The following is a 72,089-nucleotide window of genomic DNA, read 5'->3' as shown; positions in this document are numbered from 1 at the left end:
TATTCTACAACCGAAAAGGAATGCCTCGCCATCGTTTGGGCTACAGCGAAATTTCGGCCTTACCTCTATCGCAGGCCATTCAAAGTGGTCAGCGACCATCACGCGTTGTGTTGGCTATCTAACTTAAAGGACCCTTCTAGACGGCTGGCACGGTGGAGCCTCAGACTACAAGAATACGACTTCACTGTAACATACAAGTCCGGACGAAAACACTCAGATGCCGATTGCCTGTCACGCGCCTCCATCGACCCGCCGCCGCAAGATGACGAAGATGACGACGCCTTCCTTGGCATAATAAGCGCGGAAAACTTCGCCGAACAACAACGAGGGGACTCGGAGCTAAAAGCCCTAGTCGAGTATTTGTAAGGGCACACCGACGTTTTCCCAAGGGCATTTAAGCGTGGATTATGTTCGTTCACGCTTCAAAACAACCTACTCGTGAAGAAGAACTTTTCACCAGTCCGCGCCAACTACCTTCTTGTTGTTCCGTCGGCGCTGCGTCCAGAAGTACTGCACGCCCTACATGACGATCCGACCGCTGGGCACTTCGGTTTCTCCCGGACGCTATCGAGGATACAAGAAAGGTATTACTGGCCGCACCTAACTGCCGATGTCGCCCGTTACGTCAAGACATGCCGAGACTGTCAACGACGCAAGACACCCCCGACAAGGCCAGCAGGATTACTACAGCCGATCGAACCTCCTCGCCGACGATTCCAGCAGATTGGGATGGATTTGTTAGCGCCGTTTCCGATATCAACATCCGGAAATAAGTGGATCGTCGTGGCGACGGACTATCTCATCCGCTCCGCTGAAACTAAAGCACTGCCGAAAGGTAGCGCAGCCGAAGTGGCGAAATTTTTCGTCGAGAACATCCTGCTGCGAAATGGTGCTCCAGAAGTCCTCATCACCGACAGAGGAACGGCTTTTACAGCAGAGCTCAAGCAAGCCATTCTGCAATACAGCCAGACAAGTCACAGGAGGACAACTGCCTACCATCCGCAGACGAATGGTCTCACGGAACGCCTGAACAAGACCCTCACCGAAATGCTAGCAATGTACGCCGACGTCGAGCACAAGACGTGGGATGCGGTCCTGCCGTACGTAACATTCGCTTACAACACGGCGGTGCAAGAAACAACACAGATCACGCCATTTAAGCTGGTTTACGGCGGGAACCCGACGACGACGCTCGACGCCATGCTGCCGCACGTCACTGACGAGGAAAATTTTGACGTCGCTACCTATCTCCAGCGCGCCGAAGAAGCCCGACAGCTCGCCCGCCTGCGAATAAAGAACCAGCAGAGGACCGACAGCCGACACTACAACCTCCGACGATGCTTCGTCGAGTACCACCCCGGTGACCGTGTTTGGGTTTGGACCCCTATACGCCGACGGGGACTGAGCGAGAAGCTTTTGCGTCGCTATTTCGGACCGTACAAGATCATCCGACGTATTGGCGCACTGGACTATGAGGTCGTGCCAGACGGCATTTCGCTATCACAGCGGCGCCGCTCACGACCTGAAATAGTCCACGTTGTGCGACTCAAGCTGTACTACCAGCGTTAATGAACTTTGAGGCTTCGCGTAACTGACCTTTGGACTTTGTTTCTTTCCGTTGTTTTGTTACTTATGTTTATTAAGTGTCCTTTTGTGTTTCGCTGTCTTATATTTGTAGCATCGGGTCGATGCTCTTTAAGAGGGGGGAAATGACACGTGTACTTACTTTATCGGGCGACCACGTTTCGCCGCCTAACAAATGTTATCGCACAGCGTGGGACGCGCCTGCATGTATCCGAAGTTTTTGGAAAGTTATCGATGCTTCTATCCGCTGTCTGTTGTCACCGAACCTTATGTTATCTGATTTCATCACCTGACGCGAATGGTGTAGAACTTTGTGGAAGGCACGCGGGTACGAACGTTTAGTCTGGAACGTTCGACGACTGCTCTATAAAAGCCGACGCGCTTGACCCGCTGATCAGATTTCTGATGATCGCCGACTGTGTTCGCCGCTATCGTTGTGCTATAAGTGTAGCCTGTTTTTGTGGGCCCAGGTTCGCCCAATAAAAGCTAGTTTTGTATTCCACCGTATTGCTGCTTTCTTCACCGTCACTACCACGTGACAATATGTATGCGTCTATGAATCTTGTCATCGTGGGCTCTGAATGCCTTTGAGAGGTCCTGCATGTGTGATGAGTGATTATAAAGTTGATGTCAGGTCGCGAGTAGGCAATCCGTACATCATCAGAGGAAGAGAATGCCGATCTTGCCTCACTGTCAGTGAGTTCATTGCCAATCGCACCACAATGACCCACGCACCCATTGAAAAGTGATCATGTGGCCACCTAACTCGGCGCTGTGATAAAGTTCGGCGATTGGCCCCACGAGTAGGTAAAATGGCCCTTTCTTTAAAAAGCATTTTAGCGCTTGTAGTGCTGATTTGGCATCCCAGAACATCGTCCATTTATGAGGTGTCTGCATTCTCATAAAACGGACAGCCTTCCGTATTGCCGCAAGTTCCGCCGCCGTAAATGTCGATTTTCGGTCTAATTGAAATCGCCGAGTAATTCCAAGTTGTTGGATGATAAATGCGGCCGTTGTTTCAGATGTTTCGTCCGAACCATCGGTATGTACTTGTACCGCTCAGCCACATAATGTAAATATATGGGACAGGGTGAGCTGTTTTAAGCCAGTGAAGGAAACGTGGTATTTCTATATAATTCCGAGTATCTGAAGCCTCACTAGTGCTCTTGGCTATGTCCATGGAGGTGCCTCAGGGATGTTGGTGACTTGGAACCTTCCAGGTATAATGCTTGCGTGACATGCGATTGCTTTAGAAAAGCCACAGTCAGGGTTGGTTCTTCTAAGTGTTGACAAAGGATGGTGTGAGTGTCTGGTCAGCAGGCGAAGGGAGGTTCGCACAGGTTCACAAGACCTGTATATGTCGATTGGACAAGCCCGTGCTTCCGCTATTGTGCCCTTAGTTGACGTGCAGCGTGGCAAGCCAAGGCAGGTCCGCAGTACTTGTGCCTGAAGGCTCTCCAGCGTGCGTATACAAGATGATCTAATGTTAGATAGCACAGGTATGCTGTAACGTATGTAGCCCACAAAAAGTGCCTGGTACACTTTGAATGTACGCAATACACGTATACGTGTAGCCGAGCGCAAATATCGTTGTCTGAAGCTTCCCTCTCCTTGATTTAGCGGCACGCCAAATACGATGAGAAAAGTTCGCTCGATTTCAGCTTTCAATTCCGTTAAATAGATTTCTATCTGTGTTTCTGTAGGTTGTAAACTCAAGACTGACAGCATTAGCTTCACCTGACCTGTAAGAAAATTGTGTGCATGTACTGCTTCATTCACGATTGACAATAAATAATGTAAGCTTACTTGTCTTACGTGTTTTTTTTTTCAATTCAGGCCTCTCGGTCACCTTGCGATTTAATAAAGTTATCTTAGTCACTTTAGGGTACCGTACACACGAACACCGCTGCCAAAGCGGTAGTGAAACACCCCAAACCAGCGAGCGAGCAGCGCAACGAGCCTGCCAGCCGCTACCGTAGCGGCAATATTGCTAACTACGGAACGATGATGATATTAGGATGGATGGATGGATGGAGGTTATGAGCGTCCCCTTTGGAACGGGGCGGTGAGTGTGCCACCAAACTCTTTATTATACTGCCTAATATACCGCCTACGTAGGTTAAAACAATAAAAAAAGAAAAAGAACACGATGAACTCCCCACAAGCAAATTTTCTGATCCCCTATTGCGAACTGTCGTTTTGTACGTTTCCGTTTCTTGTCGTTTCCCTACTTTTCTTCCACCAATCCTCCTATCGCCTCTTACTAATCCCTATTGCGGACATGTTTAATTTTCCAATGCTCTCGCTGAACCCAAGGGCTTCAAGGAGGCCAGTGGTGCCTAAGTCGACCGCTGGGTAGACGTCTTCACATTCTAATAAAACATGCTCTATAGTTTCCCTAGCTTTCGGCAATTTTCTTCTTAAGCTTTCTATTTAGCTTCTGACGCTTCCACCGCTTGGTTAGGCCTCGTCGTGCCTCCCATAGCCTGAGGAGTCGTTTGTCCACTTCTGGTGCTTGTTCTGTTCGTTCCACTTCTTTTGTGTAGAGATCTCTTATGCAACGCAGCTGGCAAGGCAGGGGTGGCAGCAGTTTAGTACCTCACTGAATGGCACCCTAAGCACAGCCAGAACATGGCATATCCTCAGAACACTCATGGATCCGAGCAAGAGCAAGGCGGAAAGCAGCAAATCCATTCAGAGGTTAATCCACCAGTATGAAGGAACAGAAGAACAACTGCTCCAAGCAGTACGGGAAAAATGCTACGGAAAGATCTCGGTAGAAGGCTACCGAGGCGACTACCAGGGTGAAGAAAATTCAACTACAGACCAACCCATCACAAGAGAAGAGGTCGTCGAGGCTGTAAGGGCTACAACAAAGAACACAGCAGCAGGGGCGGAAAAAATCCGAAACTCGCTAATTCGAAACCTCAGCGACGAAGCAATTGATCAGCTCACCCTCTACCTCAACAAACTATGGGAGGAAGGCAAAGTACCAGCGGAGTGAAAACACGCCGTAGTGGTGATGATTCCCGAACCCGGCAAAAAACTTCAAATTCAAAATCTCAGACCAATATCGCTTACATCATGCCTAGGCAAGCTGTACGAAAGAATAGTGACCTGAAGAATCCAAACGCATCTTGAAGACAGAGGATGGTACCCCAACACCATGTTCGGCTTCAGGGCAAGCTTGTCTACCCAAGATATCTTGCTACAGCTAAGGGAACAGGTACTCGAGACAATGCCGAAAAACGAGGAAAACGTGGTCATGGCCATCGACATCAAGGGAGCCTTTGACAACGTGTCCCACGCCGACATTATGGAGGGGATTAACACCACTAATTGCGGGAAGAAAGTCCATGACTATATCAGAAGCTTCCTAACCGACAGAACAGCGACAGTAGGCCTGGGAGACCTGCGGAGTGACACCTTTCAAACGCCATGCAAGGGCACTCCGCTGGGCTCAGTAATCTCGCCAGTACTCTTCAACATAGCAATGGTCAACCTTACCAAGAAACTTAGCAAGATCCCAGGAATCAGTCACGCAATGTACTCGGACGACATAACGATCTGGACTACTCAAGGCTCACTAGGGGATAAACAAGAGGCACTACAAGAAGCTGCCGCCTGCATCGAAGAATACAGAAAGCAAAGAGCCCTCAGATGCTCCACGGAGAAATCTGAACTCCTCAGGGTGAGCAGACACCGGACTGATGCCCCGCTCGAAGTAAGGCTAGAAGGACAGAACATCCCGGAACAAAAGATGATGAGAGTCCTCGGCATGTGGCTGCAAGGAAGCCGGAAATGCAGCCACACAATCTGCCTGCTAAACAAAGCAGCCGGACAGGTGGGCCGAATGATTAGCAGAGTGGCACACAAGAGATATGGCATAAAAGAGGAGGACACACTCAGGTTGGTCAACAGCCTGATAGTCAGCCGGGTCACATACTCACTGCCGTACCATGCCATCACCAAAACCGAAAAAGAGCAAGTAGAGACCATCCTCCGGAAAGCGTATAAAACAGCTCTCCACCTCCCAAGGAACACATCCAACGACAAACTCATGCAACTTGGAATCAGCAACACTTTCGAAGAACTAATGGAATGCCAGTTCAAGGCACAAGTACGAAGACTCAGCAATACAACGGGAAGGGCGCTCCTGACAAAGCGAGATCGGGAAGTAGAAAAACCACAAAGTAACAGGGCCACAAACAAGACCCACTAAGAAAGAAACTACGCATACAACCTATCCCTCGCAACATGGACCCAAACCTCCATGCGAGTAGGAGACAGGCTAGGGCAGAGTGTTACGAAAAGAAGATGGGACATCGGGACAATACAGTCTATACCGATGCGTTTCTATACTTACAAGCACACAAAAACAACGCGGCAGCGGTAGTAGTAAATAATCAAGGAGAATTAATCACAGGACTCACGGCCGAGGTGGCTAACATAACCGAGGCAGAGGAAATTGCTGTCGCACTGGCAGCGGAAGAAGGTTATAGAACAGGAATATCCCTCATTATTCTTACAGATTCACAACAGGCGTGTCGGAGCTATATAAGAGGCAGAATTAGTAACACGGCGCTCAAGATCCTCAGCAGAGTTTCAATCGCTGAGGGACAACCCACACATAACATTATCTGGGTACCAAGCCACGCAGGGATCAGGGGCAACGAAGGGGCAGACAGCCTAGCTTGAGGGATGACCAACCGAGCAGGAACGTCAACTGCCCCAGAGGGGCCACAGATCAACTGCGGGAGCAGTTATTCAGAGCTATTAAACCTCTATAAGGGGCTGATATCAATATCCCCCACCACATAAAGCATTAACAAAGTAGGAGGCCGCAGGATGGCGGAGACGGCAAACGGGCTCCTTCCCAAACTTACACATACTAAGTAGGATGTTCCCCACGCAGTATAGCGCAACCTGTCCGTGGTGTAGAGCTAAACCAACATTATACCACATTACATGGTTGTGTACAAGAAACCAGGCATTTCACAAACACAAAACACCAAGTGCGGAGCAATGGGAGCGCTGGCTCACCAGCTGCGAGCTAGAGGCTCAAAGAGCTCTAATAGCGCACGCGTGCGAGGCGGCCCCACTCAGTGGAGCCCTGGACTAGGGGCCCATCCATGGCTGAAGAGGACCCAAGCTTCAAGAATGAAGACTTCGGCCTCGACCCGCTAAAATCTTAAAAAAGTCAATAAAGTTTTCCATTCCATTCCATTCCATTCCCTAGCTTTACCGCAGCAAGCACATGCTTCTTCTTCCTTCTTATATCTCCGCTCTATAGGTGCGTGTTCTAAGGCATACCGTTCTCGCCTCGAAAAGTAATCAGCTTTCCTTTGAGTTATCATAGATTGTTTCTTTCCTGATTTCGTTTTTTCCTCTTAAGTAGTTACTCAGGGCAGGTTTATCTTCCGTTGCCTTCACCCATGAGATTACTTCAGCCTCTCTGATTTTCCGCTTCACGTTCTTTGTTGCTGTGTTGCTCACCCTAGAGGCCTCATACATGCTGGTTCGTTCTTTTCCTCCACTGTGAATAAATGTTATTCCTGTACAGATACCTCAACACTCATCCAGCCCATTTACTTCCTTCCATATTCCTCAGTCGTTCTTCATACTCAATTTTACTGCGAGCTTCCCTCACTTCAAAACTTGTCCAGCCCATATCTCCGTGCACAGCTTTATTTGCAGTCTTCCCGTTGTTGCGTAATCCTCGGTAGCGTACCGTACTGCTGCCGAGAAGTAACGACGCCTGCCTAACGAAGCTCTACCGACATTACTTATTGGGTAGCGTGGTGTTGTCGGCGGGCTGCAGGCATCCGGTAGATCATGGCGACCAAGCAGGGGCGAGACGATTTGCTAGTGCGAAACTTGCACGGTTTATTCAAAGGTAGTTGAAAGAAAATAAGAAAAGCATGAAGTATGAAGTCTCAAGTAAGAAGTATATCAAAGTACATTTCGGAGCCCCTTAAATAGCTCTCTACAAGTGTGGGCGGGATCTTGCTTCCATTGATGACACGTGACAGGAACGGAGAGAGGGCCCCTCCTCCTGCAATACCAAGCACGGGAGGAGAGGTCCATCCTCTCAGCGACAAATCCGGTTGTGTGAATGACCCCTCCGGTGCACGTGGGCTCCGGGTCAGAGAAGGTCGGGTTAATGACCCCTCCGGTGCACGTGGGCTCTGGTTCAGAGAAGGTCGGGTGAATGACCTGTCGCCACGTGGTGTCAGACGCCAGCCCTAACAGCATCTCCGGAGGGGGAGGAAGATCCCGATGTGTAGGGGCCAGCAGCCGCTGTACGAGGGATCGGCGTTTCGGTATCAGGATTCCCCGTGGAGGTCACGAACCCTTCGTTCGTAGCAGGTAGATTCCGGGGAGTGGTCTTCCGCCCTTGGTGACGCTCTTGACTTTTCACCTTGGTCCGGTCCAGTGAAATTGGTCTTTGCCAGCAGGTCTCGCAACTTTTCGTCTCCTGCGAGGGCAAGCAATCACCCCAGAACAGTGCCGGACCCACAACCACAAAGCAGCGAGCACACAGCCACTCTCCCCCCAAGACACACCCGGCTTTTAAAAAAAAAAGACAACCCGCTACACCTTTCCCATTTTCTACGCGCGTCCTTCCCCCCTTAACACTAAAAACAGCCATTTCTTGAAAGCGTTAAGACGTGGTTATTAAAATCAGCTAACAATCGGCTTCACTTCGGAAAAACATATGAATGCACGAAAAATATGCTACGGAAACCCGGATGAGCATGAGGCTTTCGATACTCTAGGGGCAACGACTTAAACCGTCGGCATTGCCGTTAAGCTTACCCTTCTTGTATCGAATATCGAAGGTGTACTGTTGAAGAGCCAAGCTCCAGCGCAAAAGACGACCGTTTTTCGTAGACATGGACTGCAGCCATGTGAGGGGACAGTGATCAGTCTCTATGGTAAATCTTGAGCCAGCGATATAGCAAGCTAGCTTCTGTACCGCCCAAACTACGCAGGCGCATTCCTTTTCTGATGCACTGTATGCTACCTCACGAACTGAAATCTTTCTACTGGCGTACAGTACAGGGTGTTCGTTCTCGTCATCTTTCTTTTGACAGAGCACCACCCCCATACCCCTGTCACTGGCATCACACTGAAGAATGAATGGCTTAGAGTAGTCGGGCGCGTTCAACACTGGCTGACTCGTTAGTGCGTTCTTCACCATACTAAAAGCCTTTTCTTTCGCGTCATCCCACTTTACCGTTTGTGGTTCTGTTTTTCTGAGAGCATCCGTTAAAGGACTCGCAATCTCGGAGTACTGCGGAATATATCGTTGGTAATAACCAGCCAAGCCAAGGAATGATCTGATGTCCCGCTTGGTGCGTGGTTGCGGGAAGTTGTCTATCGCGGTCAGTTTAACCTCGGAAGGCCGACGATGGCCTTGCCCTATTACATGCCCTATTATAAGCTACCTTCGTGCGCCCTAATTGGCATTTGGGAGCCTTAACAGTTAAGTTGGCCTCTCGTAGCAGACACAACACGGTTCGCAGGTGTTGCATATGGTCCGCCCATGATGAAGAAAAGATAGCTATGTCATCGAGATAGGAAAGTGCAAAGTCCTCCATTCCTCGTAGCACATGGTCCATAAGGCTAGAGAAGCAATATGGCGCATTCTTTAATCCAAAACTCAGGACTTTCGGACGAAAGGTTCCCATCGGGGAAATAAACGCTGCAAGCCTGCTTGCCCTCTCGGTCAATGGAACCTGCCAATGCCCTCTGACTAAATCGAGCGTAGAAATGAAATTAGCACTGCTCACTTTCTCAAGCCTTTCCTCGATATGCGGTATTGGATAAGTCTGGTCCTTCGTGATTAAATTGAGCCTGCGGTAGTCGATACATGGCCGCGGCTCTTTTCCTGGGACCTCAACCAAGATAAGAGGCGAGTAATAATAACTCTCTCCTGGCTCGATTACACCTGGCTCTAACATCTTGTTTATTTCAGCGGTCATGACTTCACGTTGACGAGGCGAAACGCGATAAGCTTTCGAACGAACAGGGTCGGACGAGGTTAACTCGATATCGTGAACGATCGCAGTCGTCCTGCCCGGTGTGTCTGAAAATACGTCTTTAAATTCAAACACGAGTTCCCTCAGTTCGGCCCTCTGAATGGGATTCAACTCCGCCTGTTCTACTAACTTGTCAATGGTCTCGTCAATGTCTTTTGTCTCCGTCACTGCTGTTAACTCTGGAAAGTCGACAGGCATTTCCTCAGGTTGGTTATTCAAAGAGGGTTTCACAATCATTCGCTTTTCCCCAACATCAAAGCGTCGCGTGCGAGCCGTCCTGTCATAGTAATGCTCAGCATTGTTTTGTGCTTTACGCATTTCCTGCTCGGCAATCATTGTGGCAGGGCGTACGTTTAACAACTTTCTCCTACATTCTGCCTCTCGCGACGTTTCAGGCTCCGTTGCTTTCCTGGTTTTTTCATTAGCTGGCGTACTTTCCGCCTCATCCCCTATAGGGCTATCCTGCTCAGTACTAGTTGACCAATCAGCTGTCAAACCTGTTTGTTTCACCACTGGACATTCATTCAGTGCTTTAGCCGCGAGCTCCTTTGCCTTGGAACGAGTTAGGGCTTGCACTGTTCCCTCACTAAACCCGACTCCCTTGCGTCGTAGCAAATCCTCTGATTTGTTAGAAAACAAATACGGATACTGCGGCGGAAGATGTGCCGAGACGGCGGCTTCAGTGTCCAGTACTCCGAAAAGGCCTTCAATACGAATTTTGGCCACCGGGAGACAAACACTGGAGGCCTCTACGGCTTGCCTTATCGAAGCACATTCCCCCGTGAACTGGCCTGCCTCTACGTACGACGGATGCACTACGTCCATTGTGGCTGCCGAGTCGCGAAGCACGCTACACGGTTTGCCGTTTACCACGAGGTCTCGAATGTACGGTTCGAGCAAGTTCAGATTCTCTGCGTTACTAGTTAGTGACATCAACACTAGTTTGGGATTTTTGCATCCCACAGAGATATGCCCCGTTTGCCGGCAGTTGTAGCAAACTACTGGTTTCTTGGCCTCGAAAGCCTTTTTCTTTTGCTTTTCTGCCCTCTGTTCGGGTGATTCCTTTTCTCCTTCGCTGTCCTCGTCACTACTTTTCCCTGAATCTGATCTTTCCTTGGTTTTATAGCGACTCGACTTTGACCAACGTTTTGGCTTGTCGGGTCTGCCTTTAGTCACCTCCTTCTTAGGAGCTTCGTTGCCTTCGAACGCACGGCGGGTTACGTACTCCTCAGCGAGATTGGCCGCCCTCGTGATAGTGTCTACGCCTGGCCTATCGTGAACCCAATGCTTGATGTTTACTGGCAGCCGGCGGTAGAACTGTTCTAAGGCAACGCACTGCATTGTCCTTTCGGCATCGCCGAGTGCACCCTCTCCTCTGAGCCATTCCTTCAGGTTTACCTCCAAGGTGTATGCAAAATCTGAATATGATTCACTCTTGGTCTTCTCGACTTCCCTGAACTTTCGCCTGAATGCTTCCGCTGATAATCTATACTTTTTAAGCAGGGTCGCTTTGACTTCCTCGAAGTCCTCTGCTTCTTCTTTCCCCATGCGAGCGATAACATCAGCTACCTCACGTGGCAGTAACGTAAGTAAGCGTTGCGGCCACGTGTTTCTAGCGAATTTTGCCTTCTCACACGTGCGCTCAAACTGCACCAGAAAAAGACCTATGTCCCTTCCTACTGCGTAGGGTGCCATCAAGTCTGTCATTCTGCGCTCGCTTTCACGTGCCTCTGTGCTAGGTCTTTCGCTATTTTGTGCTTTTAGAAGTTCAATCTCTAGGCGCTTCATTTCGAGGTCGCGCTTTTCTTTGGCCTCACGTGCTGCCTGCTTGCGCTCTTCTTTTGCCTCATGTGCAGCCCGCTCGCGCTCCTCTTTTTCCTCTTTCTCGAGGCGCTTACGCTCTTCTTCTTTTTCTTTAATGCTCTCGAGGCATTCCGTCAGTTCCTCGTCGTCTGCCCCGGTCGCTTCGATCGCCTCAATGATCTCCGGCTTTCTCTTTGATTCGGCAATTTGGAGGCCCAACTCTTTGGCCAAGCTCAACAATTCCGGCTTCTTTAGCGCCTTCAAATTCATGGCTGCCCTTAGTGCTGCTAAACCTTCACTCTATACAACCTTGACGTACTCAAACTTTCGTCAACGGTTTAAAGAAAAATGACTACTATGTACTTTCCAAAAGATACGTAAAAGCCAAGTGATACCTCAGTGAAGAAAAGCCGTGCACTCACCATATGCAGTCATGATCCGGACACCTTCTTTCCGAACGTTGTTGCCAGGACGAAGAGGCTACGATCTCGTAGTTGTCGTCCAAGTTGGGGTCTCCGGGATTCCGTATTCCAATCGCTGCCAGCCAGTTTGTTGCGTACTCCTGGGTAGTGTACCGTACTTCTGCCGAGAAGTAGCGACGCCTGCCTAACGAAGCTCGACCGACATTACTTATTGGGTAGCGTGGCGTTGTCGGCGGGCTGCAGGCATCCGGTAGATCATGGCGACCAAGCAGGGGCGAGACGATTTGCTAGTGCGAAACTTGCACGGTGTATTCAAAGGTAGTTGAAAGAAAATAAGAAAAGCATGAAGTATGAAGTCTCAAGTAAGAAGCACATCAAAGTACATTTCGGAGCCCCTTAAATAGCTCTCTACAAGTGTGGGCGGGATCTTACTTCCATTGATGACACGTGACAGGCACAGAGAGAGGGCCCCTCCTCCTGCAATACCAAGCACGGGGAGGAGAGGTCGATCCTCTCAGCGACAAATCCGGTCGGGTGAATGACCCCTCCGGTGCACGTGGGCTCCGGGTCAGAGAAGGTCGGGTGAATGACCCATCCGGTGCACGTGGGCTCTGGTTCAGAGAAGGTCGGGTGAATGACCTGTCGCCACGTGGTGTCAGACGCCAGCCCTAACACCGTGAGCGCCCAATGCGAGGCGACCCACTGACCTTTGATTGCCATCGAGTCCCGATTATACCCGTGATTTCAAGAAAACAACCGCATTTCCAAAGGTAAGTCGTGCAGAAATTACACTTAGTTTTGATTTTGCCAGCGCCATCTCTCGGTCGCATGCTTTGGTTCACAACACCACCGCTACTGTGCACTGTGGAAGGTACAGTTTCTCTTCTCTAAGTTTATATAGGTGCTCTGTGACCCAGCAACCTTAAGACATTCCGAGCTTACGGAGAAGTGCGAAGAGATCCAATAAGACGGCGGTGTTAAGCCGTGTGACCGACAACGCGCAAATTAGCGCAAAGCGCGCGCGTGAATGCAACAGACAGTGGCGATTCGATTGGGTAAAGGCAGTCACTGCTCTGTTCTACGGCAGGGGTTTAAGCCATTGCCGAGGTAGCCGTACTCGGCTTTCTCGACATATCCGGAGAGCGTAGGAGCGTAGGACACGATTACAGTGCAGTGCGATTACAGTGCAGTGTATGGCAGGACACGACACGGACGTGTAATGTCTCTTATCGAGATGCACGCACTTGTGCTGCAGCGGCAGAGTACACTTTTAGCATCAAAGTTTCACCTTTTCTTTTTTACCCCGCTGCACCAGTAACAAGTCACGTGCGAAGCATTCGATATCTATTTGTGCTGAATTTACGCACACTGATGCATTCTTCTCTCATTATAATTTAAGCAAGCAATGAACTTTTGCATTTCAGAGGCATGAGCCTCCTGCAGACAGTTTATTTCAGTCACAGTATCAGTGGGTAGGGGGAGGCATTTTCAAGAAGGAAAATACGGGGAAGGCGGGAGATGGAAATTCAAGACGATGAGCAAAACGAGAACAAGGTGAAAGCAGGAGCCAACATTTCGAGAAGTGTACTTGTCTTCTGCAAGGCGACATATGGACGCCTTGAACGCGTCCACATGTCGTCCATATTCGTTTATAGGCGTGCATGCATACTCTCCAAATCATATGTCGCCTTGAAGAAGACAAGTGCACTTGTCGAAACGTTGGCTTCTGCTTTCACCTTGTTCCTTGTTCTCGTTTTGCTCATGATACTGCAACAGAAGAGTTCCACGGTAGGGGGTACACAATATTATTTCGCATACTTATGTACAGCAGCTCAACTTCAGATATCTTGAGGTCTCCCGACTCCTATCTTTGAAACGCCTTAAAGGGCCCCTCACCAGGCCCCATAGCAAATTTGGGTAATACGCTGGCTGTGGTTATGTGTCCTCTACGGAGCGTTCTGCCGCAAAAATTTTTCAAAACGGCTTATTATTAGCCGAGATGGAAATATGTCAGTGCCGCGGACGCATGATTTCAGCAGGCGGGCTCCGCTGCCAAGCAAGACGCTCTGTCCACTCGTCCTGTCTAGCCTTCGCAAGCGAAATTCCTTCCCTACGTTCTCCCATACCAGTCCTCGAGTATTGCGTGACTCATACGTAACAGGCCCCGCCTTCACTTTTTTTTCTCCTCGCTTTCTTTTTCCTAGGCTACTCATTTCCGCTGACCTCGTCGCGCGCAAGCTGTTGTCTCGTTCGCGCAGCGCACGACTTTGCGCGCTGTGCACAAGGAAACATCACGGGGTATAATTCAGTGCTACACGAATACTGAGGCAGAACAAGCGGATCGCAGAGAGTGATCATACGCTGGAACACGGTGGAAAATGGCATAGTTTCGGTACCTGCACACTTGACCGCATGACCATGAAAACAAGGAGACGAAGCGGAAGTACAGCTCTCTTGCTTCGATGTGAAATAAAACAAGAAAGCACGCAGACATTCCGTTTGTGTGTTTTATTATTTCTCTAAACTTCTATTCGTCAATTCAAGCAACGGCTAGATCGCACAGATAACAGATGTTGTCTTGAATAATTATCGAAGTCACGTGTCACCACGAGCGACGTCGCACTGCATACAGGACTACATAGCCGCAGGAGCCCGACTACGTCACCGTCCCTCTCCGGGTGGATTCGCCGCGATCGAAGAGGGAAACAGCGTTCGGAGTGATATTTCAGGCCTTCCCGCGGAGCGTAGCGATGTAATTATTTGCAAACACGATCGCTGGCGCGCACTGTATGACCTGCGCTTGTCAGCTCAAAATGACCAGACCTGGTGAGGGGCCCTTTAAGGATTTCACAAAAGAAGTGCAGCCGTGTGGTAACATAAAAAGCTACAACCTTCACCGTCAATGATTCTACATGGCTGGCGCACCCTATCTGGTCTTGGCGGTTTTTCTTAACAAGACCAATAAAATCCATAACACTCTCATGATACAGCTCCTGTGTCCTGAATGTGGCTCTGAAAAGGTTTTCTAATCTTCGAATAAACCTAAAAAGCCATCTGGTTGGGTACAGTAGGCAACCATTGTCTCGGAGTCTGGTGTAGTGAGCGGCAGCAAGACGATAGACATCATCCTTCTTTGTGAGAAGCAATTTGTGGCATTCATCACACTCCGATTTCAACAAAAACTTTCTGGAAACATAACCACAAATGTAAAAAATGAGCCGGTGGGTACTTTTTGCTTGAACACATGAGACATGGTCTGGTACAGGGCCCTGCTTTTGATGCACTCCAGTGGGAATGTCATTATCATCAAGAAGGCTTTGGATTATGTCAGTTTTGCAAGGCTTTGGGCCTTCCATCATGTCTGGCTCAAGTATGGCTGTAAGAACACCAGGCTCAGCATTCCCATTAGCAACAGATCTGGCTAGCCCGCAGAAACTTAGGCAACACACAGTAATGAGAAACTGTTGGGGTGTTGGATGGGCATTGCAACCGTTTGACTGTCGTGCTATACCGAAGAGATTTTCAACTGGGTCCTGACTCAGCTTTGAGGTCATTAAGTACTTGTAGCTAACATTCTTTTTCAGGTATGTCAGCAACGACAGAACACTTTCAACTGTGACTCTCAGGCCAACAGCAGTAGATGTGGACAGGAGGCCACCTCGACCACCTGCATGCAGCTCCCATTCGGTCAGGTAGGTCAAAAATGAAAGAAGCTTGCCCACAGAAGCACATTCTGGACGCAGGCCTTGGCTTGGAGATCTGGATGTCATTATTTCAATGAGAGTTCCGATCATCCTGCAAGAAAAAATGCACCAAGAATTTGTATCTAATATACTGTTTATGGGCAAATAAATAGTGATGTGTTTTTTTATAGTACTAGACAATTGCAACTAAGAAAAAGTATTCTGCATAAACTTACCCAAAGAAGATGAGCACTGGTTGAATTCTTCCACAGCAGCTTTCCAGCTTTGTCTCGTACAGCCGAAGGCCGTTCAGCACCTTGTCACTGAACAGTTTGAACGCGTAAAATACTCTCATTTTTTCGAAGTTGTTCGGGTTGGTGTAACGGCTTGTTATTCCTGCCGCGACTTTAAGACTCACATTCGAGCCGTCAAGCTCCAGTGCCTTACGCAGCGGACAGAGGGCGACCTGCGAAATACACAACCACACAAAAGGCAAGCAGGTTCCACTTTACACAAATATACAATCCTCGACATATAAACGAGGCCTGCTTGCAACAGGTGAAAGGCGGCGAAAACAAATTGAGCTATGTTGTTACTTGGCCTGCTGGTGTGTTAAAGCTGCTCTTCCATTCCATTCCTGAGGCACTTGATACAGTGCGGAAAGTCTTACAAAGTAAAGTGAACGGCTTGCGTCAACTGGATGCTGCACCTTGCACTTTGTGAGTGAGGAAGTCGCTCCAATTTCCATCAATGGCCACATCTTCCTGTTCTATGTTGCACTGTCACTAGCAATGAAGTCAACAAATAATCCTCGATTTTCTGCCAGTATAACTCCTCCGTCATAACTTTCGCTAGCAGGCTTGCTTTTACATTGCCATGAGTGGCGAAAAGAGCTAGTATCTTCATCCACATTCCGACAAACGGTACGAAACAAATGACCACCTCATGGTCACACATGGTGTTTGTCACTTAGGTGTGAAGAAGCTCAGATCAACGAATCCTTCAATAAATGCACCGGAAGTAAGAGCAAGGTTTTCTGAAAGTTTCATCTCATCGACAAGCAGTCCGCCAGGTCTTTTGAAACGATCCATTGTGCTTGTTTTTTTCCTTAAGAACTCTAAAACATATTGGCATTAAAGCCAAATCCTGTCCTATAAGACTTCAGGCAATTGGGCTGCGTTGAGTTTGCTGGGAGTGCAAGAATATTTTGCTTGCGCATGTGCTCATACAGTTTAGGTCCTTTCATTTTCATAGTTATGCACTCGGGGATCCAGCTCTTTATGTACGTCATTCCCTGCATACATTTACGTTTAGCTGCTGCAAACATATGAATAGCAGCGTCTTTTTGTTTTGATGACAAATTTTCAAGTTTGCTCTTGCGGGCTTCTCCGGTAATTTTTGAATTTGCATTTTTCATCTCACAAGCCATCTGTTGAAGTGTTCTAGCACGTGTGGTCAGGCGCTTTGTCCTTTGCCGAGCCAGCTTCAGGTGCTTAGGAATGTGGCTCTTCAGAGGCTTTATTGTCTTGAGCCGGGACTTCCTTGACTGTAGGCTCTTCCTTAGACAGCGGCACGCTACACAGGTGGCACCTAAAGTACAAAAAAAAGAGTTGGTCATTCTCATATTCAGAGCCATGTTTATTCAACACTTGCTACAATATGTAAAAATAAAAGGACACATGAACCAAATGTTTATATGTTGCTTGTGGCATTGCAACATTATTCTCGCAGCCAAAACACCCATTTCACTTGTGCTCTCCTGTTCTGGGCTAGTGTCACCTTTATCAATTTGAAATAACACGTTGCATAGGGTGAATCCAAATGGATAGTTCCCTCTAGGTGCTGCAACAGTGCCTGATAGCATTTTTCAATTAAGTGTTTAGTTTGTACTTGGATAGGTGCGATGGTTTTATTTTTTTTTTTCGCGTTTCCTTGCCTACTATATGTATTTCTGAGTGTAGATGTGTTCATATGTTCATGTATGCCCATGTATGTGTGTATGTATGTACATATAGTCCATTTCTTTTTTTTTTTCTCCTTTATGTTTTGGCATAGTTATGCTGCCTGCACTGCATTATTCGTCACCGTGTTTTTTTTTTATGTAACCATATTTACAACTGTTTAACATGTGTATTACTTCCCCCCCACTGTAATGCTCTCCGAGCGAATGTGGGACTGTATAATAAATAAATAAATAAATAAATATGGAATTCTTCGGAACTGCTGAAACTTGAGAGCCTTAAGAGTCGATTCTTAAACTTCAGAGTCGCAGCAGTGGCGTAGAGGTAGAACACCCACCTCGCGTGCAAGAGGTCCGTCGTTTGAATCCCGGTGCCTCGCAATTTTCCGCCGAATTAAAAAAAAAATCCGCGTGTTGATAAAATTGCATAAACAGGCCCGGAGTGTGGCCTGATCCCGGTGACCAGAACCGGTAATGCACTCCCTCACCAGAGCAGGATTGGCCACCCTGGTGCACTACTTGGCCACAACCTCCTATATGAACACAATCAAACCCCCCCCTCTTCACTCCCCAGCAGCTGCGAAGCAACTGACCACGGCGGCGGTCAGACCTGCGACGCAGCAGAGGGTGCTAAGAATTCCTGGCTCCGGACAGGCCGCCATTGGAATATGAACCTGGCTGCGCTTAACGCTAGAACGTTATAGAGTGAGGCGAGTGAAGCAGTGCTATTGGAGGAATTAGAGGGAAGTAAATGGGATGTAATAGGGCTCAGTGAAGTTAGGAAGCCAACAGAAGCATATACAGTGCTACAAAGCGGGCACGTCCTGTGCTACCGGGGCTTAGCGGAGAGACGTGAACAAGGAGTCGTATTCCTGACAAATAAGAATACAGCTGGTAACATACAAGAATTCTGTAGCATTAACGAGAGGGTGGCAGGTCTTGTTGTGAAATTTAATAAGAGGTACAAATTGAAGGTTGTACAAGTCTACGCCCCTACATCCAGTCATGATGACCAGGAAGTCGAAAGCTTCTATGAAGACGTGGAATCGGCGATGGGTAGAGTGAAAACAAAATACACTATACTGATGGGCGACTTCAATGCAAAGGTAGGCAAGAAGCAGGCTGGAGACAAGACAGTGGGGGAATATGGCATGGGCACTAGGAATAGCAGGGGAGACTTATCAGTAGACTTTGCAGAACAGAATAATATGCGGATAATGAATACCTTCTTCCACAAGCGGGATAGCTGAAAGTGGACGTGGAGGAGCCCGAATGACGAGATTAGAAATGAAATAGACTTTATACTCTACGCTAACCCTGGCATCATACAAGATGTGGACGTGCTCAGCAAGGTTCGCTGCAGTGACCATAGGATGGTAAGAACTCGAATTAGCCTAGACCTGAGGAGGGAATGGAAGAAACTGGTACATAAGAAGCCGCTGAATGAGTTAGCGGTAAGAGGGAAAATAGAGGAATTCCAGATCAAGCTACAGAACAGGTATTTGGCTTTAACTCAGGAAGAGGACCTTAGTGTTGAAGCAATGAGCAACAATCCTGCGGGCATCATTAAGGAGTGTGCAATAGAAGTAGGTGGCAACTCCGTTAGACCGGGTACCAGTAAGCTATCGCAGGAGACGAAAGATCTGATCAAGAAACGCCAATGTATGAAAGCCTCTAACCCTACAGCTAGAAAAGAACTGGCAGAACTTTCGAAGTTAATCAACAAGCGTAAGACTGCTGACATAAGGAAGTATAATATGGATAGATTTGAACATGCTCTCAGGAACGGAGGAAGCCTAAAAGCAGTGAAAAAGAAACTAGGAGTTTGCAAGAATCAGATGTATGCGTTAAGAGACAAAGCCGACAATTTCATTACTAATATGGATGAGATAGTTCAAGTGGCTGAGGAGTTCTATAGAGATTTATACAGGACCAGTGGCACCCACGACGATAATGGAAGAGATAATAGTCTAGAGGAATTCGAAATCCCACAGGTAACGCCGGAAAAAGTAAAGAAAGCCTTGGGAGCTAAGAGGGAAGGCAGCTGGGGAGGATCAGATAACAGCAGATTTGTTGAAGGATGGTGAGCAGATTGTTCTAGAGAAACTGGCCACCCTGTATACGCAATGCCTCATGACCTCGAGCGCACCGGAATTTTGGAAGAACGCTAACATAATCCTAATCCATAAGAAAGGGGAAGCCAAAGACTTGAAAAATTATAGACCGATCAGTTTACTGTAAGTTGCCTACAAACTATTTACTAAGGTAATCTCAAATAGAATCAGGAACACCTTATACTTCTGTCAAGCAAAGGACCAGGCAGGATTCCATAAAGGCTACTCAACAATAGACCATATTCACACTATCCATCAGGTGATAGAATAATGTGCGGAATATAACCAACCTTTATATATAGCTTTCATTGATTACGAAAAAGCGTTTGCTTTAGTCGAAACCTCAGCAGTCATGGAGGCATTACGGAATCAGGGTGTAGGCGAGCCACATGTAAAAATACTGAAAGATATCTATAGCGGCTCCACAGCCACCGTAGTCCTCCATAAAGAAAGCAACAAAATCCCAATAAAGAAAGGCGTCAGGCAGGGAGATACGATCTCTCCAATGCTATTCAGAGCGTGGTTACAGGAGGTATTCAGAGACCTGGATTGGGAAGAATCGGGGATAAAAGTTAATGGAGAATACCTTAGTAACTTGCCATTCGCTGATGATATTGCCTTGCTTAGTAACTCATGGGACCAATTGCAATGCATGCTCACTGACCTGGAGAGGCAAAGCAGAATAGTGGGTCTAAAAATTAATCTGCAGAAAACTAAAGTAATGCTTAACAGTCTCGGAAGAGAAGAGCAACTTACAATTGGTAGCGAAGCACTGGAAGCGGTAAGCGAATACATCTTGATTCTGCTTGATTGTGTCTGCGACTGTTTTTCAATGGCATGCATACTGCTTAAGCTTTCAGGGGATGTAGAGGAAAACCCGGGGCCTGTTTCTGAAGCCACCCTAAATGAAATTCTACAAACCCAAAAAGATATTTTGGCCAAAGTTACTCAAATTCACGAAAAACAAACTTCGTCTGAGGCAGTTATAGTGAAAATGCAAACAAGACTCGATTCCATCGAAGCAAAACTCGTGGTCCTAGAGAAATCCCAAATAAGGCTATCAAATATTGAGGCTACTATGAGTGAGTGTCAGGCGGAAATCGCTGCACTAGCCAAACAAGTCGATGGCTTGTAAAATCAATCTTGGCGTAGCAACCTGATTGTAAGAGGTATACTGGAAGAAGAGAATGAAAACGAAGAAACCTATCTGAGAAAAGTAAACGGCGATGTTTTTGAGGCAAAACTCGGAGAGAGGCTAAGTACCGTTGAGAGAATACACCATCTTGGCAAGGTGAATCCGGGTAAGCATCGTCCAGTTATCCTTAGGATTGGTGATTTTAGGGAAAAAACTAAGATTATGAATAATTGCTACAAGCTTAAAGGAGGGAAAGTAAGCATTTCAGAGGATTATTCTAAAAGAGTGCATGATATTCGGAAAAAACTCTGGAATACCACTGTTGATGAAAGGAAAAACGGGGCCAAGGTAAAGATGGTATTCGATAAGATGATGGTGAACAAAATCCTTTACGCCTGGGACGAAACTACGAAACAAAGGTACAAATGCCATACCCCTTCTGGGAGTGGTAATTGACGCAGGAACAAAGGGTCAAAACCGTTCAAAGTGATAAATGTGAATGCCAGAAGCATATTAAATAAACTTGTAGAATTAGAAAGCCTAATCAAGAACATGAACCTCACTTAATAGTAGTCACAGAAACTTGGCTGCACAAGGATGTACTCGACACTGAAGTCACCCCTCCTAACTATAAAATAGTAAGAAGGGACCGAGAAGACAGAGGGGGGGAGTTGCGTTAATTATCAAATACAACATAGCATTTTCTGTACTTCCAGATGTGAATGGCGTAGAAGCGCTATGGGTCAAGATAAAATTAGATACACAAACAGTCTTCATTTGGGGTGTTTACAGGGCTCCAAATGCTCCGTTGGACGCCCTGGTAAATCTACGAATATTTATGGAGACTTACCTGCCTCAGGATAGTAGGACAGTGTTACTTGTAGATTTCAACCTACCCGGTATTGACTGGTGTTCGCAATTACCTGGAACACGAGAAGTGCCTAGTTGTGAGCAGTTACTTGAACTGGCTTTTTGTCATAATTTAGTTCAAGTTGTGTCTGATTACACAAGGATATGTTCTACAACATCATCTATAGTTGATTTAATTTTTGTTTCCGAACGAATACAAAGTTCTGTCTGCGAATGTGAAACACTGGAGGGCTTCTCAGATCACAGGATGGTTCTGTTGTTATTAAAGGCATCACCAGATCTGATAAGTACTTCGTCCAAAAAAAGTTTCTTTAATTTTCATGACGGTGATGACGCTGCTGTGATAGACTGTCTTGATTATTCATATTCAGATTTTATGCAGCTGTATGACTTCGGTGCTAGTACAGACCAACTATGGGAATTCTTTTCGGAATTATCAGAACGGTGCCTTAATCACTTTATTCCTAAGAAAACTAAGCGAACGAATAAAAAGAATCCCTGGATAACCATAGATATACTTCATCTCAAACGAAGACTTAAACGCAAACGTAAAGCTTACTCACCCAACCCAAACCCCGAAAATAATCTATGTATTCGCCGCATGAGTCAGGATTTAAAGAAACTTCTTAAGGAATCAAAAGAGAGATTCTATAATGTGACGCTCACAAAATTTTTTCGCGAGTCACCTGGTAAATTCTGGCGCTATATAAATCCGTCTAAACTTCTGCACCCTGCTCAGACCGAAGAGAACGCCCATAAGCGTGCCGAAGATTTTAATCTACATTTTTCATCTGTTTACATACGTGATAATGGTATACTGCCTCCTTTTAATGTTGACACTGAAAGACCTCCTATTACTGATTTACAGATTGACGAGTAAGGTGTTCTAAATCTGCTATTACATATTGACATTAAGAACAGCCAAGGTCCAGATCGTATCCCTAATGGGTTTTTATGTAGATACGCTGAATGGGTATCTAAATACGTGTCCAAAATTTTTCAGTCTTCTTTTAGTAGCGGATGCTTTCCAACTGATTGGAAGCGAGCAAAAGTTATACCGGTTCATAAAAGCGGAAATAATTCTGTTAGTAATTATCGCCCGATCTCGCTCACTAGTACAGTTTCGAAGTTACTTATATGCATCATATCCAAACACCTGCTCGGCTATTTCGACCAGCATGATATCCTGTATCATCGTCAGCATGGCTTTCGAAAGGGACTGTCAACGATTACCCAACTGATAGAAATAGTTAATGACCTCGCAGAAACAATAAATTCACGTGGTCAAACAGACATTATCTACCTTGACTTTGTAAAAGCATTTGATAAAGTTTCGCACCAAAAATTCTTATATAAGATTAATGCGGTTTTTAAAAATCAAACACTCACACAATGGTTTTCTGCTTATATATCCTCCCGTCAACAGTGTGTAACTGTTAGAGGTTGTCAGTCCAACATACTTCCCGTTGCTTCTGGCGTACCGCAAGGTAGCGTCTTAGGCCCACTCCTATTTTTGGTCTTTATTAATGATTTACAAAGTAACATTGATGTTCCATTAAGACTTTTTGCAAACGATTGTGTGATGTACAGTACCGTAAATGCAGTTGATAATCACATTAAATTAAATTTCAACCTGCAAAGAATAGTGAAATGGTGTAACGACTGGCAGATGGAGTTAAACTTTAAAAAGTCTGTGTTCATGTCAGTAACTAGAAAGAAAAATGCTTACAATTATCAAATCAACGGTTATATGCTTGAAAGAGTCGATCAGTATAAATACCTAGGCATAACATGTATATCAGATCTACGATGGAATACCCACATTGAAATTGTCATTTCCAAAGCTTTTAAAACACTATGGTACCTGCGGCGCACTATGCACAGTGCTACTCCCGATGTAAAGTGCCTCGCTTACAAAACACTAGTCAGACCGATAATCGAATATGCTAAAGTAATATGGGATCCTCACACAGCAACTAATCGTCACAAGCTTGATAGGATTCAGCGACTCGCTGTAAGGTTTATCTTTAATAAATACCGCCGGAACCATTCTTCAACAGAACTCTGCCAACAAGCCCAACTAGCTATGCTAGAAACCAGAACCAGATATGAAAGACTAAAAACTCTTTACCTCATTGTCAATAATTATCTTAAAATAAATAAATCAGATTACTTTCAGATCAAAACTAATGAAACATCAAGGCATCGTCATAGTAAGTTTATCCCCATTACCGACTATAAAAAATAATTGTTTCAACTTTAGTTATTTTCTCCGAACTTGTAGAGACGAACTCTCTTCCAGACTCTGCTGTTCGGTCGACATCATTAGCTGAATTTCTACGCCACTTAGATAATTTCATCTATGGCACTAGCATAGGGCGATGAGGTCAGATTGCTGCTGTATAAGATTGCTGTTCTGATTTCTGAGTGATGCATATTTGTTTTTGTTTATGTGTGCATTTCACGAGATGATCTTTTTTTTCCTTAACCAATGTATAACTGGTTTTCAATATGTTCTGTACTACTTACTTTGCTGTTCAGTTTCGTTTTTTTTTTCCACTCCTGTTACAGCCCCTGAATGAGGCTGACAGTATTAATAAATGAAAATGAAATGAAAAATCTACTTAGGGCAGGTAGTGACGGCGGATCCGGTTCATGCGACGGAAACAATCAGAAAAATAAGAATGGGCTGGGGTGCGTTCGGCAGGCATTCTCACATCATGAACAGCAGGTTGCCATTATCAATCAAGAGAAAAGTGTATTGTAGCTGTGTCCTACCAGTACTCACCTACGGGGCACAAACCTGGAGGCTTACGAAAAGGGTTCTACTTAAATTGAGGACGACGCAACGAGCTATGCAAAGAAGAATGATGGGTGTAACGTTAAGGCATAAGAAAAGAGCAGATTGGGTGAGGGAACGCGAGTTAAAGACATCTTAGTTGAAATCAAGAAAAATAAATGGGCATGGGCAGGACATGTAATGAGGAGGGAAGATAACCGATGATCATTAAGGGTTACGGACTGGATTCTAAGGGAAGGGAAGCGTAGCAGGGGGCGGCAGGAAGTTAGTTGGGCGGATGAGATTAAGAAGTTTGCAGGCACGACATGACCACAATCAGTAGATGACCGGGGTTGTTGGAGAAGTATAGGAGAGGCCTTCGCCCTGCAGTGGACGTAACCAGGCTGATGATGATGATGAAGAGCCTTCAAGATGTCTCCAGTTTGTACCACATCATATCACGTGCAAGCCATTGTACGAGCGAAGCTGATTTTGCTTTTCTTTCCATGTCCAAAAGGATGTTTTATCTCACATGAAAAAGAAATCTAATAGCACACTGCTGCAGGACCAGTTGAGTGCTTACCTTCTATGCTTACTATACCCAAGCAAGATCTACTGACAACAGTGTCTTGTGCAATGTCAACGGAGTGCTTGAGGTGTCATATGATGTCCTTGCTGTAGTCGTCAAACTCTGCTTGGGTCATGGCACCTTTGCAGAGAATAGCAGTATCTGAGTCTTTAAAAATTTCTTACACCTCCTTTATCGATTTTAATGTAACTTCCTTGCTCTCTTTTCCGCGAAATATAGGTGGGCGGTGACTGTCTTTGCGCAGTCAGTCGTAAACATCAGCACTCTTTCGTGAAAAAGAGCAAATGGATTTTCTCTCACACTTGTCCTGGCAAATAGAACTCCATCGAAGTCCACCGCATCAAGTCGTGCCCACCTGTTTGGTACGGTCACACTGTTTACGATCGTTTGAAGATCATGCTGGAGCACTGTCACTTCCAGGCTGTCGTTGCCATCCGCACCATCATCTTCGAATGATGAATTATGAAGGTCGCGACGAGACAAACGCACCTTCTTCGTACCTGCAGCTGGGCCCACAGCAACGCGTTTTCTCTCTGGTCTTCTCTGACGCATTTACTTTGAGATATAGGGCGGCAAATCGGGCAGGAGCGTGGGCACCGCCTCGTCGGTCAGCGCCGGTTTACCTCGAGGAATCCTTACTTCCTCATCGTTGATGAAGTGAACATAGCAGCGCAAAATAAAATTCGCATCAAAGTGCCTCTTACTGTCACGAATTTTAGCGCTCCAGAAATGAACAGAGACACAATTCAGATATCTTAAAGAACATTTATCTCGAAGAAAAGAATAACGAAAGAAAAAAACAACAAACTAGCCTGACGCACTATAACGCTATATACACACGAGACACTCCAAGAATTATTTATACACATAAAACACAAACAAGCCCTAAACTACCGTATTGTTCTTCCGCTCGACTAAGCAACGCGACGTCACGAGCAAACGAACGTTCTGGGCGTCGCTAGTTGTGTCGGACTCCGGCCCAGCGTGGCAAAGGACCTTGGCCTGGGTGGTTCCGACGCAGCGTGGGCGTTGACCTCCGACGAGAGCGAGGAGGTTGTAGTCTTCCGCAGAGACCCGCGTGACACAGGACGCTGTCTGGGCCAGTCGGCCGTTGTGCCACTGATCCGGCCGGGCGATTGCCTTCGTTGCACGGGACAGCAACCAGTTACGCAGCGTGGGGTTGGACCGCGGCCGCGGAACACAAGCACAGCGACGCAGTCGAAGCTCAGGAGCTGGAGTCGTCGCTGGCGAGCTCACGAACGTCCCCTCTCCGGTCCGTGGTCCCCGAAGCTGCTGCCTCTCGTCTCCAGAGGACAGCTGCAGATGCCACTGTCTTGCTTCTCGACAACGTCAGCAACGCCAGCTCATGATGATGATGATGATGGCCTCATGTTATGGCTCATACCCACACTGGGGGATTGGCCAAGAATTGCGTGCTGAAACGTTCACCTATTCTTTTTGAAGTGCCACTTATTTGATGAGAAAAAAAATATAATGAAAGAGAGATAAGAAAACATACAAAAACAAACAAAATACAAGACAAAAGTTAAAAAGTTATTCGTTTTGTTGATTGTATGTAACTGCAAACGGCATCAAATACGTCCCTGTGGCTGACCCCTATAACTGACGCACCGAAAGATAGTATGATTTCTGGTGATAAAATTAACCCTAATTTTGCGAACGGAAGTTCTAGATGTCTTTTTCTTAACAATTTGTATCGTCGACATACCAAAAAATAATGATCTAGTGATTCTGTTTCTTGGCAGTACGGACATAGAGGTGATAGCGTCAGACCAGTCCTGTGTAAATATAGGTTTGATGGAGGGACACGGCAGCGTAATCTCGTGACCGCTACTTCTGATTGTCTTGATGGACACCACTGGATTTTCCACGGAAATTTGAGGTGCTGATATTCTGTCCATGTTGTTATTGATTCACTGACATCTCTATGAATTGAATATTTTCTATATCTGATTGCTGTTATGTGAGCCACCAAAGGAAGAACAGACATTATAGGTCCACTCAGGGATGCTCGCGCTAATGCGTCTGCCATTTCATTTGAATGTAAGCCACAATGTCCAGGTACCCATAATAGTTTTAGAGAATTCAACTGCGGAGTAACTAATGTTAGAAACGTCTTTAGTGGTGGCGAATTGGGTGAAGCCGTAAGCGAAGTACAGACCGAAAGGGAATCTGTTATAATAACCGCACTTATTGAGTTCGACGGGAGTTTCCGAAGCGCTAAAAGAATTGCTAAAAGCTCGGCTTCAAAAACAGGTGTGAAGTCTGGCAGTCTCAAGGAGAATGACCAGCCAAGCGGAAGCGAGAAGATGCCTACGCCCGCCTTTTCGTTGTTCACTGAAGCGTCTGTAGCTATTATGTTATTTGTTTGCACGTGTGCTAGGTAATCTTGCAACAGGTTATTTTAAAAAGCGGCATATTGAAACTTGGAGTTTTGGGGGAAAATGTCATCAAAATCCATATTAATATACTGATGTGATTCGGTTGACGGAATTACCTCTCGAATGTACACATTCAGGCTATCTAATTGTTTTTGAACAAATATGATCTGTGGAGTGTGAAATCGAAGCCAATGAGCAAGGAAGAAGGAATTTGGATCATTCATGAATGCGTATTCAGATCGTCTAAGCGGCAAGCTGTAAAATTTCAGGAATGCTTGAACTGTTAAGATGCGAAATCTGCAGGGTAATGTTGGAAGGCGCGCTTCTTGGTAGATAACATTAATAGCCACAAACCTGGGGAGTCCCAGACACAGGCGTAGGGCCCCACGCTCCAAAAGAACCAGAGGCTTTATTTTATAAGAAGGGCCGCCTGAGAACAAGACACACCCAAATTCCAATATGGGGCGCACATACATTTTATAAATCATCAAGAATGAATCCCTACGTAGTCCATATTTCCGGTTACTCATTCTGCGCAGAATACCTAAAGCACGTTGTGCCTTACCCGCTACACTCTCTATGTGTGGACTCCAGTTGAGTTTTCCATTATATGTGATTCCCAAATATTTTAGAGACTCAACCTTTGGAATGGGTTTTTGCTTATAAGTTATAGAAATTGAAACCGGATCCATGACCGAGAACACTAAAATGGCGCTTTTGCTTACGTTTAATGACATACAAATTGTCTGGAGCCATACTTCTAGCATGCTCATGTATCTTTGTAATTTTGGTATAATGTGTTAATGTCAGTGTCGGCAGCAAAGAATGCAATGTCATCTGCATACACGTAAACGTGCACGTCCTGACAAGTGGGGATAGAGCTCATTAATATATTAAATAATATTAGGGATAGGACAAATCCTTGGGGAACTCCGCAAGTTTGTCTGAATTTAGACGAAGAACATCCGTCCTTGAAGCAATAAAATTCTCTTGATCGCAAAAATTCTGCCACCCACGCGGTGATATAATTGGGGAAATTACGACGCTGCAGAATATCCAGTAAAATTGAATGTTCGACGCTGTCATAAGCTTTAGCTATGTCTAATTTCATCAAAGCAGAATATTCTCTCCTTTTCCGGGCAAGTTGGATGCGGCTCTCTAAATCAGCATGGACACACCATATTGAGCAATTAGCTCTAAAGCCTATTTGATTTGGACTTAATATTAAATTATCCGTCATCCAGATAGTAATTCGGCAATGTAATACCCTCTCTATGAGTTTGACCATATTAGAAGTAAGAGAAATAGATCTGATGTTTTCTATGTTATAACCTAGTCCTTGTTTTTTAGGTATCGGGATTACTTTAGCTACTTTCCAATCGTTAGGTATCCAGGCTTTGTGTAAGGAATAGTTTATAACGTTTAGAAGGTCTCCAGGAGATAGATCAAATAAAATTTTTATCATGTGCACGGTAATTCCATCAGGACCAGGGGCTGACAAAGGTAAGTTTCTAATCACTTGGGATAATTCAGGCAATGTAACTTCAGTATACACTAAGGATGGGGCTACTTTTTGCAAATTATACGACATCGATGACGTGAATCTACTCTCCAAGCCTTTAGCAAGGAGTTCAAGAGATTTCCTCATTTCATCGGGAGACAGATTGACATAATCAATATTAGCTGGCGATGGCAGAATTTTCCGATATCTCATATATCTAAACAACGATTTTTGTTTTTAGATTTAGAAAGAAAATCATAGTGTTTCCTATCATAACCCTCTTTAGCTTTAGCAACTGTACGTTTAAAGACAGCAGCTTGAAACTTGTAATCAAAGCAATTTTTGGTGCACTGGTTGTAGAGGAGCTGCTTCCAAGCTGCCTGTCGGCGTCGGTGGTCTCGCGTGCAGTCTGTATTCCACCAAGCGTTATAAGATGTTTGCTTTGCAGATGTAACACTGAATTCAGCCTTTTTGTATGTTCTTTTAATTACCGCACAAAGTTTAATAGCCTTGGAGTCTTCCTGCTCTTCGGAGTGAGAAGTCAAATGTACCTTAAGATCGGATTTAAATTTATTATAATCTACAAATACGCGTACCTGGGAGCACGATGGCGTAATCGGGCAAGCAATTTCAACCATTATTGGAAAGTGGTCACTGTTGGTTGCACAGTCCAAGGCTGTCCAGGATGAGTTAGTGAAGGACGAACTTACGAAACTTAAATCCAATGCGGAGCGGGACTGTTTACAAATATATGTAGGAATCCTAGAGTTCAGACAAGACAGATTATTATCTATTGTCCAATCCCACAAGCGTTTGCCGCATTGGTCAGTTCGAAAGCCCCAGCACGTGTGATGGGAGTTGAAATCTCCAACCAGAATTCTGTCCTTACACCATGAAGTCACTGCTGAATTCAAACATCGAGTGTTCTGTACACCCGCCGGAAAGTACACGTTTACTAACATAGAAAGGTAGACACCCTGGTATAGTTATATCTAATGAGAGAATTTCACTTTCGGGGACATATGTTTATATGAAATCTTTGCCTTAAGGCTAATTCTGTTATTGATAAAGAAAGCTAAACCTCCGCCCTTCGATGGACGGTCCAGTCGGAAAGAACGACAGTTCGTCAATTGAAAACTTTGATGTACTGAAAGCCATGTTTCTTGCAAAGCAATGATATCCGGGGAGAATTTTGATGATAGATACAATAAATCTGTTGCTGCTGAGTAAATTGATCGGCAATTCCAATGAATAATATTGAGGAGACCTGTGGTTGCGTAAGTATGGACTCAGTAACTGCCTTACCTAAAATGTTTTCCTTTAAGAAATCTTCCTTGGTAAGGCTGTCTTTCTGATACTTTTTTGTCTTTGCCTGAGTTAGAGTCGTAGCTTTTTTAGACAAAGGGGACCTACATCGTTTTAACGATCGAGGATCCATGTCCATTTCATCTGCGCGCTCTGTGTTATGGTTGGAGCCTGTGCATTGGGTCTGGTTAACATCGACTGGTGGGATTACAATTTGGGCATCTTGCGACGTGCAATTGGCGGTTACTTCCTCATTTGAAGTAGGTGGACACTCAGTAGTTCGCGAAGTTCTACCAACTGCTGTTGTTGTTGCGAATATCTGCGCCATCTGGGTAGTTAGAATTTTTGTCAGGGACTCACAAAGGTTTCCAGCTAGGCGCTCCATAGACTTTTCCATTGCCCTTTCGATGGCATTAGCAATAGAAATTGAAAGAGACGCATCCGTTGCTGTCACCTGGCGGGCTGTGACGCCGGCGTACCCCTGTGTCCTAGAATGAATTTCCGCTACGGCTTCTCTACGCGAACGTCTTCGTTCAATGATTTCCAGAATTTCAATTTCCCGTGCCTTTGCTGAGCAATTAGAATAATCTGCAGAGTGCGCGTCATTGCAGAGGCAGCACCTTTCTTCCTTGCTTTTGCATTCGCTAGCATTGTGCTCTTCACCACAAATTCGGCACCTGGAAGCAGATCTACATCCTTTTAACGTGTGTCCGTAGCGCCAGCATTTCGCACATTGGAGGGAACGAGGGAACAGAGGTTCCACTCTGTAGATTAGAGGCCATGCCTTTATCTCTGAGGGTCGAATTGTCCCTGCAAATGTGGCTATGATCGACTCAGTAGGGATCCTGTTTTTCTCGACCATACGTCCACACCGATAAACTGAAATTACACCCGCGGGTGAAAGCATCTCTAATACCTCTGTCGGTGTCATGTTCACGTCGACGCCGCGGACAAGCCCTTTCACACATGCCAAGTGGGGAGGAACAAATGCGCTCGCCGGATTGGCGGCAAACAGCGAACACTTTAACAGGTCTTGTACACAGGACTGGTCTGCCGAAAAGCAGAGGACTCCACCTCTGCCAAACTGGCGGACCTCAGTGATGTTCTGCAAATGGGCCGTCGCCGATCGCAATTCCGCCTGAATCGCTTTCGGATTCTTCATCCGCATGACTCCGTTATTGGTTGGGACAAGAGCCACAGGAACTGATGTGATGCCGTTGCGTAGAAACAGATCCACAGGTAACTCCTGCGGAGGAATAGAAGCGGACCAGGGGAAGGCCCCTGGCCCTGGTGAAGAAAAGGACATCTGCGTGGTCTGATTAGCTAAATAATAATGAGACTAGCAAAACTGTTGACAAGCGATAAAAGAGAAAAAAACAGCTATGCACTCCTTGGCCAAAACCCTGCGAGGCAAGAGCAGTTCCCTGCGCCTTCGTTCTTCGTGCTTCTCGCCTGCGGGTCTCTTCTCCGTTTCGTCGACCAGCGTATTCCTCTTTTTCACATCGTCATACAGGTCTTGCCGGTGACTCGTGACACTCACACACAGTTGAAGTATTGGAGAGTGGCTTATCTTTGCGGTGTAGATTCCTGTCCCATTGCAACCGTCGGTCATTGTCTTTAGGCACTCCAAAAAGAGACACGTGCGCCCATTTACTTCCCTAAAACCAGGATACCCGCTCTTGCATCCGGACGCATAACAATGCGTATCGCTTTTTTTTTTTCTTCTTCTCTTCCATCATCCAAAAAGTGATAACAAGGCAGCATCGAACAAAGAAACGCTCACGTTCTAAACTATCAATAGCTTCACTTGTAAAAACACGAAAAGTAAGCTGGCCCGTAGTAACAAGAACGACGCGATAAAGCGCACGCGGGCAACGCGAGCTCCAACCGGCACGGTCTCCTCGGGTGGATGGATGCATAGAGTTTCTCACTATAACACCTAGAGGGAAATCTAGCGCCACCGTCTATGGGAGTTTCTTAAAGGGCGCCATGCCGTCATGGGAATGACGGTATACGTGTCTGCGAAGCTTGTGTTGGCTGGTGTTGTAAGAGGCTTAGTCTAAAATGTTGACATGGCTGCACAAATAACGCTTTCTGAAAGTAAAATCTTCATAAAATGTTTCCATTCGCGCAAGTTGCCTCTACTCACCTACAATGCAAGACGAAGGGAAGAAAAGCAAGAACAGACGACAAACTTTTTCAAAGCGAGCGCGAATCTTGTTGTCTGTCCAACTTTAGCGGCCTGCTGATACTTTTTACGCATCATATAATTGTACATCCAATAACAAGTTCTTATTGTTAGACAAAGCATGCTTTTGTGTAATAATAAAGCTAAAAGAGCTTTTTACATGCAGCTTTAATAGAAAATGAATCGTGATAGACGCTTGCCTGGCTCTCCAAAAACGATGCCAATCCGAAGCCACAATATACCGGCATTCCCATGCATACCACAGCGCATGGATGGATGGATGGATGGACGGACGGACGGACGGACGGACGGACGGACGGACGGACGGACGGACGGACGGATGGATGGATGGATGTTATGAGCATCCCCTTTGGAACCGGGCGGTGAGTTGCGCCACCAAGCTCTTGCTATTGTACTGCCTAATTCCCTGCCTGGGTTAAAAAAGAAAAAGAAAAAAACACTATGAACCCCCACGACCAAATCTTCTGACCCATTATTGCGAACTTCGCTTTGGTACCTCTCCGTTTGGAATAGCACACCAGCGCCCCTAGCGAGAGTCTTTGCTCTTGGCTTGACGCTGCCTGTGCGCCCAGCCCTCCACTTATTCCACTACCCAATACTCCTAGTTCACTGTAGACACCATTCATTCAGTTACGCCTTGCAGCAGGCGGTAACGCTCAGCTGTTCCGGCACTATGCCTATCGCTTCGTGACGTTTCCTCCCGATATGCTGGTGCAGTTGCGGTCGTTCATTGCAACGTCACTTATCGTCTGCATTGGAAGTTTGGTTCGGAGTGCAGCAGCTTCACATTGCTGGCTGACATGGCTTTTGGGAAGAGCGTGCACTGAAGGCAGCCGCAGAGGAGGTTTAACATTCTGCGATATCATCATGTAATACTTCTTGGATTGGGCGTATTGGTCGCACATATGGCCGGTATGGGACATCCCGTTAAAATCCACCCAACACCACCAACCACCAACACGCCCAAACTTCTTCCCTGCTAAAGTGCATTTCTAGTACCTTAGGCCTTCCTTATGAAAAAATACGTATCCCACCAACACGCCCAGACTTCTTCCCTGCTAAAGTGCATTTCTAGTACCTTGGGCCTTCCTTATGAAATACGTATCCCACCAACACGCCCGAACTTCTTCCCTGCTGAAGTGCATTTCTAGTACCTTGGGCCTTCCTTGTGAATTAGCGCTCGTCCCGTGTTGCTGCTTGTCCCTGTGTCTTTCTTGCGCTATGTATCCCAGTTTGTACGTATCCCACCAACACGCCCAAACTTCTTCCCTGCTAAAATCATCTATCGGGCAACCATAGGATTGAAGTTTTGGAATTTTGTTCAGATCCCAGAAGCTCAATCGTGTGTATGTCCGAAGAATGTCCTAAATAGGACATCCCGAAATCAATGTCCACATGTTATCCACTGGACGTCCTGACCAGGACTTAGTCGTACCGATCTAATCGGGATGTCCAGAGCATATTCCTGGTCCAGTGGGCAGGATGACCTCACTGAAGGTGATGGCACGCAGACTATCAGCTGTCGAGGCGACGAACAGGCCAGGATTATCTTCAGCAAAGTACATAGGGCCGTCCATGTCCCAATCAGCCGAGTTATCTCTGCGCTGAAACGTAGTCAAAGAATGGTTGCCGGTGCCGTTAGTATCGAAGCGAAGAAAACTGGTCGGACAGGGGACAGGACCGGCAAAGCAAGCTAAAAACTGCGTAAATAGCAGAAAGCGGTTCAGCGTCCCGCTGGCGCTGCTGTGACCTATGCTGTATATGGTGTCGTTGTTTGTTGGCTTCTTATGATATGACTAATAAAAATCAGGCCCTCCGTTTCCTTCCGCCCCGTTCACACACACAGGCGCGCACATATATATTGCCGCACCTATACTCCGGTGAAGAAGAGGAGAACCCGAGTGTGCATGAGCGTATTTGTAAAAGCGCAGTGAAGAAGTCGCGGTTGTGCTCATAATTAAAACGGCGACCTGCTTCTGTGCCTCCTGCTCTACAACCCCTGTTTTGACGTTGCGACACTGGTGGAGGTACTGGAGCCTGCAACCTCATGCGAGCAACTCCTATGCGGAGCCGTACACCCGGTCCCGAAGCTCCCCCTCTCCTAACGACTCCAGTGCACCGTTTCAGTCGGCGCCTGCTCGGCCTGAGCCCGGACTTCCCTCCCGTTGCGACTCCCACCAGCATGACTACATCATCGGCGCTTCTCCCTTCACAGACGGCGGCTAGCATTTTCCAGGTGACTCTTGAACACCATCACGTCCCCAAAATATTCCACGGCGATGCCATTGAAGATGTCGAGGACTGGCTTGACCAGTACGAGCGCGTCGCTCTGGTAAACCGCTGGAGCGAACAAAATTCGCCCACGCTTATTTCGCGCTAGAAAACAGCGCTCGTACATGGTACGCGAACAGGGAAGCGAGCTTCCAAACTTGGGGCAATTTTCGTCGTCAGCTCTTTGACACATTCTCGAGCTCGGACCGGCAAAATTACGCGCAAGAACTTATTGAGGCTCGGGTACAGAAACCCAACGAAACCGTTGCCATGTATGCGGAAGATATTGCCCATCTATTTCGCCGAGTTGACCCCGATATGTTCGAGGCAAAGAAAGTGCGCCATCTGATGCGGGGGAATTAAGGAAACACTCTTTGCCAGTCTTGTCCGAAACCCGCCAACAACGATCGACGAATTCATCAAGGAAGCGACTGTCATTGAGCGAGCGCTTCTGCAACGTTGCCGCCACTTCGACCACCAGCCCAACAACACGCCCGTCAGCTCCGCAGCTCAGACTGTTCACCCCACTTTTTTGCGGGGCATGATCCGAGACATTCTGCGTGAAGAGCCGCGAGCCTTCGGCATTCCTCCTACAGAGCCATCGGTCGTTTCTGTTGCCGAAGTCGTACACCAGGAGTTGCAGCAAGCCTTCTTACCAGCCTCTTGTCCAGCAAAACATCCGCCGACCTATGCCAACATTTTCCGACGTCCTCCCCCTTCACCGTTGGCAACACCATTTCAGCCACGGCCCGTTCCCGTGCCGTGGTGACAACGGGGGTCTGTGAGACAGCCTCCAGTTCGCCGCACCGCCTTGCGGCGCGCGGCCGACCGTCAACCCCTCTGCTTTCATTGCGGCGAACCAGGCCACATTGCCCGTTATTGCCCCCATGCAGATGCTCGAACCGGTCCCTTTTCGCCTGCCGCTTCTCTGCACTTGATCATCTGTCCCCCCGCCAAGCAGCTTCACCACGTCGTCGCTGGCAGTCCCCTTCACCTGTGCGCTCCACTTCCCCAAACCGCAATAGTTTCACCGCTGACGTCGGCAGAGGTGGTCGCTCCCCTAGCACGCGCCAGGGAAACTACCGGCAGCGACCTCTGGAGGAAGGTTGCCTTGTGTCGAGACGCCCAAAATGCCCCCCACGCTCCCGACGAAGACAATAAGATGACGACGATTGCTAGCACAGACGAAGACGACATGACGAAGACGAATACTCCCGCCGACGACTTTGTCCGTGCCAATCTTAGCCTTCTGGTGGATGGGCATCACGTCCCCGCAGTTGCTGACACTGGCGCAGCCTTCTCGATTATGTGGCAAGAGCTGGACGACCGCATTAGGAAAGTGAAGACGCCGTGGATAGGGCCCCACATAAGAAGTACCGGGGGTCAGCTAATGACACCAACGGGAAATGCACCACCCGAATTCACATCGGTGATTCGAGTTTCGTCGCCACTTTCATCATTCTCCTCGACTGCTGCAAAGACCTCATTTTGGGGATGGATTTTCTGCGAGATCACGGCGCAGTCGTAAACATTCCGTAACGTACGGTGACGTTTTTGTCAGCCCATATAGCAACACGATGAATGACGGGAAACATGAGCGTTTGCGAATCGCCGACGATGTGACCATTCAGCCGCGATCCTGCCGCCTTGTCTCTGTATCGTGCAAGAAGCCCTATATTGCGGGGATGTGATGGCGGAGCAAATTGTTGCGCTATTGCTCACTCAAGGCGTTTCCATTGCTAGAGGCGTACTCGACATGACTAATTGGCGTGCAGAAATCCTTCTCACGATCTTCAGCAACGAATGTCATCACATCCTGAAGGGTACCGCAATTGCCTACTGCGACGACATCACCCAAGTAAAAGATTGTTTCGCTCTACAAGAAACGACCGTGCCGCCCTCGCCATCTTTGTCTGTCGACGTCAGCTCCACCCTGTCGCCTTCGAAGCAGCAGCGCCTATTGGAGCTGATATACCAGTTCGCAGATTGCTTTTCGGCTACGTCAAAGGTCAAACAAACACCACTGAACAAGCACCGTATCATCACGGATGACACCACACGGCCGATTCGACAAAATCCCCACAGTGTAGCTCCAAATGAATGTGAAGAGATTCAAAAACAAGGGAACAACATGCTCGAGGATGGTGTGATACAGCCTCCGAAAAGTCCCTCGTCACCCACGGTATTAGTTCAAAAGAAAGACGGTACTTTGCGATTCTGAGTCGATTACCGCAAATTAAACCAGGTCACGAAAAAAGATGTCTACCCGCTGCCGCGCATCGACGATTCGCTGGACAGGCTGCGGCATGCACGTTATTTTTCATCAATGGACCTACGAAGCGGATATTGGCAGATCGAGGTCGACGAGAGAGATCGTGACAAAACTGCCTTCGTGACCCCCGACGGTCTTTACGAATTTAAGGTCCTTCCTTTCAGTCTGTGATCAGCGCCTGCCATTTTTCAGCGTCTAATGGACACCGTACGGTAAGGTCTGAGGTGGCAAACATGCTTGGTCTATCTAGACGATGTCATAGTGTTCTTAGCTACATTTGAGGAGCACTTAAGCCGATTACTCACTGTTCTCCAAGCTATACGCACGGCTGGCCTGAGGTTAAAACCCGAGAAATTTCATTTTGGTTTCAGTGACCTGTGCTTCCTCGGCCAAAAGAAGATTATGGGGTTTTACGTGCCAAAACCACTTTCTGATTATAAGGCACGCCGTAAAGGGGGACTCCGGAAATTTCGACCCCCTGGGGTTCTTTAACGTGCACCTAAATCTAAGCACACGGGTGATTTCGCATTTCGCCCCCGTCTAAATGCGACCACCGTGGCCGGGATTCGATCCCGCGACCTCGTGCTCAGCAGCCCAACACCATAGCCACTGAGCAACCACGGCGGGTCTTCCTCGGCCACGTCGTCAGTCACGAGGGTGTACGACCTGATCGAGACAGAATAGACGCTGTGGCAAAATTCCCCACACCGTCCGACAAGAAGGCAGTGAGGCGCTTCTCGGGGCTGTGCGCCTATCACCAACGCTTTATTGCGAACTTTTCATGTATTGCTGCGCCGCTAACACGTCTCACACGAGACGATGTTCCCTTTCTGTGGGGGGAAAATGAGCAAGCAGCATTTATTGAACTACACCAGCGCCTGCAAACGCCTCCTGCTCTTGCGCACTTCGAGCAGCATGCTCCTACAGCACTTCACACTGATGCGAGCAATGTTGGTCTGGGTGCCGTACTGATGCAGTGGCAAGTTGGCTTCGAAAAAGTAATCGCCTACGCTAGCCGAGCTCTCTCTCCTACGAAGGAAAACTACTCGACTACCGAGAAGGAATGCCTCGCCTTGGTGTGGGCGGTTATCAAATTTCGCCCTTATTTGTACGGCCGTTCATTGAAGGTTGTCAGCGATCATCTAACCTGAAAGATCCATCTGGCCATCTGGCGCGCTGGAGCCTTAGGCTTCAGGAATTCGACATGACCATAATTTACAAATCACTGAAGAGGAACACCGACGCGGACTGCCTCTCGCGGTCACCCGTCGAGTCCGCAGGTTCCGATGATGTGGACGTGGACTCTGCGTTTTTGGGCGTCGTCGACGCCGTCACCATTTCAAAAGAGCAGCGCCACGACCCGGAGTTGCTCTCACTAATTATTTTCTTTGTAGGCCGAAGTAAGGACGTTGTGCGACTTTATGTCAGGAGACTGCCGTCGTTTTGTCTCCGGAACGATGGTCTCTATAAGAACTTTTCTGCCAGTGCCTGCACGTACCTGCTTCTCGTACCGGCATTACTTCGAACAGAAATACCACAATGAAACTACCGCAGGTCATCTAGGCTACACGAGAACATTGTCCCGACTCCGACGCAAGTACTACTGGCCAAAGCTATCCACTGCTCTAAGACATCACGTGCAAACATGGGCCGACTGCCGATGACGCAAAGCACCTCTCGGTAAGCCCGCAGGTCTCTTACATCCGGTCGAGGTACCAGGCCAGCCATTCAACCGAGTTGGAATGCACTTTATGGGCCCATTTCCAACTTCTGCAGCTGGCAACAGATGGATCATTGTTGCCACCGATTACCTAACGCGTTACGCGGTGAGGAAAGCTACCCAGCAGGGCACAGCAGCCGAAGCAGCTCATTTTTTCATCGAACACATCGTCCTTAGGCACGGTGCCCCAAAAGTCATCACAGACAGGGGAACTGCCTTCACTGTCGAACTCCTTCACTCAGTTCTCAGACTCAGTGGTACAAGCCACCGGGAAACAACCGCATATCATCCCCAAACGAGCGGAATAACCGAGCGCCTTAATTGGACCCTCGCAGACATGCTTTGCATGTATGTCGACGTAGAGCATTAGAACTGGCATCAGATTTTGCGTCACGTTACCTCCGCCTACAATACTACTCGCCAAGAAACTACTGGAATGACACCGTTCAGCTTGGTCCACGGTCGCGAAGTCACGACAACGCTGGATGTCATGCTGCTGCACGAGTTTGACGACATACCTACCGACGTTGACGTATTTACCCAGCGCGCCGAAGAAGCCAGGTAGCTTGCCCGTGTACGTATTTGCATTCAGCAAGACCAAGATGATAAACGATACGATCTTCGACACAGGTCTGTTCTCTACACTGCCGGCGACAAAGTATGGGTCTGGATACGCATACGCCGTCGTGGACTTCCCGAAAAACTCCTACGACGATACTTTGGGCCGTACTGAGTGATTCGGCGCCCGAGTAACGTGAATTAGAAAGTCGTTCCTGACAGTGACCATAGTTCAAGTCGCCGCAAGCACTTGCCTGAAGTGGTGCACGTGGTACGGATGAAGCCATACGTGTCGAACTAACTTCTTATATTTCTCTTTTTTGTTTTTCTATATTTTTCGCGCGTTTAACTCTGTGCCGTTATACACCGCCCTCATACGCTTAAATTGCGCATCGGGACGATGTTTTCTTCGGAAGGACGCATATGACGCGCCTGTACTCCGTTGAAGGAGAACCCGAGCGTGCGTGAGCGTATTTGCAAAAGCGCAATGAAGAAGTCGCGGTTGCGCTCATAATTAAAACGGAGGCCTGCTGCTGTGCCTCCTGCTCTACAACCCCTGGATGATATATATATATATATATACCTCGGTGGGTCCCGAAAGCAGGGGCCGGGCCTCAGCCGGAAAAAAAATGAAAATATTCCGCCTATGGGTGACACCCCTGTAAGCAAGCGATAAATTCAGTGACCATAAGGCTCATGGCTACTCAGTTTGCGTGAATTAATTAAGTGCGATGACAGTACCCCCGTTATCGTTATCAGTGATTTCAATGTGGATGTGTCGGTACCGAAAAGGGGGCGGCTTGCGCGTTCCGTGTTGCAGACATCCCTAGCGATGCCACACCAATCCGGCCCAACCGACCACCCATCGACGTAAGTGCATTGATTTGGCATTATCAAAAAATATTATTGCAGTTGCGAGTGAAATAATGACCACCGATCAAGGTAATAAATGAGTGTGCGTACCTTTCACCACGATGACCACCCATCAAGAAAGTAAAAGAGTTCGTACCTTTATTCAATCAAAATTATGTGTTACCGCCGTGTCGTGTGCTAAACAGCTTCGCTGGTCAAACACCTTCACAAAGGGGAATGACTCATGATTTTTTCTCTGACGGACGTGCAATGTAGTTCAGCTGTAGCGTCTTGCTGGCGCTTTATTTCGGTTTCATCGAACCCACGTGCTACCACAGAGTTTGCCGAGAGAGGATGTCACATTCTGGGATTAAAGGTCAGCTTTTTGGATGTTTATGCGTGATAGGTAGGCTTTGGAATGAGCCGCTGCAATCAGAATCGCACGTGCTGCACAGTTAAAGGGACCCTAAAACGATTTTGACGATTTTGTACATCGTATCGAGTCGTTAGAGTAGGTCCTTCTGATCCTTAATTGACGCATCTAAGTGCTCCGCGTAAAGAGTGTAATTTATTATAAGGTTTTAAAAATGTACATCGCTGCCGATCGCAGCACACTGCTCGGCAAAATTTTCAGCGCCCCTGCCCCCCCCCCCCCCCCCGATATGACGTAAATCACAATTTTCGTCAATAGTGTCGCGAAGAGAGTGTACCGCGGCCCTCTTTGCTGTCTTTCCGGGAATTTTGTGGGGTCCTTGACGCGGGGCAAACCTTTGTACACAAATGACCTCGACGGCGCCGCGGACAGTGCTGCCGCGCGGCCGCCGCCACCGCCGCGCCTGACGTCACACGTGCACATGTCGCGTCGTCTTCCCACGCTCGGCTGTCAAAAGCTGATTAGTTATGGTCAGAGTGCTTTTGTGTACGGAGTGTTGATGCGACCATTTCTTGACCCCTTGAACTCTGCCGCTTATTGGATGATGTCGGCTTGCCTGATTAGTCGGAGTAACGAAGTAACCCATTGGTTAAGAAGCCTGCGCCTCCCGCCGGTCCGCGGGTCCCTTGGATGCTGGGGAAGCTTATTTAAGAAATAGTTTGGGGTAGTTTTGGGAGTGAGCAAGTAGACAGCAGCAGACGGCGCATCTTCAACAGGGGAGACCAGGCCGGTCAGGCAGGCCGACGACGACGGGTATGACATCGTTCTGTTTGTAGATATTTTTGTACAGTTTAAACTTACGGCAGATGCCAATTGAATAAACCTAGTTAGTCAAATGCTACTCTCGTCGTAGTACCTGCGGATTTGGACCTTCCCCTGCCAGAGCTCATCCCTATTCTTCTTCCGTCTCCCTGGTGAGTTGATGCGTCTGATATCTCACGGCTGCGTCACTTCGCTACAAAGTGGTGGAGTGTGCTGGGTACCGAAGTCCACGCTCTAATATCATCGGCCGCGGCAACAAACCCGAAGAACCTAGCTCTAACAGCTCGACCATGACCGAACCCCCTATTGTCCTCGCTACCATGTCCATCCCTCAAGCGGAACCTTTCATCGGACCGCCAGTCTTTAGAGGCACGCCCGAAGAGTCAATATCCGAGTGACTGCTTTTCTACGAACACGTAACCTCCCTCAACAACTGGGATGAAGGTACGAAAGTACAATTTTTATATTTGGCAGTAGAGGGCAATGCAAAAAAGTGGCACACCACGCAAATTTTAACGGGTGCCCCTAATACATGGGAAGAGTGGGCGACGCTCTTAAAAACGTCCTTCACAAGTCGTCAGTCAGTTGAGATCGCATATTTGCGGCTCCAAAACCGAACGCAGCTGCCATCAGAATCTCCCGAAGATTATTACTATGACATTGTGCAGCTGTGCGGCAGAGCCAATCCATCTATGACGGAAGAGGAGCGGATGCGGCACCTCATGCGCGGACTGCGTCCGGACGTCTTGGAAACAATTCTTATTGCAAACCCGGACAGCTGCTCTGCTTTCCTCCAAATTTTACAGCGAATTGATCGGGCAGCTTTTTTTATGGTGCGTGCGTCGCAACTAGAAGTGACCGGCACCCATTTCTCTGCCGGCCAGCAGTCATGCTACCCATTCGCCTCGGCACCTGCCGCCGGAGTGACCCTCGCTGGAGCACCAATGCAGCCGCCTCCAACATGTCTCGCCACCTGCGCTGCGGCAGAGCGTCACTGCCCGCTAGAGGCCACCGACCGCGACAGGGACTTGAGGACGATCGCAGACTCTATAGCCTCATTATTTGACCGCCTCAAAGCTATTGAACAAGATGTACGTCGTCCTCCAGTGCCTTGGCCAGCGAGAAATACACGTGACGACGACGAGCGACCACGCTGCCAGCTATGCGACCGCATCGGCCACTTTGCGCCCCAGTGCCGGCAACGGTTCCAAGAAAACGGACCCCTGTGGAAGGAGCAGCGCTATAACTTTGAGAACTCCCGCACACTTTCCCGATTTCCGCATGATTCCGCGCCAGAAAGCGACGAAAATCCCTTACCGTTGCTCGTGCTGGGTCATGTGGACATCGGCGAAAGGCAGAGAGAGGATTCATGGATGCGAAAAGTAATACAGCACCTAGAGCAGCCGAGTGCGCCCGTTGTCAGAAAAACGAAAAGAACGGCACGGAGCTTTCGGTTGGTCGACGGTGTATTGTATAGAAGAGCGAAGGGTTTTCAAGAAGATCGCGCAGCACTCGTTGTCCCCAAGTGTTTGAGATCGGAGGTTCTGAGGCACTGCCATGACGACATCACGGCGGGCCACCTCGGTGTCAAGCGCACATGGGAGAAAATTCGCAGCCGCTATTTCTGGCCAAAGATGTTTTGCCACGTCAGCAAGTATGTCCTCTCCTGCCCTGACTGTCAGACGCGAAAGCTACCACCCGGAAAGGCGACCGGTTTTCTCCAGCCGATCCCACCTGCAGGTCGCCCTTTCCAACAAGTGGGCATGGATTTTCTTGGCCCTTTCACTAAAAGCAAAGCAGGAAACCGCTACATCCTCGTGGTAACTGACTACCACACGAAATGGGTCGAGGCTGTCGCGTGTACAGCGGCCACCGCTGCAGAAGCTGCTAAAGCCTTCGTCGAGCAAATTGTCTTACGCCATGGGGCACCAGAAAAAGTGATAACAGATCGAAGGCAGCATTTTGTCGCCAACCTGACTGAAGAAATTTTCCGAATTATAGGTAGCGAGCATGCCACTACTACAGCGTACCATCCTCAAGCGAACGGCTTGTGCGAGCGCTTCAACCGCACGTTGGTCGATATGCTCAGTATGTACGTTTCTTCGCACCATCGCGACTGGGACGAATTTCTTCCGTACGTGCTCTTTGCATACAATTCTTCTACCCACGAGACCACCGGGTTCACCCCGTTCTTTCTTCTTCACGGACATGAGCCTACACTTCCTATAGATGTAGCGCTAGGCGCGGAACGCGGTTTCGACTGCACACTGGACGCCAGGAAAGTGGCCCTCCGGCTGCAGCGTGCTCGCGAGCTAGTGACCGAACGGGAGAGGCGTCAGCAAGTAAAGAACAAACGTAGTTACGACGCTAAACGACGTAGTGCAGTCTACCATGCGGGGGACTTGGTGTATTTGTGGACTCCCTTCAGAGCTCGGGGAAAGACAACAAAACTCCTTCACCGGTACCACGGGCCTTTCCGTCTTGTTAGGCGAATCGGCGAGAACAACTGGGAGGTAGTGGATAGAACTGGCAAAAAACGCGACGTTGTTAATGTTGCGCGCTTAAAACCGTGCCACGTCAGACAGTGCTCGGATAATGACGACGCGGACGACGAGTCTGTTGACGGACATCGAGAGGAGGTGTGTGATCCAAGTGGTGCTGTGCGCGAGTGCGGTTCGCGTAGTGATCGTGTGTACGAGACAGAGACGTGTGAAAGAGTGCGCGTCGTAGAAGACGGAGGATGGGACTGAACTTTACTCCGACTGGAAGACATTCCACAACGAGGCCGATCCGAGGACTATCACTGCTTACGACACGGACACTGATGTGTATCACAGCGCAAGCGAATAACCTTCATTGTTAATTTTATTGTGTAGCGCGCGCGAATGAACTTTGTTTCTTCTCTTGTGCATTTTGTTTCCATTTTGTCAAAACTTGTTTGTTTTGTTTTACGTGATGCTAAATCTTCCTTACGGATACTTCAGTTCTTTATATGAATCCCTAATGTGCGCGTTTAACTTCTTGAGCCATGTTGTATTTTGTAGTAATGATTTGTAACGAGTGGGACACTCTTTTTCGTAGGGGGGAGGTGTCGCGAAGAGAGTGTACCGCGGCCCTCTTTGCTGTCTTTCCGGGAATTTTGTGGGGTCCTTGACGCGGGGCAAACCTTTGTACACAAATGACCTCGACGGCGCCGCGGACAGTGCTGCCGCGCGGCCGCCGCCACCGCCGCGCCTGACGTCACACGTGCACATGTCGCGTCGTCTTCCCACGCTCGGCTGTCAAAAGCTGATTAGTTATGGTCAGAGTGCTTTTGTGTACGGAGTGTTGACGCGACCATTTTTTGACCCCTTGAACTCTGCCGCTTATTGGATGATGTCGGCTTGCCTGATTGGCGCAGGCTTCTTAACCCATTGGTTAAGAAGCCTGCGCCTCCCCCGGTCCGCGGGTCCCTTGGATGCTGGGGAAGCTTATTCAAGGAATAGTTTGGGGTAGTTTTGGGAGTGACCAAGTAGACAGCAGCAGACGGCGCATCTTCACCAGGGGAGACCAGGCCGGTCAGGCAGGCCGACGACGACGGGTATGACATCGTTCTGTTTGTAGATATTTTTGTACAGTTTAAACTTACGGCAGATGCCAAGTGGATAAACCTAGTTAGTCAAATGCTACTCTCGTCGTCGTACCTGCGGATTTGGACCTTCCCCTGCCAGAGCTCATCCCAATTCTTCTTCCGTCTCCCTGGTGTTGTAATCGCACCGCTGGCGCGAGTTGTTGGGAACTCGGCGCTGACGCCCGTTGTTGCACCTGGGTCGCAAGCCCCAAGGGTAGCGTTGGCCTGGCGGCCTGGGGTACAACTGGAAGCATCCGAAGGTCCCGGCAAAGCATGAATCGACTGGTAACAACAAAACAACTTGTTTATTCTAACATCGCAAAGAGTTGGCGGTCAGGTTGACCGAAGTAGAGAGACGGGAGTGCACTTTACTCAACAGAAGAAATCGGAGCCCTCTTTTGGCGTCCGGGGGCAGCTGCTTTTATACTCTCGCAGTTGAGGGCGAGAAGGAACCCCTCTATAGACGAGCACGTGACTGTGCCGCTCGGGCACAATGGGATAAGGTGGCGCAGCCGTCGTGCCGGCGCCGCTGGGGCACAATGGGAAGAGAAGGTGGCTCATACGTCGTGTCGGCGCCTGTCAGACCCCCTCGCTTCACAGTTGTTGGGAGCTCCTCTCCCCGGCTGCCGCGCTTCGACAAGCGTGGGCACCAACATGCGCATACACTCACACACGCACATGAAGACACGTGGCATCGGAACATGCCTGGACGCGCTTGGCGGGGAGGCGTAGCGGCGGCGCCGAACGGGCCAAAATGTCTGCCGCTTTGAACGAAGCCCCGGCGTCCGTTGCATCCGCGCCGGCTATACCGCGCGTCGTAGGCGAAACGTAACAGACCGCCCCGCCGGGGGAAGGAGATCCCGATGGTCAGGGGACTGCATCCGCTGTCCGGAGGGATGTCGCTCGATGATGCTCATAACCGAAGTCGGGCGTCCCTCGACGTTTCTTGAGCGCAGCGCACAGAGAAGGCCTCGTTCTCTCGTTCAGGTTCGCACGGGACACTGCAAAGTGACTTCGGGAGAGTTCACATTTTTGTTCTCGTTCCCGGCAAGCGTTAGAACTACGCTGAAACTCAACCGCTCAGTCAGCAAGCACGGCACAACCCTCACTAAGCCCTGCCAGGCTCTTTCCCCTTTTATACCACTGCCTAGTTCCTTACAGTAGTCTAGCAGCACTCAGAACGCGTCCACAAATTGGAAAATTGCACTAGAAAGCACATCATCACTTTGAAACACTAAACAAAAGCAATATGCTAAAAATCCTGCCCCAGGAAGAAAAACATCAGTAACAAACAATTTTGAGGCTGATTCCTACGTTAGGGGCTTCGACTTAAGCCATCGGCGTTACCGTTGAGACTCCCCTTTTTGTAACGCACCTCAAAGGAATATTGTTGCAAAGCGAGGCTCCAGCGCAGGAGGCGGCCATTTTTGGGAGAGATGGTCTGCAGCCATTGGAGAGGGCAGTGATCCGTCTCAATGATAAACCTCGAGCCGGCTAGATAGCATGACAATTTCTGAACGGCCCACACGAGACATGCACACTCTTTCTCGGTGGCGCTATACGCCTGCTCACGACTGGTCAGCTTACGACTAGCATACAGGACGGGGTGTTCTACTTCTCCATTTTCCCGTTGGCACAGTACAACGCCCATGCCTCGCTCACTAGCATCGCACTGAACAACGAACCCTTTTGTATAGTCTGGCGATCGTAGCACAGGCTGGCTTGCTAGGGCACTCTTTAGGGCGCTAAAAGCTCTTTCCTTTGTCTCGTCCCAGACGACTGTTTGGGGCTCTGTTTTTCTTAGAGCATCCGTCAGGGGAGCCGCGATATCAGAGTACCTGGGGATGTACCTCTGATAGTAGCCGGCGACACCTAAGAACGACCGAATATCGGTCTTCGTGCGCGGTTGCGGGAAGTCTCGCACAGCGGCCACCTTTATTTCAGAGGGGCGGCGACGACCCTGACCAATCACGTGACCGAGGTAGACAACCTAGGCCTGTGCTAACTGGCACTTGGGAGCCTTGACTGTCAAGCCCGCTTCGCGCAGGCGGGTTAGCACTGCCCGCAAGTGTGCCATATGCTCAGACCAGGATGCGGAGAATATCGCTACGTCGTCTAGATACGGTAAAGCGAATTCTTGCTGTCCCCGCAACACTTTATCCATGAGGCTTGAAAAACAGTATGGCGCGTTCTTCAAACCAAAACTCAACACTTTAGGACGGAATGTTCCCATTGGTGAAATGAACGCCGCATACCTACTAGCCTCTTCTGTAAGTGGAACCTGCCAATAACCCCTGACAAGATCTAGGGTGGAAATAAACTGAGCGCTACTAACTTTCTCAAGGCGCTCCTCGATGTTAGGGATCGGATAAATTTGATCCTTAGTGATGGAATTAAGCCTGCGGTAGTCGACGCAAGGACAAGGTTCCTTGCCCGGTACCTCAACTAAAATCAAAGGGGAGGTATAATCACTCTCACCTGCCTCAATAACACCGAGCTGTAGCATTTTCTTTACCCCAGCCTCCATAATATCGTTCTGGCGGGGTGACACCCGGTACGCCTTGGATCGTACTGGCTCTGGGGAGGTAAGTTCTATGTCATGAGTAAGGACAGAAGTCCTACCAGGCCTCTCAGAGAACAGACCTTGAAACTCTTGTAAGAGCTGGTGTAGTTCGGTTTTCTGCTCAGGCGACAGCGGTGCTTTACTGATAAGGTCACTAATGACCTGATCGGTGTCTTTCCTGTTCGCCACTGAGCCTAGTCCCGGAAGCTCGACCGGAAGCTCTTCAGGAACGTTTACCATCATGCACACCACTGCTTCCCTTTGTCTATAAGGTTTGAGCAGATTACAGTGGTAAACTTGCTGTGCTTTCCGCTTTCCTGGCAGACTCACCACGTAGTTAACGTCCGACAGTTTCTGAACAATTCGTGCTGGGCCCTCCCACTGCACGTCTAGTTTGTTGTTTAGCGATGTGCGCAATATCATGACCTCATCGCCCACCTCAAAACGACGGGCCCTGGCGGTCCGATCATAATAAACCTTGGCCCTCTGCTGGGCCTTTGCCATTGCTTCACCTGACAACTCCTGTGCCCTTCTTAAGCGTTCGAGGAGTTTAAGCACGTACTCCACCACGACTGGGTCGTCGCCCCTGCCTTCCCACGATTCTCGAAGCATGCGAAGCGGAGACCGAAGCGAGCGACCGTACACCAGCTCAGCTGGCGAAAACCCCGTAGCCGCATGCGGCACGGTCCGTAATGCAAACATCACCCCAGGCAGACACAGCTCCCAGTCAGTTTGATGTTCAAAACACAAGGCTCTCAACACGCGCTTCATGACGGAGTGGAGCTTTTCAACGGAATTCGACTGTGGGTGGTAGACTGAGCTGTGTAACAGCTTTACCCCACACCTTTCGAGAAAAGTTGTCGTCAAAGCGCTAGTAAACACTGTGCCCTGATCTGATTGGATATCCGCAGGAAAACCAACTCGCGCAAATATGGACAGTAGTGCATTGACTATCTCAACTGAGCTGAGTTCTTTAAGCGGCACTGCTTCAGGGAACTTTGTCGCTGGGCAGATCACAGTCAAAATGTGTCTGTACCCCGTGGCTGTTACCGGCAGAGGTCCCACTGTATCAATAACGAGCCGTCTAAAAGGCTCCGTAATGATAGGTACCAACTTCAACGGCGCCCTCGATTTGTCCCCTGGTTTGCCCACCCGCTGACAGGTGTCACATGTCCTCACGAAATGGTCTGCGTCCCGAAAACACCCTGGCCAATAGTACTCTTGCAAGAGACGGTCCTTAGTTTTCTTAACTCCTAGGTGTCCGGACCACGAACCCCCGTGCGACAAGCGCAACAGATCCTGACGATAGCATTGAGGCACGATCAGCTGATCGAACTCCACTCCCCTGCGGTCTAGATACTTCCGGTACAGGACTCCACCTCTTTCCACAAAGCGAGCATTTTTCTTTGCGATACCTTCCTTGACAATGCAGCGTACGTTTTCTAGGCTGCCATCCTTTTTTTGCTCGGCTATCAAAGCCGACCGGCTGACTTTTAGCAACCTATTAAGTCCGTCTGACGTAGGCGCGATGAGCAAATCTGCAGATAGCTCTTCTAACTTTCCCGCATCGGGATTTTCCTCTCCAGTATCTGGTGCCTTTAACGTTACAGACTCAATTTTATTCAGTTCGGGCGTGCTCTGAATATCGGCTTGCTGCGCCTCTGACCCTTTTTCATTGTTCGCCAACGTCGGCCCCGCAACTACCGCCTTTGCAGCGAGCTCCCGAACCTTCGATCTGGTTAAGGCCTGAACGCTAGCCTCACCAAACAAAAGCCCCTTCTCGCGCAGGAGGTGATCGGACCTGTTTGAAAATAGGTACGGGTACTGGGGGGGCAGCATAGATGACACTGCCGCCTCCGTCTCAAGCGCTCCGAAAGGCCCTTCAATAAGCCTTTTGCTACGGGCAGACACACACTATGAGCTTCCACGGCTTGCTTGATCCATGCGCACTCGCCCGTGAACATATCGGGTTCTACGTAGGAGGGGTGAACTACATCCATCGTAGCTGCGGAATCGCGAAGCACTCGGCACTCTTTCCCGTTCACGAGGAGGTCTCGCATGTAAGGCTCGAGAAGCTTCATGTTCTCGTCAGTGCTGCATATTGACAAAAACACAACTTTTGGTTTTGTTTCCGGACACTGCGCCGAAAAGGGACCCGGCTTCTGGCACGTATAACAAACGCGCGCTTGCCTCGTCTCGAACCACTTTCTGCGTTCGGCTTCGGCTGCCGCCGTCTCCTTAGGTTCGGTCGCACTGCTTTCACTCGCATCCGCACTACGTGTGTTTCCCTTTGCTCTCCTGGGTGTGAACTTCGGCCTCTTAAACTTCGAGCCAAATTCACCCTTTTGACCGTCCTTAGCTCCGCGAGCCCGACGCGTCACAAACTCCTCGGCTAGCTCAGCGGCTCTAGCCACCGTACTAACGTCTGGCCTATCCAAGACCCAGTACAGCACGTTCTCAGGTAACCGACTATAAAACTGTTCTAGCCCGAAACACTGCAGAACTTTATCGTGGTCACCAAACGCTTTCTCTTCTTTGAGCCACTCCTGCATGTTTGACATAAGCCTGTACGCAAACTCTGTGTATGACTCACTTCTGCCTTTCTCATTTTCCCGAAACTTCCGACGGAACGCCTCCGCTGACAGCCTGTACTTCTTTAGCAGACTCGATTTCACTTTGTCGAAATCCTCTGCCTCCTCTCTATTCAAGCGAGCGACTACGTCGGCCGCCTCGCCGGGTAACAAAGTGAGCAAGCGCTGTGGCCACGTTTCCCGAGAGAACCCCTGCTTCTCGCACGTTCGCTCAAAGTTAACCAGGAACAAACCAATGTCCTCTCCAAGCTTAAACGGCCGCATCAGGTCAGTCATTTTGAACAATACGCGTTCTCCTGCACCATGTGCCTGACTTCCATTACGAGCGCGTTCCATCTCTATCTCGAGACGCTTCATTTCCAAAGCGTGTTGACGCTCTTCTTTTTCTTTCTCTTCTTTACGTTCACGCTCTTCTTTCTCTTTCTGTTCTTTAAGTTCGCGCTCCTGTTTCTCTTTTTGCTCTCTAAGTTCGCGCTCCTGTCTCTCTTTTTGCTCTTTAAGTTCGCGCTCATGTCTTTTTGCCCTCTCCTCAATGGTCTCAAGGCATTCCGACAGCTCGTCATCCTCAGCTTCTAACTCAAGAATAGCCTTTAGCAGTTCTGGTTTTCTGAGTTTGTCTGAGACATCCAGACCCAACTCTCTTGCAAGCTCCAGCAATTTCGGTTTGCGCAACGACTTCAAATCCATGGCTGCTCTGAATGCTGCTTTCTCTACTGCCTATTATTGTCTTGCCGCAAACTAACCCGGCAGCAACGACAACCACAATTACCAGCTCTGTTTCTGACACTAACAAAAGCCTGGCAAAACTCAGAAGAAGAAAGTCCCGCACTCACCAAACCTCGCAGCCAAGAATTCAGCGCAGTCGTTCCGCTGCAGGCAACCAGTCATCACACAGGGCTCGTTGCACTGCTCCCGGATCGTCGTTGAGCTGCTCAGCATACAGTCAACCGCATCTCTTCGCTGCTGGCCTCCGTTGTCGCGATCTCACCGCTGGCAGACAGTTGTTGTAATCGCACCGCTGGCGCGAGTTGTTGGGAACTCGGCGCTGACGCCCGTTGTTGCACCTGGGTCGCAAGCCCCAAGGGTAGCGTTGGCCTGGCGGCCTGGGGTACAACTGGAAGCATCCGAAGGTCCCGGCAAAGCATGAGTCGACTGGTAACAACAAAACAACTTGTTTATTCTAACATCGCAAAGAGTTAGCGGTCAGGTTGACCGAAGTAGAGAGACGGGAGTGCACTTTACTCAACAGAAGAAATCGGAGCCCTCTTTTGGCGTCCGGGGGCAGCTGCTTTTATACTCTCGCAGTTGAGGGCGAGAAGGAACCCCTCTATAGACGAGCACGTGACTGTGCCGCTCGGGCACAATGGGATAAGGTGGCGCAGCCGTCGTGCCGGCGCCGCTGGGGCACAATGGGAAGAGAAGGTGGCTCATACGTCGTGTCGGCGCCTGTCAGACCCCCTCGCTTCACAGTTGTTGGGAGCTCCTCTCCCCGGCTGCCGCGCTTCGACAAGCGTGGGCACCAATATGCACATACACTCACACACGCACATGAAGACACGTGGCATCGGAACATCCCTGGACGCGCTTGGCGGGGAGGCGTAGCGGCGGCGCCGAACGGGCCAAAATGTCTGCCGCTTTGAACGAAGCCCCGGCGTCCGTTGCATCCGCGCCGGCTATACCGCGCGTCGTAGGCGAAACGTAACACTGGTGAGTTGATGCGTCTGATATCTCACGGCTGCGTCACTTCGCTACAATAGGATGAGCTATCGATTGGCTCCCCAGGGCTTGTCATCGATCATTTTTCCACCGTTATGGTGAACAAATTATGTTCGTAATAGTTGGAAAGTTAGTTAATTGTTTCTATAAAAGGAAAGTGACAGAAAGAGGATGCACAAGACCAATTTCTCACTACAGGTAAGCACTTCCGGCACGCATCAAGCGTCGTCTCCTTGTGTTATAACGTGCTCTATTTTGACGAGAGTTCAGCTGTCAAAGTCAGTCGCAGTCTTTTCGCGAGCACTATGATTCGATTTTGTTGCGTTGTGGACTGCAAACGTAGTCATTAGCACTATGTCAAGCTGCGAAATCGTGTCCCTCTGCAAGGCAGCAGACGGGCGGACTGGCTGCAGTGCATCGGACTGCCGCTATCCGATCGGCGCCAGGATTTGCGCGTTTGCGGCTGTGACTTTACACCGGAAGATTATTAACGCAATAGCGTTTCGCGAGTCCGGTATTAGAGTAAACGCAAGCGCAAGGGTACAGGACCTGGTCGTTTGACCGTGTCGTTTCACGGGATGAGCGGAAGTGCAAATGTGAATGGTCTGTATGGTGCAGCCACCTGATGGCACAGAGCTCAACTATACACAGTAGCAGCAACGAAATGTAATCGTCTTTGCTGCTGGTATAAATTTTTTGCAGGAGTGTAATCGTTAACACGTTGTTTTCTTAATGTTTAAAATGTTTGGCACTTGGTTAGAGCAACATTAGCTCTTTGTTTGACTGGTTAAGCTCAGCGCCAACGGGTGGCTGGACCGTAGAGACCGATCAGGCAGCTCACCTACGTCTACGCTAAAGTTCCTTCATCAGTTTGAGCTTATGCCTCCACCGTTCTGTCGAAACGCCCAGGTCGCCTGTGGTTACTCGAATACCGACACGTTCGGCGATGCGACAGAATGCTCGCAACGCACGCTGCTTCGGTAGCTCTCGCTTGGGGTCGACTGCCAAGCAGCTGGCGGAGAGTTTGGAGAGGCTTCGCGCGCGCGCTCATAGAGAACCAGAAGTCGACGACACGACGTGTCATCATGACGCAGAGCCAGTGAAGGTGCAGCTTAGCCCGGATCTCTCGGCGAACGAGTTGAGGAGAAAATGCATGGCTATGGAGGAGGATGACTTGTAATCGTCCGTAACTCTCTTAATATGAGACGTTTCACACAAATTGTGGTGCGAATTATTGACTTAAGCTGTACCCTACGCGTCTAAAAAATTTGTCCGAACCATTTCGGAGCCCTTTGAGAATGATATTAGCAAATGAGGCCGAATGTGGGACACGGCAAGAGCTGCCACTTCTATGAGTTTCGCCATGTTCGTTGACGCAAAGCTTTTGCGTCGTGCGTGGGTCGCTGCGCTATTTCGGTCGATTAGCATCGCAGATGCAAAAGCAAAAGCCCATTTGCGTCTTGCGCATGCAAAGTGGCGCTGACGCATTTCTTTATTTTTTTTTTTTGCGGCCGCATAACCTTTGCGGCCCCTATGCCACACTCCCCAATGTGCATGGCATGACCATCCCCCTAATGTGTGTGGCAATCGAGTATATTGCATGAAGCCGTGTTCAGTGCACGCACGCGTACACGATCGCTGTTGGAGTGAGCTTTTGCCCACAAGCCGTAACTCGCACTGTGCTACGTCCTTGATTAATCAGCACACGTTTGCTGACGATATGACAGTGGTGCCTTCTTTGCGCCGTATCGACAAACCCATCCACTCCCTTTGTGCGTCGCAGTGAGAAGGAGTATCACGTCCCTTCCTGACCGCGCTTGCAAGTTAAACTTCACTCAAAGCAACCGCCACAACATATCGACTATATCACTTAAAAGTTGCATGGTATATGTTTAGCATGCCTGCGCTAGACCCTGCCCCAAAAATGCTTGCTGCTGCGCCATGTCGTCTTGTTACCTACGTCAGCACCTACACCGAAAGTGGAAATGGCTGTTACACCCGTGTATTATGGGCGAAAAGCCTGAGGACGTGCTCACGGCACTTTGTACAACGCAAGCCAACGCAAAGTACGCTAAAGGCATCCAAGCCTTGGACCGTCAGTTAGTCGCAAAGAGAAATATCAGTTATGAGAGCACTCTTCAGTCGCCGCGTACAAGACGAAGGTGAACCAATTACGGACTTCATCGCAGGTCCCCACGAAACACAGAACCTCTCAAAACCTCTTGAAACAGCTACAAACGGCTACAGATGTCTTGGTCTATGATATGACTGAAAATAGAATTTCTTCTAAATATAACCTCAGCACTCGGAATATGGTAGTATATATTCTATCTGCGGTAAAAACCCCTACTGGTGTTACTATAGCCTATTTTCGTAAACACATTCAGAACGTCTAACTCGAGAAGTTTTTTAGATCTTTTTGTATAAAAGTGCATAAAATGACAAACGACTTCTTCAGAGTGCAGTTACCATCGGCCGTCGGCGTTAGCGAATAAAAGACGCCACAGACAAATCGAACTCGTTGGAAGCAAGGCAATAAGTTGGCTTTAATATTAAATAATTTCAAACCAGAACTTCAACAATCAATGGTGCGTTATTGTTTTCCATACGGGGCGCACACACGACACCTGGAAACCATTGTATGCTCGCACAGCAGGTACGGACAGCAGCATGCCGCAGCGAAACGCCGGCGTTGCAGTGACCACAGCGGTGTCACACAGCCACCGCGCTGCGATCACTTCGGCGGCTGTCAAATAGGCACGCTCCAATTTGTCAGACATCACATTCCGTGCTGGAAACACTGGGAGGCAGGAAGTTTGATAAAATAGCCAGTGCCGCCCGCAATGTCTCGGTCGTGGGTTCGTTATTCCAGTTCTGCGTCATTCTAAGCCGTTCTGTACATTTATATTGGATAATAACTGGAGTCATTTAGCTGTGCTGCTGACGTTTGCCGTGTGTTTTGCATCAGTGATTCGTAACATTGACTGTATTGCGTGTTTTCGCCGACGGCTTTCTACCAACGTGACGCGATCTGTGTTCGCCGCCTTCGTGTCTCGGTGCGTGTTTGCACGTCGCACGTTCGAATAACACTTTTTCCGGTAAGTGAAATACGTTGCACTTTGTATTTCGTCAACAATGTGAATATTTTTAGGTATTGCCCGTGACAATTCTTGATGGATGGGCTCTTGTACCCTGTGCGTTTTCGTCGTCTTTACTTTTATACGAGGGTTCTGCTTGTGTTCAGGAGTTCAGCACTACCACGCTCCACGACTTCCGCAACACCAGTCAGAACTTTGCCCTGCTTGTTAGTCTTTGTGGTTAACGTAGCACGAACCAACCGAAGGAGTGCATTCGAAGACGACCCGCTGGCTGTAATCCTGAACCAGGCTGAACTCGCCCTATTTTGTGTCCTTTTGTTCTTTCATGGGTTACAGCGTTGCACGCGCGCGCACGTAACGCTGTAAAAATAACAGCATATTATGATTTATCTTTCAGTTTTGGTAACATGCAACGTGTAAGGAATTCACTAATGGATGGTATGCCGAGAGAGAGCGTAACCTTTTATTTCAAATCAACAAGATTTGAGTCCGGCGTCTTTTTAGTGGGTCTGGGCACCCGCCGCGGACGCGGTTCCGAGACCTTGTCTCGAAGCGGCTTCCTCCGAAGAATTAGCCATTATTTCTGCGTGAAGCTGTGCAAAAATGTGGTGTTACCTCCCAAGGGGCACCCACAAAGTAAGTTAACATTTACATTTAAATGAAGCATGGACATCAGAAAAAATATATTTATATTGCCAGTTAGAGTGGTTCGCAGAGTGTTTCTCCAGATGTGTACTATCCTTTATTTCTTAACAATGCATTGCAGCACAGCGTTCTGCATCGTATACTGGTATCAAGCTATTGCGCCTCCTGCAGCTGAAACCAGGATGTAGTTTTTGCCTTAACTGCAGCATCACTGACAAAATGTTTCCCTGCTAGAAACTATTTAATTTGGTGGAGACCCAGCACGGCGGAGCTTTGTCAATAATGACGTGTTTCATGCAGGGATGTTGGTGTTCAAGTCAATGGGCGAACGTTAGCATGATATAAGCATACAATACAGATCTTGTTTTATTATGCGAAGCATATTACTAGAGCTCAACCCAGCTCCTCAGGCGGCGGTGTCGCCTTCAATACCACGTGACACCGTGACGTCACGACAGAGGAGAAACGGGGCTCCAACTCGCGCCGTCGCCTTCAAGGCTGACCACGTGACACCGTGATGTCACGACAGAGGAGAAACAGGGTTCCAACTCGCGCCGTCGCTCGCGGCGTCGCGGCGGTATATAAGCAGCTGCGCTTGTTTCTAGGTGGCTTCGGCTCAACTCTTGGAAGATGGGCTGGGTGGGAATCGAACCAGGGTCTCCGGAGTGTGAGACGGAGACGCTACCACTGCGCCACGAGTACGATGCTTCAAAGCGGTACAAAAGCGCCTCTAGTGAATGCGGTGTTGCCTTAGAAACGAGCTGTTTCTAAGGCTCAGGCGTGCGTCGCTTGCTCAGGCGCACATTTCGTTGCCGCGCCGAACGCTGCGTTGCTCGACGCTCAGCGCGTCCAATGCGGGGCGCGTAGTCGCTGCGCCGTAGCCCATTGTCTTACACCCCTTGGCGGGTCGACGGGAACGCTGTCGCGTTCCACTCTTGAAGGCGAAGCAGAGTAACGCATGAGTTGTTTCTTCGTCTAGCCGAACCAAATATAGCCAAGCAACAGCAGTTCACCAGGCTAAACAGTGGTTCAACAACTAAAATAATGGCTAGTATGCTTCGCATCCTGGGCTTAACCTTAGCTAAGCCACAGCCATTTTTTTCCAGAGTAATTCAATTGATAGGTCTAAGTAAAAAGCACTAATTGACCAATGAGGCTGTACTATACACTATTCCCACGGTTCACATCTGGAAAAACTACCTGTGCATCACTATCTGACAATGTAAACTTTTTTTTCTAATGTTCGTGCCTCATTTAAAATAAATTGTAACTGTGGACAACCCTCGTGTTACTGTAACAGCTGCCGCAAAAATTTGAGAGTATGTCTAAAAGTCTTCAGTTGTTCTTGTCAAGCTGTCCATTAGCCAACCTTTAGTGTAACGTTAGCAGGGCTTACTGAAGTACTTCTAGACGTCCATGGCTACAAAATGTCTTGATCAAGAAGGCTACTAGACTTTTCAATTAGCCGTTCAAGACACCTTTTAGGCAACAAATAGCTGCTTGCGTGTTTCGTGGGTCAAATTTCCCAGCCAAGCGGTGCGACTGCAGCGAACGATAAGACGAATTGATTTGTGATCGAATTGTGGCTGGCATGCACAACCATAAGTATCATAACTACAGCTGGAGCAGGATCGCGCATTAGAGAAAGCAACACCTTGTTCAAAGCGATTCCATCAGGTCCTGAAAGAGCATCAGCATATTGTTACGGAAAGATGAAAGAAGAGGAAGAAGATCGAGGGACGCTGGCTGCTGCGTGTTGTTGGTAGTTAGCCATCTTAACTACTCTGACTAATTTTGTATATATATTGTAAATAAAATCTTCTATACTCCCAACATCCCGGTAACATAATGGTGGAGGTGCCGGGTACCACGGCTGGAAACGGAGCTCCGCAGTGGACGTCGCATCACCGTCCGCAGAATGAATGCCGGTGAGCATCGGGATCAACGTTGTTGCCGCCTCCTACGTCACCGTCGCCAGCTACGTCGCAGTCACCTTCGGTTGTCGTCGTTCAACCCAAGGATCCTGAAACTTTCTGCTATACGGATGGCGCCGACGTTGAAGAGTGGGTGGCCATGTACGAGCGCGTGAGTGGAATCAACAGATGGGACCCTACGCTTATGTACGCTTGTTATTCTACCTAAGAGTCACGGCAAAGGTGTGGTACGAAAACCAAGAATAGGAGCTCACCAGCTGGGACCAAGGCAAACAAAAGTTGACAGAATTGACAAAATTGCCGCCAAAGCAGGAACTGGCCTCCCTTGGCCAATACGCCATGGAGTCTTATTTCTCGTACATCCAGGACGTGCTGACACTTTATCAGCACGTCCTGTCATGTAGCCGATCAGAAGGTCGGGCACGTCCTTAAGAGCATTGCTGACGACGCGTTTAACCTACTCATGTGCAAAAGCTGCTCTACAGTTGATGCAATCATTAAAGAGTGCCAACAATTCGAGCAGGCCAAAAGTCGACCCGTCTTGCAACCATTCGCCAGACTTCCCGATACTGCCGCAACGTCGACGTGTGAAGATCAACCCCCCACAGCAGCATGCGTCGCCATGAGAGGCCGTGGTGCGACTCGTTAGACGTGAACTTGATGCTATGGCGCCCGCAGCTTTCTGTTCGCGTAGCCCTCATGCTACCCCTTTTTTCGTTCCTCTCGTACAAGCCATCGTTCGCCAGGAACTTGAAAACATTGGTTTACATTCTGTATGTGCTGTCGCCAATCCCAGAGCTAATAATAAATAATAATAAATTTTATTTCTACCTCAAAGATACATGGACAGAGGATCTGCAGAAAAAGCTGTAAAAATACAGCTTGACAAAGCCGCAGCCCCCATTTTACAGGCAATCATGCCCACTACTCTAGCCAGTTGTTTGACAACGTGAGTTACATGGTGTTCCCATGACATGGTTGAAGAAAATATAACTCCAAGGCATTTAAAATGATTACCTATTTCTATAGGTCGAGAATTATATAGAATATAACTGAATAGAAACCGGCTTATTTTTCGGGCGAAATATTACGGCTTTTGTCTTCTTTTCATTCACGCGCATATCATTAGATTTCGACCATTTTTCCAGCGTGACCATTGTTGTATTGCAAGGCACTACTAGATCCTGAATGTTTTTCCCAGCAAAAAAAAATACTCGTGTCGTCAGCGTATATGATGAATTTGGCATTTTTGTTAATGTTAACAATGTCATTAAGGAATATATTGAAAAGAAGTGGGCCTAACACGCTGCCTTGAGGGACGCCAGAAAATATAGGTTTTACCTCTGATAGTACATTATCTAAGCTAACTGCTTGTTTTCTTTGCGAAAGATATGATTTTATTAACATTGCAGCCTGGCCTCGGATACCATAGTACCATAACTTCTTTACGAGTAATTCATGATTCACCAAGTCAAATGCCTTTGAAAAATCTACAAATATACCTATTACGAAAGCTCTGTTATATAACTGGGACAGAATATATTCTTTTTGATGTAGAAGTGCTAGCTCAGTTGATTTATTTTTGCGAAAACCGAACTGACACGGAGTGAGCAAATTACATTTGTCAATAAATTTAGTGAACCTGGAGTGCATAACTTTTTCTAATGCTTTAGAAAAAACAGGAAGTATGGATACAGGTCTATAATTACCTAAGTCATTTTGGTCGCCCTTTTTAAATAAAACGGTTACTTTGGCGGCCTGCATTTTTTCTGGAAAGGAAGATGTAGTTAGGCAGAGGTTGAATATGTGTGTAACTGCGGGGGCTACAATATCAGCAACATATTTTACTGGTCCTACCTGAAGGTCGTCAATGTCTCGGCATCTGCTATTCTTTTGGCTTAATAATACTGACACAACTTCCTCTCTTGTAACAGGTTCTAGAAACATTGTTTTATCGTTACGACAGTTTATGTACTCACATGCATCTGGAAGCGATCCATAGGTTGGCATTTGCGTAAAAAAAATCATTAAAAGCATTAGCCAACTCAATTCCAGTTAAATCATTGTCATTAATCTTCAACCTTTGTACGCTGGCATGGGATTGGTTGCGTTGCAACAAAGAGTTTAGACGGGACCAAAGTAAGTCATGAAGACCCCTTTTAATGTCCAAAAATTTAGAGCAATAGTCCTTTCAAGCGGATCGTAATTTCTTTGTTAATTTATTTCGGAACTGCTTGAACGCCTTCAGATTATCAGCCGTGCGTGTCGCCAGAAACGTTCTATATAACTTATCTTTCATTTTTATTTCTTGGCGCAAGGCAGGAGTGATCCAAGGTTTACGACTCTTACGGGACCGCTGATATGTCTTATTGGGAAAGTGAAACTGGTAGATTTGTTTAAATATATCAAGGAATTGGTTATAAGCATCATTTGCATTATCCAGCTCAACAATCCGCGTCCAGTCAACTTTGTTAAGGGCATTTCTGAAATCATCCAGTGCAACTTCTGTTATACACTGGTAGGTGAAAGCTTCCGGTTGCTTTGAAGTTCGCGCTGGCACCTCCATACAGAAATACACAGGCAGATGGTCGCTGACGGGGCACGATAATACACCTGCCTTAAGTTTCGGGTGGCATAAACTGGTGATGAACAAGTCTAAGGTGGATTGACTTTCAATAGTTATTCTCGTTGGGATTTCAATTACATTGGTGAAACCGTTTGAAGCCAACATAGTGCTAAATTCTCTAGTATGACAATTATCACTGTACATGTCAATGTTAAAGTCCCCTCCAGCAATAAGCAGGTATCCTCCGTCTGCTACAAACGATAAAAAGTGATCATAAAACTTCAAGAAAACGGCTATATCGCCATTGGGTGGGCGATAACAAACGGAATAGATAACTTTCCCCACAGGCAGTGATATGACCTTGTAGTGTGGTGTGATCATACTGTATGAGTCAAGCATTTCACCATTTTCGTTCATATCCAGTAGAACTGCCACTCCCCCACCACGGCCAACAGATCTATTCAGGTAATACGTTCTATAGTTGGTCATTCTGAAAACATTATCTTCACTGGTGCTCCACGTTTCACTTAACATTATCGCAGTGAACGTGAATTCACTGAAAAATTCTTCTAGGGATTGTGTTTTATTCTTCACTGATCGTGCGTTGATGTGTACAGCTTTTAGCGATGCGGGCGAAAAACAGGAAATAATATGGTTTAAGTCAGCAGGAAGATGATATTGGCTTTGCATCTTTATTTCTCTTTACTTTATTTTCTTTTATCGATTCGGCAAGCACAGTACTCATTTCAACTGTTCTAGGTCGTCTTCTCCTTTGATATGGATGGCATCCATCCCTGCACTTTTGCGGACAAGAACTTTTCCATTTACATGCTATACATAAAGATAACCATTGCCTTTTGCCCAGTCCTTCACCCGACGAAGCAGTTCTCTGTTATACCGAGTAAGGTTTTCCTGGATGACGATAAGCGGATCGTTCTCTTTTACTTTGTTCTTGGCTGAAAGCCAAGTGTCTCTTGTCGCTTGTCGGGTAAAACGAGCGATTATACCTGGCTTCTTATCTTTCCGGGCAGGCAATCTGTGTATCGTCTGAATATCTGTTGCTGTTAGAAGCGGTACTTCAAGCTTGGGGGCAAGACTGTTTAATACAGAAAGCAGATTTTCATCTGGTTGAAACGGGATACCGTGTATTTCTAGGTTAAGTTTTCTACTGCGGTGTTCGAGGTCATTAACATCTTGCTGCAGTTGTGCTTGCACTACCTGCGTCATATCGTCTTCCTCTTCTAATTGAGCTACTCTTTCTTTCAGAGCCTTGATTTCATTCTCTTGACGAGAAACCTGTCTTTCGAAGTCATCAAATTTCTTGGACATGTGTTGGACAGATTGTTGAATTTGATCCACTTTTTTTTTGTTAGTTCTGGCAAACTTTCCAGTTTTCCTAGGATAGCGGCAAGAGTCTTCCGAATATCAGATTCAGAATCAGAGCCATTATCTTCTTTGTCTATTACAGGAGCCTTTCCTGCTCAGCATTTACAACAGCGCTACGTCTTTTTCGAATCGGGGGGCTTAGCTTGAAACGATTTCTCTTTTACTCCAGCACACTGGCCAAAATGGCATGCACAGTTACATTCCGTACAGATCACACGCGGGACACTTTCTTGAATAGTTGATGCACAAGAAGAACATGTGCTGGACATTGTTTTTTCACAAGGTCTGGCCGTTCAACGCAACACAAAGCATACCGTTACGATGAGTAAGTTTCAACTAAGGTGGCAGCAGCGACAGGAATAAACTGCATACAAGTTTTGCGTAATATTGCACTAACCTGCGAAGATAGCAGTAGCTTTCTAGCGATGCAGTCGTGTCGCTGCCGCTGCTGCCAAGTGACCGCTGCTCCGATGTTCGCTCTTTTATCTAGTAGATGGTCCAGTGTACGTCTGCGCAGATTTTGCCAATACAGCGCCAAGTGTCCGATGACGCAGTTGGATGACGGTGGCCTCAGGTTGGGCGCAAGTTCACAGTAGCGGGGACCTTTCGCTCACTTCAGCAGGGGTGGTGTTCCTTGGACCCAGTCACAGGTGCATCCAGGGATCTGCGAAGACAGCAGTAGCTTTCTAGCGATGCAGTCGTGTCGCTGCCGCTGCTGCCAAGTGACCGCTGCTCCGATGTTCGCTCTTTTATCTAGTAGATGGTCCAGTGTACGTCTGCGCAGATTTTGCCAATACAGCGCCAAGTGTCCGATGACGCAGTTGGATGACGGTGGCCTCAGGTTGGGCGCAAGTTCACAGTAGCGGGGACCTTTCCCAGTAGTACGCAGAGTCACTTCAGCAGGGGTGGTGTTCCTTGGACCCAGTCACAGGTGCATCCAGGGATCTGCGAAGACAGCAGTAGCTTTTTAGCGATGCAGTCGTGTCGCTGCCGCTGCTGCCCTAACGAACTCCGCTGCCGTCGCTGTCGCTGCCGCTGCTGAGCTAACGAACTCCCTTCTACTATTTTCGCTCAACCCCGACGCTTCTCTCCGCGTTATCACAACCCGACTGAGTGGAGAACTGCGGACGACCAGCCGATATGTTTCACCTGTCGCCGCATTGGTCATGTCGCCTGATACTGTCGCAACTCATGGTCATCAACAACTCGCACGCCGACCAACCTGAGCCGTTTTGATGCAAATGTCCGCAATGTTTCGCTCACCGCCCAGTCTAACAGCGCCGTCAACTCTGCTAGGAACACATGGTACACTCACTCACCATCGCCGCGCGAACACGTCGTCCATCTTCTCGTTCGCCACGGCCACGTCGCCTTTCGTCCCCTGTGGCTTTTGGCCGCACCCTTTCGGAAAACTAGGAAATGCAGCCCTCGGAGGTGGTGCTGCATTGCTGACTACTGCAGCAAACCCTCTGTCTGTGCGCACAAGCAGCAGAGTAACTCACGTTGAAATAGACGACGTACAGGCGCCCAAATCTTTAACTGGCGTGCGCGAGCGGCGACTTTTCCGTGCGTCAGCGCCGTATGACCGGGCGAGGCTGGAAACAGCTTAGCAGACGATGGGCCCAGCTGAGCGCGCTTTGTCCGTATGCACTTAGCCTCAGACTCTTTGCAGCCGCGCCCCGTCATACGGCGCTGACGCACGGAAAAGTCGCCGCTCGCGCACGCCAGTTAAAGATTTGGGCGCCTGTACCTGTTCAAGCACTCTTCGACGCTGGAGGCCACGTATCTGTGATGAGTGCTAGCATGCGTAGACGTTTAAAGAAGGTCGTCACCCCAGCAGCTTCCCGAGTGCTACATGTGGCCGACGGCGGCGTGCTGGATTTTTTGGAATGTGTACTGCGCGTTTAAGTATAGCCGGCCGCCCTGCTTCTTTTCCCATTGCTGTGATCGAAAACTGCCTTCACGACGCTAACCTTGGCTTGGACTTTTTATGCATTCATTCTGCTTTCATCGGCGTTCATACAGGTTCTTCGTGTAATATATGGCCTGAGATGGGGCCCCTCTGAGCGATATTTGCTCCAAGTGTACCAGGCAATTTATGTAGGCTGCATACGCTACAGCAGGCCTGTGCTATCTAACATGGGATCATCGTACATGCGCACGCTGGAGAGACTTCAGGCACAAGCTTAACACTACAAATATGCCTTGGCTTCCCACGCTGCACGTCAACTAAGGGCACAACAGCGGAAGCACGGGCTTGTCCAATCGACATATACGAGTCTTGTGAACCTGTGCGAACCTATTTTCGCCTGTTGACCAGACACTCACACCATCCTCTGTCACCACTTCCAAGAACCAACCTTGACTTTTTTCTAAAGCAATTGCATGTCACACAAGCATAATACCTGCAAGGTTCCAGGCCACCGACATCCCCAAGGCACCTCCATGGACACTGCCAGGACCATTAGTGTGGCTTCAGATACCCGGAATTATGAATAAATCCCACGTTTCCTTCATTGGCTTGAAACGGCTCAGCCTGTCCAATGTATATACATTTTATAGCGGGACTGTAGAAGTATATACCGATGGTTCAGTCACACCATCTCCCACAAGGGCCGCATTTGTCATCTAACAACTTGGAATTACTCGGCGATTTCAATTAGGCCACAAATCGACATCTACGCCAGCGGAACTTGCGGGAATACGCCCGTTTTACGACAACGCAGACACCTCATAAATAGACGGTATTCAGCGATGCCAAATCAGCGCTACAGGTGCTGAAATGCTTTTTAAAGAAAGAACCATATTACCTGCTCGTGCTAGAAATCGTCTAACTTCATCACCGTGTCGAGTTAAGTGGCCAAGTGATCACTTTCAAAGGGTGCCTAGTCATTGTGGTGTGATTGGCAATGAACTCGCTGACAGTGAGATAAAATCGGCCTTCTCTTCCTCTGCTGAAGTAAGGGTTGCTTACTCGCGACCTGACACCAACTCTATGATCAAGGCACTCATGCAGGACCTTACAAAGGCATCCAGAACCCATGATAACAACATCCACAGACGCCTATATATGATCGACCCAGACAGTAAATTCTGTTTGCCCCCTAAGGTTACGCGAAGCAAAACGTCATTGCTACACAGGATTCGGCTGGGCGTTGCTTTCACCCGTCGCTACGCGCACCTTATCGGCCAGTCGAACAGCCCTGATTCTCAACACTGCCAGACGCCCGAAACGCTGGAACACATACTGTGCCCAGCATATATGCTGGAGCGAAGGACTTTGAACAGTTTCTTAGCAGGCAACCATTGGCAGGCAACCATTGTCGGAGGAAGCTATCCTCGGCCCATGGCCTGACCCTGCAACTTCAATGCGTGTCAACCTGTCAAGAGATAAATCTCTCTAAAAAGCTGTAGACAATCGTCGCCTAAGCCTTCCCGTTCCAGAATATCCCACAAAATGTTGCGATCTACGTTGTCATAAGCTCCTGTAATGTCTAAAACGGCCACATATAACGGTCTGCTTCTTACTTTTGATTTTTCAGTACACTGAGTAAGAACAAATAAGTTATCATCTAAACGCCTACCTATTCTGAAGCCATTCTGAAGTTCTCCCAAAATGTCATTATTCTGTGCCCATGCTTGAAGCTTTTATTTGATTGTCTGCATTGCTAGCCTGCATATTACCGAAGTAATAGTTAACGGTCTATACGAGTAAATTCTATATTTCTCCCCCTTACCTTCATAAATTAAATTCCTTTCCTTTTACTTTGTCGCCAGATGTCAGGTATTCGTCTATCTTTTAAAGCTTTTTCTACTGCTTTCACCAGAGCTTCCTCCCTTTTTGGTCCTAGTCCATTAATCAGCCTAACGGTAACCTTTTCTAGCCCTGTGGCGGTGCGCTTAGGAATTCTCTCTTCGGTTTTCTTCCAGTTGAAATTTGTCAGCACCAGCTCCTTTTCCACCTGCGTCTCTTTCATGTTCTTTTTTTCTTCAAATACAATCTCTTCATTGCCTTGGAAATATTCGGCTTTTATTTTTCGGATGCAAATTATTGCCGTTTCTCCTTCTAGTCTGTTTTCATCTTCTTCTCGGATATGTTGTTGTACTGTTGTTGACTTCCTGCCTAATAATTTTATGTGGTTGCAAAATATTCTAAATGCCGCCTTCTTTTTGTGTGAAAGGGGACAACGAACGTCCCCTTTCACCTTTTAACTTTGCTTGCACCAAAACTTGAATCATAAACTTTTTCTCCAGGTATATTTCCCATTTACTGGTTACTTCATCCTGGGGCAACTGCGCCTTCTTTGCCTGTCTGTGCTCTCGGGATGCTTTCTGTCGTTCGGCGATGGCTTCTCGTATCTCCCTGTTCCACCAGCTCTTTCGTTTCTTTTTTTTTTCCTTTCCAACAAACATGTTGTTTCTCTTTCCGTATTTCTGTCGTTATTACACTTAGAAGCTCACTATATTCCCACTCTTTATGTGGCCATTTGCCAAGTTCTTCCTCGACTCTAGTGAATAAATTTTTTATTTGTTCGGCGTTCAAATTTGGACTGGCTATTTTGCACTCCTTGCTGTCTTTCCCAACTACATATCCCCTTGTCAAAATAATGCATTTATAGTCACTCCCTATACTATTATACCCTTCCTCATCAATGACCATTTCTCCCAACTTATCGGGAATTCCTTCTGTCACCAGACAGTAATCAGTGGTCGATTGCCGGTTTTCCACTTCCCCCGTGACGTGGCCTTCACACTTCGGCCCTGTATTCACGATCACGAGGTTATGTTGCTCACAAAGGTCTAGCATTGACTTCCCGTTGTTGTCGGTATAGCCATCGAAATCCTGTAAGTGGGCATTCATGTCACCTTAGGATAATTTTAGCACCATTCCCGAAACCCTAAATCACAGCGCTTATGCATTCCACTAACTCCTTATTCTTCTCTGTGCAATTATTTACGGTCCACAAATAGGTACTCCCAGTCAAGTTATTTCCCACTCCTTGTATATAATAACCATAGATGCTCTTGACATTTTGAATTTACTCTTTTCCATTTGGTTCCCTGATGGATGAGCTTTCCGACTCCCACTCCCTTTCTTTCCGACTTAGTTCTGTTGCACCCTTCTCATACACAATTCTCAATCACTGGCGACTCTTCCGAATCTCTAAGGTGCGTTCCTGTAACCGCATAAACGCCTATTTGTCCTCTATTTAACATGGCCAGCGCTCTTTCTTGCTTTTTCTGTTATCGACGGCGATGCTAGGGGACCTTTTTCATTACTACCCACTCTGGCCTCCTGAGCGCCCGTGGGCCCCTTAAAAAAGCAACAGCGTGACCGCCAAGTCCCCAGCCCACTTCTCGTGCCAGCCTGTAATTGAAGTGGATCCTATCTCGTTTAAATCCACCACACCTTCTTACTTCCCTATTTACTTCGACAAGCTCGAAGCCTTTCTCTCGGCTCATTTTCCATATCACCTCATTAGCAGCCACTACGGCTCTTTGTACGTGCCTGTCACGTACAGGCACCTCCGGCACCGTGCACACCACGATCTGCACCTGAGGGGATAACTCGGGCAAGCCGTCCACCCCCGCTAAGCTAGTCCTGTCCCCTTCCTGTTTAGGACGTCACGTAGCCCACCTGCTACTGTGACAAGGTTGCGCGCCTCGGCATTTTCCGCGAGGTTTTCTTTTGCTTGCTACACGACAGAACTCAGTGTCCGCCCTGGAAATGTCCCTACCGCCACACTTTTATCGCCTTTCGCCCTCTCCACAATTGCTTCTGAACACCTAGCCAGGTTTGAGTCGCCGGCGATAATCACCCTTTCACTCTGTCCTACCTCTCCCTGCTTTGTTCTTTTCTGCGTGATTATTTGACTATTATTTGAAAAATACTGTCAGCCTTATACAGGCCATTACAGAGAGTGGACGAGTCGGTACACGTAGGAGTACAATTTACCAACTACACATCAGTAATCATATCCGATGCAACAGCAGTCGATACAAAATCCTATACTAGCGATAACAACCAAATCGCAAGCATAAAACATAAGTATACATAATATAACCAAGTATAACACATCAATGTTACAGCATCAGAAGGTATTCTTCTACCCTTTCCACAAATTTCTCTACGCTATCCATACCAATAATTTTCCGGGGCAAAGCGTTCCATATTTCCATGGTAGCAGGAAAAAATTAAAATTTGAACGTGTTGCAGCGTGTGACGTATTGCCTGATATGTTTATCATGACACTTTCTGCGGGAATGACGATGTGGTGGTTTCAAGTGGACGTGTTTATCTATATTTATGCGATCATGATAAAGCAAAAAAAGGAACTTCATTGCTGCCACACGCCGCCGACAAGCAAGTGTAGGAATGCCTGCGTCATTTCGAAGAGCAGTGACGCTGTCCTGACGGGAATATTTTGAATAAGCGAAACGTAATGCCTCATTTTGGATTCTTTCCAATCTCTCTATAAGGTATACCTGATGAGGGTTCCAAACTACACTGCCATATTCGAGAATTTACACTAGAGTTTTATAGGCTAATAACTTAACGGAAGGAGGAGCCGCAGCCAACTTTCTTCGCAGAAAACCGAGTGTTTTAAAATCTCTATGTGAACGTTCCACTTTAAGTTACTTGTAATTGTTAAGCCCAAATATTGTAGACCGTCTCTTGGTGTTATGTCGGAGCCCGCTATTCTATAATTGAATGCAATAAACGACTTCCTATGGCTAATAGTCATGCAGTTTGTTTTTCTGACGTTCATTTCCATGCCCCAGGTTACACACCGTTGAGTAATTTTATCTAAGGAGGCATTTAGGAGCTTCTGATCCTCAGCATCACGCACACAGGTAACACAACCAGGTCATCGGCGAATAACCGAACTTTCACGCCTGCTTCAACACAATTAGCAACGTCATTGATATAAATTAGAAATAATAGTGGCCCTAACACTGATCCCTGTGGTACTCCGGAGTATACCTCAAGTAAATCAGACTTACTATTATTAATGGTCACATATTGTGTACGATTCGACAGATAGGCAGTGATCCAGTCTAATAATTTTGGTTCTATACCAACAGACCTAAGTTTCTCGATTAATTTAAGATGTATAACGCGGTCAAATGCTTTTGAAAAATCAATGAATATAGCATCGACTTGTGACCTATCATTAATTGCTGAAGCGAAGTCTTTTGTAATCTCTAAAAGTTGTGTTACTGTAAATAACCCTTTTCTAAAACCATGTTGCATTGGGCATAATAAATTATTTTCCTCTAAGTGTGTCATGATTGCGTTGTTAATTATATGCTCGAGTAATTTGCAACAGTAATGTGTAAGTGATATCAGCTGATATTTGTCTACCAGTGTCTTTTTTCATTCTTTGTGAATAGGAGCAATCTTTGCGCATAACCAGTCCGCAGGTAATGTGGCTGTACTAATCGACTCGGTGAATATGGTGTGTAAGAAGGGTGTTAACTGTTGTGCATATCGTCTCAGAAACGTGTTAGATATGTCATCAGGACCGAGCGCTTTCTTGGTATCAATTTGTAAAAGCAGGTTGAACACGCCTGACCCTGTTATCAGAAGCTCTGGCATAACGATGGCAGGTTCAGCGAAGGATGTGCTTACTACAGGTGAACGAGTGAATACCAATAGAAAATAATTATTAGATGTATTTGCTATAGTGCCTTCATTTGTTACAACACAGCCATTAATTTCTAAGTTACTAGCACGATCCTCTCGTTTCGATAGATACCTCCATAACTTTTGTGGTTGGTTCTGCATGAAGTTCACTAGGGTATTTGAAAAGAAGTTATTTCTCGCAGTTCTGATCTCCAATTTTAACGTCTGCGAAAGTTCACGTATGTTTTTGCAGGTATTCCTTTTATTCCTCCTTCTTTTCAATATCCGTTTAAGGTGGATTATGAGGCGTGTTATCCAAGGAGATCTATTCCCAATTCTCTTTAGTTTTGTAGGTATGAAGGTTTTTTCACAGCGCACGATAGCTTCTTTTAATTTCACCCACAGCTCATTAACAGTGCCGAAAGACTCAATTGAAAAATTATGTATTGCCTGCTCTAAGTAATCTATTACGCTTTTGTCGGCATCCCGGTTGTAATCTTTAATTTCAATAGGCGAGGGCTTAGTATAACCGTTTGGGCCCATATTTGTGCCGCGTACTGTCAACGTTAAAATCTTATGATCCGAGATACCATCAGCTATGCTAATACTTGTTGATAATGATCCGGACACGAGAGCCAGGTTTAGCAGTGACGACGTGTCTCCCTGCACACGTGTGGGTTCTTTGAGAATTTGAGATAAAAAAGAAAACTGAACATTATATCCAAAAGTTGCTCAGAACTCTGCTTTCCTTTCGTGCCCACCGTTAGGACTTCCCAATTTATGTCCGGTAAGTTGAAATTCCCTGTTAGAATTATCTTAGTGCGTGGGTTTGTCACGCTCTGTAGATAGTCATGCACTTGCGTTAGATATTCATATGGCGCTCCTGGACATCTATAAATAGCGCCTATTAAGAGCGAGTTCTCATTAAGCTTAACCCTACACCATGTACTCTCGTGATTTGCTATGCCTATTTCTCTTTGGAAGGGTAGGTAATTATTTATCGCAATAGTCACACCACCTCCACGCCCGTCACAATCTGTGCGTAACAATGTATACGAGGAGGGGACTACTTCTGAATCTAGGATTTCAGGATGGATCTCTGTCATGATGATAACGTCAGGAGAGAAGAGTAGTATTAATTCTTCGCATTTATCAACTTTATTAACAATACTACGGGCACTGAAACAAAGCAACGAAAGCGAGGCATGATTTTCATTCTGTCAGGCGGTCGTACAACTACCCCTCGTGTCAATGTCTCGACTTGCCCGCCCAACTTGGACTCGCTTACTTTCGCGATCATTCCACACGTATAGCTCATCGTTTACCTTAAGTTTGTCAAATACAAGCGTAACTTTATCACCATTTTCACGATTATCTTTAGCTGACTGCCATAGCTTTCTACGCCTCTCGCGAACATCGGCAGAGTAATCTTCCGATATTGATAGCGAACTGCCTTTCAGCTTGAAAGCATTGCGCAAGATTGACAGTTTTTCTGTGAAGTCATAAAAGCGCAAGATTACAGGACGCTCTCGATTTTCTTTATTAGAGCGAACTCCGTGAATACGCTCCAGCGAACGCACTTCAACGCCCAGTATATCCCTGATAACGCCTTTCACAACTTTTTGTTCAAGTGTTGCGTAATCTTCCCGTACGGTTTCTTTGAAGCCGTATACCACGATGTTATTTCTTCGACTGCGGTTTTCTAATTCATAGATTTTGTTCTTAATTTGGTTCACATCTGCGCGCATTGCTTTGACTGTTGTTACGGACTCACCTACTTTTTCGTGGTATTGTCTTAATGTAGACAATGCAGTTTCTACTTGCGTTAACCTTAGATGTACACTCTCGAGTCCACTTTCTAGAGTAGCCTGTGAAGTCTTAATTGAAGTGACCATGGCAAGAATTTGGTCCAGCTTATCTGGACCAAATGATATCGATAACATCGTGGGAAACGCTTAAAAACCGAGAACAGCGGCACGGACAGGCCAGTGGGCTTGCTGGCACCATTCGGCGCACGATGTTAAACTTCGTGCTCTTCTTTGTCCAGGTGCTCGTGGATGTACGCTGGCCAAGCAATGGCACCTTGCCGTTGCTCTTGGATTACCACAGTTCGACAAGCAGCTATGAACCGCTGATGCCTCGCCCGATAGTCAACCTGATGCCTCTGCGGACACCATCGCATCACGAGGAAGCGCTGCAGATAACGTCCCGACTGAACCCGCCCTTTGGATTACTAGCGGCATCGATAACATCGTGGGAAAGGCTTAAAAACCGAGAACAGCGGCATGGACAGGCCAGTGGGCTTGGCGGCACCGTTCGGCGCACGATGTTAAACTTCGTGCTCTTCTTTGTCCAGGTTAGTGACAAATGGTCTTTCTCCAACTACATAAAAAGCAACTGCGTAGGCCTTATTGTGCTGCCAAGCCCACAGTGTCTGCTATCTTATTGCTACGAGTCGTTCTGTGTTGTCCAATTGCTTTTACAATTGGTCCAATTGGTAATCCAAAGGGTAATTCTTCGTGATGCGATAGTGTCCGCAGAGGCATCAGGTTGACTATCGGGCGAGGCATCAGCGGTTCATAGCTGCTTGTCGAACTGTGGTAATCCAAGAGCAACGGCAAGGTGCCATTGCTTGGCCAGCGTACATCCACGAGCACCTGGACAAAGAAGAGCACGAAGTTTAACATCGTGCGCCGAATGGTGCCGCCAAGCCCACTCAACTCGACAATGGGCATTGTCCCCTGTGCTCCTGCTTTCCCGCGCGGCGGCCTCAAGGTAGGTGCCGCTCTTTCCAGCTAACCCTCCACCACGTTGCACGCGTTCCACGTACTTTGCTAGCATTCCCTCTCCTGTCACGTCGGGGAACTGCGTTCCATGGTCACGCACATTCTCGTTCACAATGGCGGCCCTGTTCAGCTTTTCCTCGGCTGCTTCAAGTCTTTCTTCAACTTCCTTCCGTGCATCACGCTCCCTATTAAGCTCATTTTTGAGCTCTTCAACCTGTTTGACAAGCTCTTCCTGGAAAACCTCCATTTTCTGCAACCTAGTGTCGACATCTTAGAGTGTGCCGGTTGACTCGATTCC

The 72,089-nt window shown here is 47.8% G+C and overlaps 1 protein-coding gene and 1 long non-coding RNA gene across 2 annotated transcripts; both read right to left on the bottom strand.

Annotated features, from left to right (window-relative positions):
• Positions 1 to 13,475: 13,475 nt before the first annotated feature.
• Positions 13,476 to 16,723, bottom strand: LOC142576669 (uncharacterized). Its single transcript, XM_075686898.1, has 2 exons — positions 15,774 to 16,723; positions 13,476 to 15,649 (listed from the first exon to the last, which is right to left on the bottom strand). The coding sequence occupies exons 1-2, from the start codon at positions 15,890 to 15,892 to the stop codon at positions 14,611 to 14,613; spliced, it is 1,158 nt and encodes a 385-aa protein (XP_075543013.1). The 5' UTR covers positions 15,893 to 16,723; the 3' UTR covers positions 13,476 to 14,610.
• Positions 16,724 to 16,752: 29 nt separating this feature from the next.
• On the bottom strand, positions 16,753 to 59,178 carry LOC142576670 (uncharacterized). Its single transcript, XR_012826915.1, has 3 exons — positions 59,136 to 59,178; positions 21,597 to 21,669; positions 16,753 to 17,127 (listed from the first exon to the last, which is right to left on the bottom strand). It is a non-coding gene; the product is annotated as an uncharacterized LOC142576670 (long non-coding RNA).
• Between the last annotated feature and the right edge of the window lie 12,911 nt (positions 59,179 to 72,089).

This window comes from Dermacentor variabilis, chromosome 3, assembly GCF_050947875.1.
Source record: "Dermacentor variabilis isolate Ectoservices chromosome 3, ASM5094787v1, whole genome shotgun sequence".
Classification (NCBI taxonomy): Eukaryota; Metazoa; Arthropoda; class Arachnida; order Ixodida; family Ixodidae; genus Dermacentor; species Dermacentor variabilis.
This window is presented reverse-complemented; position numbering and strand designations above follow the sequence as displayed.

Bases quoted from the DNA above. Each gene is read 5' to 3' on its own strand.
- LOC142576669 (XM_075686898.1), bottom strand. From the start codon at position 15,892: ATGAGAGTATTTTACGCGTTCAAACTGTTCAGTGACAAGGTGCTGAAC. The intron at 15,650-15,773 runs GTAAGTTTATGC...TTTTTCTTGCAG, and splicing joins CCAGTGCTCATCTTCTTTGG to GATGATCGGAACTCTCATTG.